General features: G+C 43.4%; 2 protein-coding genes across 2 annotated transcripts; both read right to left on the bottom strand.

The window, feature by feature from the left end:
• Positions 1–6,427: 6,427 nt before the first annotated feature.
• Positions 6,428–8,320, bottom strand: LOC147905166 (pentatricopeptide repeat-containing protein CRR2, chloroplastic-like). The gene is made up of 2 exons (XM_087393391.1): positions 7,808–8,320; positions 6,428–7,216 (listed from the first exon to the last, which is right to left on the bottom strand). Exons 1-2 carry the CDS (start codon positions 8,318–8,320, stop codon positions 6,428–6,430), a joined length of 1,302 nt encoding a protein of 433 aa, XP_087249517.1.
• Positions 8,321–29,984: 21,664 nt separating this feature from the next.
• Positions 29,985–66,177, bottom strand: LOC147905165 (putative protein phosphatase 2C 46). The gene is made up of 4 exons (XM_087390764.1): positions 65,559–66,177; positions 55,459–55,817; positions 35,051–35,287; positions 29,985–31,009 (listed from the first exon to the last, which is right to left on the bottom strand). Exons 1-4 carry the CDS (start codon positions 65,848–65,850, stop codon positions 30,731–30,733), a joined length of 1,167 nt encoding a protein of 388 aa, XP_087246890.1. The 5' UTR covers positions 65,851–66,177; the 3' UTR covers positions 29,985–30,730.
• Between the last annotated feature and the right edge of the window lie 5,912 nt (positions 66,178–72,089).

The following is a 72,089-nucleotide window of genomic DNA, read 5'->3' as shown; positions in this document are numbered from 1 at the left end:
AACATCATTGAACATCCAAAAATGTCCTTACCTTTAAATCAAAAATTTGAACATTCCACTGAGGTAAGGGGAGAGGTATATGCACCCACCTCCAAAAATGGTCAGGCCACCTTGGAATCCGTGTACATGTGTGTGCCATAAATAGAAGGACTCCCTATTTAGCACCCAGGTACGACCATCGTACATGCCATAAATATAAGGAGCCCCTTTTTAGGCCCTAGGTACAAATACCATATAGGCATCATCACCGAGAATCATGCCGTTCAACAGTAATAGTACGGACATTTGAAGTCATACCCCCAAGTATACAAGGCTAGAAAGGCTTATTAAACGCCACCCACTCTCTAATTCTTGCTTGCCCCTATTGTGTTCTCCCTTTTGACCTCCTACAACATATTTGTACTCTCCTCTTCTCCACGATGTACTCTGATTGTTCGATGCGTACAACACCACCATACTTGATTCTCACATTACAGCAGTAAACATCCTTGGCCATGCTAGAAATGGAGCAGCACCCAGGAGGTATGCAACCAGCACTGTTTTCAAGAGTGCAAATTTATTTATTTATGCTTAGCAATAGGCCAAATATTTTTTTAGCACAATCTTGAGATTGTGCCTAAGAAAGCGATTTGAGGGAGTGGAGGCCTAGCCAATAGGACAATGTATCACCGGCATTTAAGCAACGATGGTGAGACAGCTATTTGGTTCTTCAAGTCTTTGTTAGAGTTCTTGGGAGGTGATCAAATCAACCAACAGAAGGACAAGATCTTTCTTTTGGAAAAAATATATCCTTACAATATTTTTTGTTACTATCCTAGCAAGATCTGCTCTAGAGTAGGATATTATCTTGATTTCAGTGCCTATGCCCTTGCACGTGGCATTACAAGCCCTCCTAACTTAGATGTTCATGGAAAACACCATCCTCAGGTTTAGAGAGCCATCTTTAGTGCATAAATCCATTTAATCTGAAGAAGACAATCTAATTGAATAGCAAGAGAGGTAGTAAGCGGAAGATGAAAAGGCAGAGGTGCAAGACAATCCTGTTGATGACATTTCAAAAGATGCTAGCAATTAAAGTTGCAAAGAGGGCCTTCAGTATTAGCTAGAAAAAGTTAGTTCAATATAGTGCAGAAAAAAAGAATCATATAGTCACTATTTTGACTATAGTAATTGTACAAAATACCACCTCCTTTTGCACGGCATCCACCACACCCGGCATGTTTCTCTGCACTACACTTAAATAGGGAGAGAGTTCATTGAGCCTGGCCTTCTCATTATTCTTTCACAAAATGCCAAACATGTGCATTCAGATCATCTTTGGATTTACCTAGAAATTTGGTGTACTTGAGACTTGCTACCATCATTGGAGCCGCAATGACCAATACAACCGCAACCGGCGGTTCGCCTGCCTCCTACTATCAAAGATTGCAAAGTTGTGAACATTCCTCTCGTCATCGATCTCGCTTGCCTCGCTGGCAGTGAGGAAGGTTCACTTAGCACTCTCCATCCACCCGGAGTAGGACGTATAGCAAGAACTAAATGAGAACATCACCTTGCGCTTGGCAGGCTGACCTCGCCACTTCTTACGGGGTACTCTAGCTCCCATTAGGCATCATCATGCTCTGGAGCGCCTCTGGTTGGGTTCTCTGGGCTCTGCTAAACATTTCCCTACTCTAGGGGATCTCTGCCATTGGAAATGGATCACCTAGGCCTTTGGGGCAACCTCATTGTCAAAACCAAGGGTTTCAAAGGTCCTTGCGCCCGTCTTTGCATGCATGCTTTGAGTCTATTCCAATAGTCGGTTGGTCAAAAGTTGAACTTCTGCATCCAAGTGCCAAATCTACTAAACCAACATGCTAGCTAGGTGCAAATCACCAAATGATGCGTCACTTGTGTTTCTCTTAACAAAAAAATATATGTTTGCAACTCATGTATCGACTGTCACTTACGAAAGATGCTCGCTTGCAATTCGGCTATAGAAACCACAGGTTGTGGTAGATTCAAAGGCCGTACCACATGACAGTGCGGACACAAATGGGTTTGCATGGGGATATGCACCCAGCCCGCATATGCAGAATTGGTAAAATTGTGGTCGCAATGTGTAACGCCCTAAGTGTTAGGCACGCTACGAGATACACGTAACTTATATTCACACAAGTAGAAAATACTTAGAGACTCAAGAACACAGAAAGAGGCACATCTCTAAAAATACTCAAATGCGTGAATAGATAAATCCAAAAGAGATGCTAGTCACATGAAATACAACGTGCGGTTGCAACCGCCACATCCATAAGTGAATTACACTTTTTTGTTTGACAAAAATCACAAAGTTTTGGGCATTTATTGATGGCAGATTGACACCACCAATGGAGAATGCCACACAAGCACAAAAGGATGCCTATGATGAGTTAAATGCCAAAGCAATGGATATTTTCACAATATTTCTTGAGACTATAGTGTTTTCTCAAGTGATGCAATTGATAAAATCATTTGAGGCATGGACTATTCTAATGTTTCTTTATGAGGGAAAAACACTAGTTACATTCCTCAATGTGAAGACACAGTAGTAGATCTTCATATGGAAGAAGGTGATCCCTTGTTGGAACAGCTAAACAAGATGAAAACCCTCAAGGATGGATTTGATATGGATCATGCAGATTTTTTTCAAAGGATGCTCCCAAGTTTAGCCCCATCCTATGAGAGCTCAGGGTGGCAATGATTGTTGCTAAAGGCATGACTATCGAGCCAGATGCACTAATAAGCCTATTGATCCAAGAGGACGATCAAAGAAAAGGAATGAGGGATGGCCATGTTGAAGGCACACTGGTGGCAAAGATGTGCAATATGAGCTCAAAGGCAGAGACCTCAAAAGAATATGCAGTGTGGTGAGAGGTCAAAGTCTAAGTATGGACCACATAAGAGTAATCAAAGGTAATAGAGACAACATTCTTTTGGTAAGCAAAAGAAATCTTTAAAGAGCAAAATAAAATATTTATATTGCCAAAAATTGTCATAGCAAGCTCAATGCTAGGTAGAGCAACAATGGCACAAGAAACCATGGAGGGCACATGCAACAAAATTTGGGTATGCTTCTAATGGGTTAGGAAGGAGTGATGCCTCAAGAAAAATGTGTTGGCCAATGACAAGGATGCTGATTGTCATAGACACGTCATGCAAAGATCTTAGACATCTCAAGGACATAAAAATATGCATTTCATTGAGCGCATTCAAGAAAACTAACTAAGATGACATGTGGATAGTCGATTTCTTGTGCATCATAACATGTGTTATAGATATGATTGGTTCAAGACACTTGATCTAATCAAGGGAGTTGTGCAAGGAGTATGGTGCAAACAAAGGACATGCCTGAAAGTTTTGGGCAGAAGCACTTGCACAGCGGTTTATTGGTTAAACCAATCCCCTTAAGCCAAATGTCTAGCATCTCAAAGTATTTGGATCGACTGCCTATGCTCATCTGACAAAGGACAAGAGAGGTGCGTCAAAGAGTGAGAAAGGCATTTGGTTGGGTATGCAAAGAACACAAAGCGTATAAGCTGTACAACCCACAACACACAAAATGTTTACTTCCTATGATGTGGTGTTTGATGAGAAGGGAAAGCAAGCTACTTGGTGGCATTGACCTTTTTCAAGCTTATGCATACTCGGATTTTTCCATTCTTCTTTATCACGATGGGTGACACCCAGTCTGTATGCTCCATGTCATAGATGAATCCCACATCTATAAATTTTTGGATCTCCTCCTGCACTATGATCCACACATGCGGTTGTGGGTACTTGCACCCCTAGAATTTATGCCAACTCTGTGGTAACCCCGTCAACATTGTTAATGCCTTAACAAGGCAATCTCCTAATTTGAGGCTATCACCTGAAAAGAGCCGCAAATTGGCTCAGCCCAAATCCAAAAGTCAACCCTCCAAAGACTTCCCAAGGTCTCCAAAGGCTCCCAAGGTTCCAAAATCCACATTTCCTCTCCAAAGCAACATTTTTTTGGGGGTACTCCAAGGCCCAAATTTAGCTCATTTTTGGCATTCAAAAGGCATCAATTTTGGGAAAGCATAACTTTTTGCTTAGAATTCCAATTCAAATCTTTTTGAAGAGCACATTAGGACCTTTATCGTGCATTGCCCATTTGGATTTTTAAGGAAACTTGGTAGGAAGAGGAGTTAGAACTCCAAGTGTCAATGCTTGAGTCATCACAAGGATTGCAAACATCCACAGAATGTGTAATATTTGATGATGTGCTACCTAGCATGAGTAGGAGTAGGCCACGGAATGGGGGAGTATCTCCTAGACCTTCTTCATATGCTCAGACAGATAATGCATCTCATGGTCAAAATGACCAAGAAGCCTCATCATCCAAGAAGATACCAAGGTAGTCAAAGAGTCTAGTGGATGAGAGAGAGGACATTGTCAAAGCTATCAAGCCTAGAAGGGTGCAAACATGGTAAAGGTGTTGTGTGGCATAGGTCAAAGACTTGTCAACTTTCGAGAGGTAGTAAAATTCAAGGAATCGTTTGATGCAACGGAAGAGGAGTATAATGGCATTCTAAAAAAAAAAGTTTGGAGTCGATAGAACCACCCAAAGGAAAGAATTAATTAGCTGCTGCAAATGGGTCTACAAAGTCAAACAAAAGGCTCACGGCAAGGTCGACAAGTGTAAGGCAAGATTAATGGCAAAAGAATATGCTCAGCAGGAGGGAATTGACTATGAGGGGACATTTACACCAGTCACAAGGATGAAGACAATCTGCGTTATTCTTTCTCTTGCTTATAGTATGGGGTTACACTTGCATCAAATGCATGTCAAGTCTGAGTTCCTTAATGGAGAGCTATAAGATGACATTTATATGAGGTAGCCACAAGGATTTGTGAGAAATGGTCTAAGCACTTAGTATGCAAGGTGAACAGGGCACAAGCCCCACGGACTTGGTACAGCAAGATTGACACTTATTTCAAACACAAAGGCTTCAAAAGAATTGAACTTGATCGTGGGGTGTATGTGAAGAGAAATGCAAGTGCTCTCACAATCATTGCACTCAATGTGGATGACCTCATCATAGCATGCAGCAGCAACAACAAGATGATCAAGGAGGTCAAGGTCAATCTTTGCAAACACTTTAAAATGCACGATTTGGGATTCTTACATTATATTTTGGGTGTTGAGATAGCACAAATAGAGGAAGGCATATTTCTTAGCCAAACAAGAATATTTCTCTATGTTGTTGTAGTCTAGAATGTTAGATGTCATACCTCTGGGTACACCTATTGAGACTAAGCACAACATGCTGAAGTTGCAAAGTGCATGAATATGAGATCCTACACTATACTGAAAGAAGTCGGTAAGCTTGATATTTGGGAAGTTGGCCATTTCATGGCAAAGTTGTGTGTCCACAATTGGAACGGGGTGAAGTAAAAATTTAGACCCCTTAGTGAGAGAGCCAATCATAGCTGGCAATTTGAAAGAGAGCCCATAATGCAAAACCATAGCTTGAGGGATTTTGTCATGTAGATTGGAGAGTCGGCCCTAAATGCAAGTCTATTTCTAGATACATATTCATGCTGAATAATCATTGTGTGTCAAGTTCTAGCAAGAAGAAAGCCATTGTGGCGTTGTCTACAATAGAGGCTAAGTACATATCTCTTGCTCAATGTGCATGTGCAGCAATATGGCTGCAAAGGCTCTTGGAGGATCTTGGTGCAGTCCAAGATGGTGGTACCATGATCTTTTATGCCAACCAAAGTGCCATTGCATTGGCAAAGAATCCAAAAGATCATGAGAGGTAGAACACATTGACATACACTACATTTCATATGACATCAGGTGGAGGAAGGAACTGCTCAACTAGTTTACTATTTCTATGAGGACCAGGCGGTAGATTTATTTACAAAAGTCTTGCCTTGTGAGAAGTTTGAGAGGTTCAAATCCTACTTCTCTCTTTGTGACATTGAGACCATTCAATGATAGTAGCAAATGTTGAAGTATATGGGTCTTTAGGCTGGTCTCACCCATGCAGATACAATTGGATATATGTTCATATACCGTATGTATGGGTAGATGGTTAGGTGAATAGATCTCTCTAGAGGGAACCTAAGTCATTGTGTGAATAGTCCTTCTGGACTTAGGGCAACCCACCTAGGGCTCTGTATATATTGTATCATTTTCATCTTTTTGGTTATGTGTGTACATTGTGTAGTTGTGTGATCTCTCTATCCACTTTGCTATGTGCTTAGTGTTGGACTAAGTGTCCATAAAGCTATGTGGCAAGACCTTCTAGCGTTGCTGATACACCTTTGCTTTATTGATTCAGGCATGTCTTGTGTATCCACGACAAAAGTATGCACAACTCAGTCAGCCTCAGTTCAAATCTGCCCCGGCTTCTTCCAGGCTGGTTCTTTCACTCCAGCCTCATTCTCCATCTGCATAAATGTTAGACATCAAAACATAAGATGCAGCATCCCTTTCATAAAATCCCACTGCAAGTTCAAAGGCCTGTCTTCCAAGCTCAGCATTACCCCATTTTCGACAAGCACCCAACACAGTATGCCACATTGCAGAATGAGGTTGGAAAGGCATTTTCTCCACCATTGCTACTGCCTCATCTATTTGACCTGCACGGCCAATAAGATCAATCATGCAATTGTGGTGCTCAAGAGTTGGAGTAATGCCATAATCTTTGCTCATGACCTCAAAATACCTCTGTCCCTCGTCCACTAGACCCACATGACTGCAGACACTAAGAACACTAAGGAATGTGATCACATCCGGTTTTATGCCTTCTGCTGTCATTTTGTCAAGCAAATGGAAAACCAATTCACTTTCTCCTAGCTGGGCATATCCTCCAAGTAATGCATTCCAACAGACTACATTTGGGGAGACACCCTCCAGCTGCATCTGTTTGAAACAGTTCAGTGCTTCCTCACAAAGCCCATGTTCTGCATATCCTGCAATTAGTACAGCCCATGAGACTACATCTCGACTTGGAAGATCGCTGAACACTTCCTGTGCTGCTGCAAGTGAGCCACATTTGGAATACATATCCACCAAGGTATTGCCAATGAAACCATCCCTTTCCAACGCCTTCCGAGCAACCTCCGCATGTATTTCTCGACCCTTGTCTATGTCTTGTATACCGCCACAAGCTTTCAAGCTGCAAACAAACGTGACCACACCTGGAGACACACCTTCCAATTGCATCTGTTCAAAACAGTTCAATGCTTCCTCACCAAGCCCTTGTTCCGCATACCCCGCCAAAAGAGCATTCCATAACACCACATCTCGAACTGGAAGCTTGTTAAACACTTCCTGTGCTTTTGCAAGCAAGCCACATTTGGCATACATATCAATCAAGGCACTGGAAACAAAAGGATTTCTCCCAAACCCCCTTCTGGCAATCTCAGCATGTTTTTCTTGGCCCTTGAATATGGCTCCTATGCTGCAACAAGCTTTCAAGATGCAAACAAATGTGACAGCATTCGGAGACACACCCTCCAGTTGCATCTGCTCAAAACAGTTGAGAGCTTCCTCACCAAGCCCGTGCTCCACATATCCTGCGATTAATGCAGTCCACGAGACTACATCTCGAACTGGAAGCTTGTCAAATACTTCCCTTGCTTTCGTGAGTAAGCCACATTTGGCATACATATCGATCAAGGTGCTGCCAACAAAAGGGTTTCTTTCCAATCCTAGTTTGGCAATCTCCGAGTGTAATTCTTGACCTCTCTCCACATTTTTCAGCCTCGAACAAGCCTTCAGTAGGGCCACAAAAGTATGCTTGCTAGGATGTACACATTTCTCTAGCATTGCCTGGTACAGGGCAATGGCGTGCTGTGATTCCCCACAATCAATACAACCCGTGATGAGAGAAGTCCAAGAATACTCGTTTGGGTCAACCAACTTGTTAAAAACCTGCAGAGCATTATGGATGCTTCCACATTCCACAAACAGTGGGACAAGGAAGTTCCCGAGTGATCTATGAGCCTCCAGCCCCCGTTTGCACAAGTAGGCATGCAAGCGCTTGGCATACACTGGATTTTTCTCTTTTCTGCACCTCTGTGAAATGCATATAAAATTCTCAACCGAAGGCAGCTCGGGCATCCGCTCCAAAGACGTGAGTGCCTGCTCTGTGCTCTTCCAGTCACTGTTGTCTCGCACTGCGTCCATCTGCTCTATGCTCAGCATCCTCCAGCCACTGTTGTCTCGCAATTCTTGTGCACTAGATGCGTCCACCCGCTCTATGCTCAGCATCCTCCAGCCACCGTTGTCTCGCACTTCTGGTGCTTTAGATGCTTGCATCTCCATTCCAGAGCTAACGCTAGCCTTGCCATTGCTGACACTCTCCACCGAACCAACGGTGTTCGGGCCTGAGCAGTGGATCCTTTGGCCCCATGCATTCCCTTGTTTCCGGACTTCTTTTCCTCGAACATGTCTTTGGCCCAACCTGGATTATACCTGCCATCTAGCCATAGCCATTCCTTGTGATGTTATACTTGGAATCTGGAGCTGTCGAGTTTGCCAATATGACCGGGTGTTTCTACAGCTTTACCCGTGCAAAGCATTCTATGGCACACTTAGGTCCAGTGCACACGAGGAGCCAGATGCGCGTTTGGTAGGATGCAAATTGGAGCATCTGTGGGCATTTTCTTCCCAAGCTATCTGTCCTTGCCATCTTGCTCTGCGCAGAGTATTCAATGTTCTTGTAGGAACCCAGAGTTGACAGCCTGCTCTCTCCAACCAATGAAAGAAGCCCAACTATACTCTCCAGCTCATATAGTGAGCTCCCTCCAGGTCTTGTAACCTCTCATGAGCTCAGTCTCATGGATTAAATGCCAAGCTCATTAATGTCGCTTTGGTGACCTCGTGTGCACAGACTCTAATTCGTCTTCACTTTCAGAGTCGCACCAATGTCGCTTTGGTGACCTCGTGTGCACTAACTCTTAGAGTAATAGAGTTGGGAGAGCATTACTGCCAGCTAGATTGCACATCCCCACGACAGTTGGACTCCCAGAGATTCTTTTTCTTCAGCATTGCAATGCTAGCCCGGTAGCCCCGTGTCAAGATGTGCTAGCCTAGCATTGCAATGCCCAGCCACTCTCATTGGTCCATAGACCTTGACTGTCTCATGGTTGGCTGAAAAGAACATGCAGAATCATTGCCAGGCCATCATTAATCACACTCTCCAATCCCACAAGCTTTCATGGGGACATGACGTTTGAAATGCTAGTAGAGCATCCAAATGCTAGAGTTCCACCGTTGGGGAGAGCACAGAGAGGGAGAGGTTTGAATTATTACGCATATAAATGTTCTGCATATAACTTTTTTAAATTGGTATCACTCATTCACGATTAGAGGCAGACTATAGGTATAATTTAAAAGTATGAAGGTTCTTATGATATCCATTAACCCGTGTACCTTGAATTTAGCATGAATTATAGCATACAAAACAATCAATGTACGATTTGAATTTGGTGTTCTACATGACATTAGGTCCCCTAAAAACTCACACTAGTCCATAATATCCTTTTGAATTCATATACAACGTATGGTTGAGTTTGGAACTTGTTAGACATGTCAAAGAATTTGTAAAAGATCAATATTTGCCTCGCCACCATCAACATTCACTGAAATTACATTTAAGGCCATAGATCATAATGAATATGATTATCTAGCTCCAAGGAAATATAAACATATGTGTCATAGTTATCCTTAGACTCTAAGACTTATAAACTCTAAGAAAACGCATTCTAAGTAAGAAAAGAGCAAACTTTGGAAGATGCACCTCTCGTATCCTTAACTTGATACCTACGGATGTATGGGGGTATGCACACACCCCAACATCAATGGTTCACTAACTACTTGACTTTCATTGATGACTACAATAGATATTGTTGGGCCTATTTGCTGAAGGAGAAATCTGAAGTCTTTTCCAAATTTCAAGAATTCAAAGCCATGGTAGACAACTAGACAAGTAGAAGGATCAAAGTCATGAGATCAGCCAGAGGAGGTGAATACATGTCTGTAACATTCATGAACTTTTGCAAAAGTAATGGCATTCGGAGGCAATTCACATGTCTAGAAAGTGTCCACAGGAGGATCTCTTCCTTAACTGTAGACTCTCCAAAACTCTATGGTCTTCATAGCACAGTTACAACACGTAGGCTCCCGCTCAACTTTGCCTACCTACTGCTGGGCAACACACCTAGTAGAGCTCTCCCCAACTGGAATACTTTCCATGTTTCTGTGCTATGCTCAATTTGGTTTACTCAATGCGCACAAGTTTTTAATCATAACATTGTTAATGCTACTGATTATTTTCTAAATCTATGTATGCAACCAAGAGCAAAGTGATAATCTGCAGAGAATTCACCAAGCTCAGACTCAACTACAAATGTACGTCCAAAAAGAGGACAACTTGGCAAAAGAGGAGAGCACACTTCAGGCACAACTACATAGTCTCACAGAGAGAGAGGTGAAAGAAATATAAGCTGGCCATTACATCTTGTGATAGGCCAAGCTCTATGTCCTTGTCTAACACCCTATGCGAATTTCAATGATTTTTCCCCCACTAGACCTATTGGTCTCATAGTGGGCCACTTAACCATCCTCATCTATATGGCCATGCCCATCAATCGCCTCATACCCATTAACTTCACTATCTTCTTCTTGTTCAACTTCTTGGCCTTGTCCTTCCTCGTCTTTATCCCCCTCTATCCATATTCCATCAATGTGGGTTTGGTCTCCAACATGTCTATCCTCAGTACTTTCCCTCTCATTTGGCTCGACGGTAACTGTACTACATTTCTTCCACATTTTCCCATCTCTATTTATGTCCAAGTGCTACTTTCATATTGTTGACCACATGTGTGTTAGTAAAACCTACGTAAATAGGGAATGACCTAAGGCTTAATACAATCAAGGGCCCTCAGTATCCACTTTTTTATGTGCACTAGTGCACATCAAAAATGGGTTGTGGAGAGTCCCCTACTCGTATGACACCTTTGTCTCACTTAGGATTTTGAATTGTACCCCGTTGGGCATCACACAAGGGCAACAAGGATTGAAGGGAGTGGAAAACGGGGGCTCTTTAGAGTCTATTTTTTATGTGCACTAGCACACATCAAAATGGGGCTCCAAAAAGCCCCTATTTGGAGTCCACTTTGTCCCAAAGGGACTCTAAATTCTTCCCCTCTTAGCCTTGAATAGAATGGGATAAAAGGTTCTAAAAAATAAGGCCTCTCCGATACTCATTTTGGTGAGGGCTTGGCCACACACTAGAGTGAGCTCCACATCCCTCTTTGTCTATTTTGGGGTGATCAATAGATGAGTGCATTGGAGAGGGGTATTTTCCATGAGGAAGAGGGGGTGTTGACTGCTGTTAAGTCTGGGGTGGTGGCAAGGGAAGTGGATGGAAAACAAGGGGTTAGTGACTTTTACTCAATTTAGACAAAGGGAGCTTGGGTGCAAAGAAGATTTTCCAATACACACCTCTTCATTTGTGTTCTACTAATCGAGGAACAAGCTCAAGCCTTTGTTTCGCTTACCGATTTCTATTAGTAGGAGCTAAGGAGTTGGTCCTTTTAACTACAATTCACCCACTTCATCTCTCTTGAAATAAGTCGATGGTAGATCATGCAGAAATGTGGCCCAAGCTGGCAATGAGCCTATCCATTCTTGCAAAGAGCTAGAAGTTTTGCATCAAATTTTTTCTAAAAATCCCCAAGCCAATTGATGGTGACTTGTTTTGCATATGTAGAGAGGGACTTTGCAACATAGCTTCGAGGGATATAAACTATTTTCTTGTTCAACTCTATGTAGTTTGAACTTTTTTCTGAAGGGCTCTATATAATTTTAGATGGCCTTACTAATAAAGTACCCCTCGCTGATCATCTCTTGGATAACCTAATTGGCTTGCTAGGCCTACCTCTTTAGAGCCTACGTGCCCTTTTAAAAGTTACTCCTTCTAGGCCTTTGTGCGAGTCACCTCCAATAGTTACTCATGCGGTAACCCAAGTAGTTGTGAGGATAGTAATAGTATAGCTTAGGCAAGATGTTAACCTTGGGTTATCTTGTCTACCCTAGGTCAACACCATGCATCCAGGTACAATCCAGACCACAGTTGGAATTGCACTAGCATTGATAGTTAAATCAGTGCAACTCCAAGCAATAAGGAGGGCCAATTTAGGTCAACATAGGGAATCTATTCAATAGTACTAGAGCAAGCCATCAAGTTGAGGTCTAGAATAGAAAGGTGGTACATCTCAAACTCCTGAGTGGTACTTAGAGGGTGATGTGCTTGGATCCTCTAATTTTGTCTTCTTAGGATTTGTATAGGCTAGTAGGAGTTGAGTCTAGCTACTCACAGTGAGTAGGATGCCTCAGTCAAGGTCAAAGAGTATCTGAGCATTGAGTCTATAGCTATGGTTGTTGTAACCAAGTTATTCTATATTCAATACAAGTAATGGTTTTCTCATTCTATTGCCTTTCCATTCTCTTGTACTTGTATACATAGTATATGCTTAATCACTCCTCCATATGGTTTCACCCACATAGCACAAACCCCTACATTGAGTCTACTTTTCTAACCCAAGCTCTAGGGAAATACTACTCATAGGGTAGCCATACTGCAAGATATGGCATCTTCCCACAAGTATTATGCAAGCAAGGCCATCCATAAACTATTTAGGATGTGCTTTAGCACACATCAAAATGAGGGAGTAAAAAGGGGCCTTATTTTGAGGTCTGTTCGACCCAAGGGAACCTAAATTGTTCCCCCTTGGGCCTCCAAGATAGGCCAAAAGAGGATCAAAGGGGGTGGAAAATAGGGGCTCTATGAATCTTGTTTTGTCATTGGAAGAGTGTACATTAGTTTAGTTTTTGGGAATGCAATAAGCGGAGTTAGGCAGTGGTCACAGGTTCTTAAGAATGTAACAAGTGTTGTAGTTGTGGGTTTCTATGAATCCAACCTCCATTTCCCCAATGAATTGCAACCAGGCTAGGTTGGACCATTAAGATCATGTAAACAAAGTGCAACATCAAGAGAGAGAGAGAGAGAGAGAGAGAGAGAGAGAGAGAGAGAGAGAGAGAGAGAGAGAGGTTTGTTAGACTACATTACAACAATGCTCAAGCTACAATCTGCACACGAGCAAGCTAGCTATGGGGTTTGCTATGGGGATTTTGTGAAGGTTGGTTGTTGGTATGGCATTTGCTATGGGGACTGTTTGAAGGTTGGTTGGTTTTCTATCATTATCCATGATCTGTTTCCTTCTTTCTCGTGACCCATCATCCATGAACAGAATTTTCCTTCAAACGTCATAGCCCATTTGTCAAAGGCTTGTGTGTGCATGTGTGCGTGTATCTTCTCCCAACAAACTCCTCGTATGCATGGGATGATGGAGGTGGATTGATTTTTCCACCAACATCATAGCCAGTTTGCCAGAGGCCCATCCATGCATGTGCATGTGTGTGTCATCCCCTAGCAAACTCCGCATATGCTTGGGATGACACAAGTTTATATGGGACATGTTTGGCTTAGCTCCCCATCTTTCAACTCCTCTAGTTATAGCTATAGCCAGTTAAGTGGTACAAGACTATGAGCTAAGGCAATGCGTGTATCCCAAGACTTTATTAGTATGATGGACCCAGCCCATGGACCCAGCCCGCTCCTCCATCAATGTTTGTAGAAGGGGCCATCGAGTTGTGATAGAAGCTTCATCATAAGGGAAGGGGGCTTTTCAAGTGGTAATTTGTTCTCCCTCTCTGAGGCCTTTATATAGGTAGGGTTGGCTTTCCTTCCTTTGTTTGATACATCAATTCATGCAAATTCACGTGCCTCTTGCTAGTATGATCACAGAATTTTGCCATTTCAAGACCGTCATCGCTCCCGATACCACCTTGGGATTTTGCCAATTTGAGGACCATTTTCACTCCTAATACCAACAACCCCCTAAATGAAAACCTTGACTTGATGTGAATTGGCAAGGGGGGGATTGTTTAGGGGCACATCCAAAACAAGCTTGGGATAGAGATGACATAACCAACTTTGGTATTTCTCCCTTCTATCGCCCGCTTGAATGATGACCTTACTTTTTGGGATGACTTAATGTGATGTTGGCCAAGAAAAGCAAGAAGGGAATAATTTAGTGGTATCTTTGAGTCAAAGGCTAAAGGGCTCTCTGGGTAGATGAAATTATGGCCTATAGATGCCACGTGTAACATAAATATAAATGTATATTAGTGTGACTAGCTAAATTATCTTGAATGCACCACAAACAGCTTCCTTTGTTGGGCTCCTTCATTGTGGAAGACTAGAATCCTAAGTGCTACAACTGCTTGCTAGAATGGTTTCCATCAATAATGTTGAAACAAAGATCAAGACAAGGTGACGTGGCAATGCTGATGTGGCACTGATGATGTGTCCCTGATGACATGGCACAGGTGATGTGGTTGATGACATGGCAGTCGATGATGATGTGGCCAAATAGGATGACAAGGTGATGATGTGGTAGTCGGCTGCCACGTGTCAGGATAATGTGGTGACGTGGCACTTGGGTAGGATAAGGTTGCCACGTGGCACAAATTTGGCCAACGAAACCTAACCCAAGTAAACTTTACTATACCAACCTAGCAAGGTTACTTTAATCTAACCGTAGTTATATTTGATCCGCCAGGTGTCGATTTTTGTGCGACTTTCAACCTTTGAAGGAAAATGGCGATAACTGTGAGGCAGAGGCTTGAATGGCGGTGCTCTTGAGTTTTTGTCATGCTGCAAGACAATAGCTTCGAGTACTGAAGGGCTGGAGTCCCTTGTCGATGGCGCAGCCTGTGGAGACTGCAAGTGATCGAACGGCTGCAAGAAGAGGCTGGTCATTGGAGTTAGAAAGTCGTAGGCGAGGCTTTTGGAGCAGACATTCGTGGGCTGGCTATAAGGTCATTGGAGCCATGGGAGATGCAAGGTAGTCGCTGGTCGTCTGTAGCTCTGAGAGGAGCTGTAGGTCGTGGAGCCATTCATTGGAGGTTGAGAGCATCTAACGGAGGCCCATCTCAGAATGACTTGAAGGGCTCGTTGGCGAAGGTGTTGTGTGCTTGGAGAGGCGAAGGGCTCATTGGCACTGCTTTCGATGGAGGACACTATGGGAGGCGGCCGTTTGGAGCCTTTGCTTTAGCCCGTGTGCTTCGATGGAGATCTGGAGGCCGAGGAGTGAGTCGTAGCTGTGAGTTGAGCTGCAACGTTGCAGTTGAAGGCATGTAGGAGTTGTTCCTGGAGAGGCTCTCTTGGTGCTGCTTTGGAGGCTCGCTTGGAGATCGTCGTTATTATGCAAAGTCACAGGAGTCTTTTAGAGGCTACAACCCATGGCTGTAGATGCTAAGGAGCTGCACTATCACTACTGGGACACATTAAGCGATGAGGTTCTTTCCTAAGGTAGCAGATTCAGTCTTGATGCAATTGCAGGCCAGAACTCGAGCAGGCCGTTTGGCTATCCCCTGCATAGCAGAGTACAAGCTCTGCACACCAGAGCAGCATGCAGAGGTAGGCGACATCAACTGCTAATACAAAAAAGACCTTACATGGAAGCAAGTCGAGGGAAGAGAAACCACAAACAGAAGCTCCCAACTAGATCACGGAATCTTGGAGCAGTCGATCGACACTGTAGGAGCTAACCCCAACTGAACGTTGCAGAGTTTGGCAAGGAGAGGGATCGATGCTGGTAGTGGCAGGATCACAGGTTGATAGAGGTCGTAGAAGCCTCTTTGCTCTGGTATTACACTCAAAGCTCTCCTCTCACCAAGAACAGAGAATAGTCTCTCTCTCTCTAATCAATACAAAGAACTAAACAGAAAATGGATTCTCACAATGGATTTCTTTCACTCTCAAAGGAATGAACACTAAAGGATTCTCCCTATCTCTTTCAATCTAAATCTCTCTCTCTTTCAATAGATCTCTCACAAACTATCAAAAGAGATGAACGGAAATTCCTCTCAAATGGACGGAAATTTCTCTCAACGAAAGTGAAGGGAAGAATCTCACAATCACTCAAGAGAACTCTCAATCTCACAATCTCTCTCACACTCTCAAGAATCTCAATGTCTCAGCCGAAGACAAGGAAGCTCTGATACCATGACAAAATATGAAGAGGGGAGAGGAGAAGAGTGGAGATGAGGAGAGAGGGCACAGCTAGAGAGCACACCACAAATGACTAACTGTACACTAGATTTAGTTGAAAAAATAGAATATATACAAACCCTTTTAGGGTTAGGGTTAGGGGATCTAACCCTTTCCTTTATAGCACTCTATAAGGTTAGTGCTATGCACATATGATCATGTGATGGTGCTATGCACACATGATCACATGATGTTGAGCGTGAACTCTCAACATGTTCTCATCCCACCATGACATTATTTAGGCCCCCATTGAACATAGTCCTTTCTGTGTTCCAATTTGCTCAATCCTTGTCTGCCATGAATCCATGGAAATCGGTAGTTTGAAGGCTCATTGCATTGAGCATCTCCCAAAACAAAACATGGCTTACAATGTCTTTTTGTTTCATCTTGTGGGATGCTGTTGTCATCAATTCTTGGAAATTGGAACATGCATGAAATCAAATGAATGCCGATCCAATGGTCACTACATTGTAATTTCAAAAAGAAGCATGGAATAAAATGGAAGTCGAACTTATCTTGGATCATACATGTGACATGGCTTTGTAGTCCACCCAATGATGCGATGAGTGTGATCAAGATAAACCCATGAGAGATGAAGATTGTCATTCCCATCTCACCTCATGTGGGTCACAAGGTAAACCCCTGACGCTGATCCCTAGTGATAATCTTGAAAACAAAGGCCTTGCCCAAGAAATCTACTGCCATGAAAGGAGTACATGGGTCTTTCTTTAGCAGTAGTAGACTATCATACCCTACTCCTAATGGCCTACTAGTGTTCTTCTCTCAAGCAACAATGCATATAAACCTACAACAAAATGAGTAACTCCACTAGTAGGAGGTATGTCAGTTAACATTTGATTGCAAGAGCACAAACTATCTGTAATTCTCCATGAGGGGAATGAGCTCTTCCAAGAACAAATGTAGCTCTGCATTCCCAATGCTTCCTCTTTTTCAAGGCATTCAATTGGACACATGATGGACTTCGTGAGCATTTTCTTAGCCACACTCATTTGAACTTTGTAGGGCCTGCGGTGCTTTCCACCCACTGATATAATGCTTGACATCAAATTTTTTGTTTTCTTTATCATTTCCTTCGGAGTAATTTTTTGGAATTAATGAAGGTGCCCGCCTATATGACCCATTAGGCATGTCACTGTTTGATCATGTGGCATCACAAAGAAAGCATGCATTGACAAACGATAACACAAGATGCAATTTTTTTACAATAGTGCCACACAATCTCTTTGCCTCCCACCATAGCTTGCGTACCCAATGCCACCCTTCTTGGTAAGGATCCTCATGAAAAAGAATTGTTGTATTTCTCATTATTGATCTAGTAAGGACAATTCGAGTACTGTTCTCAATATCATCTTTGTTGGCTTGTGCATCCTTGCAAGCACAATCATTATCTCCATCGGTATTGTTTGCAATGTCAACAAGGTTAATAAACTTCTTCGATGTGGCTGAAGCAGTTGCCTTCTAGAAAACCTCGGCCCGCGTCCTTGAGTACATGGCTGAAATTTTGACTATATACAACATAAAAAGCCTTTAAAAGGTAGATTTGCATGAAAAGAAACCCCTGTTATACCATCATCAATTTCAATAATTGATGCATTCTTATCCGCTTGCAAACTTGTTACACACATTATAGGTGATAACCCTAAACTAGCATCCATGTTATCAACTTTCGTATTTTATGAGCAATGACACACCTCTTCAACAACCATCAGTTGAGAAGGTAGTGCTCATTGCCATCCATGTCATTGCGAGGAGAAGCCACATTGCAATGCTCCCTTCAAAACTTTCAATGATAGCATTTAGCCTCAAGAATTGCTTGGTTAGTGGAAGAAGGCCTCAAAGGAAAAATGAGCTCACAAGAATGACTCCATCTCTCAGTAGTATTGAGGGAGAGTCTACCATCCTACCGATGTTTTGTCCATTCCCATGCTTAAAAATAGGGAAGAGGTTGATCCAAATGCAAGAAGCTAGTCACCTAGAGGTATTAGGTGTAGGTGATTCACAGCAAAGCATAATCATTGAATGGGTGGTCTAAAAATTATGGAGGTAATTTTGTTAGGATTGTATAACCAGAGAAAATCCAGGGGTACATCTTGTGCCACATTTGCATTTAAAGAAAATCCAAGGGGTGTAATTTGTGGCTGAACCCACAATCCACAAATTGATGGTGGAAGGAATCTACCAACCCCTTAGTTATTCTCATGATATGTGCATCCTCATTTCAATGAAATCCAGAGGGTATATCATTGATGCACTTGCATTCAATGAAAATCCAAGGGATATATGTTGTGGCTAGAATCAAAATGAGGAACTAGTCCCTCTACACTGGAGGAGACTCATTTAATTTGCTCTTTCCATTCCCTATCTAATCTCCAAAACCCTCTAGTAATTTAACTTGCCAAAGGGTGGAAGTCAACTTATCATTCCCTTTACAATCACCCTTATCATCGACTAATTTCCAAATTCTTCATTTCCTTGGATAATCTCTTGACCCTTAGCCCTCTTTGTCGTACTGGTCCTCAAACTCACTCACTGGCCATTCCCTCTTTCTCCCTCACTCTTTCTCCCTTGCATACATATACCACTCCCTCACTTCCACTCCCCCTTTCCTTCTAGCCTCATCTCTCGTTCGTTGTCTCCTTGCTCAGGGCGTTCTCCCAACTTCTTTTGAGTCTTGACATCTCTTGGCAACACTCTATTTCTCCCATTTTGTTTGTTGTCAATAGATTTCAATTTCTCAATGGTTTCAAGTGTTTCTATCCATGCTTTTCATAAAGTACTCTTAGATGCTTTAGAGGCATTCACACTTTTTGATGTCTATGTTTATAGTCAAAAGAAAAGGAATCAAGGAAAGGACTCTCTTGATCAAGGGAAGGGCATTGTAAGTGTTGATTAATTCTATGGTCCCCTAACAACCAATTTACCGTTGATCAAAATATGCTAATGACCCCATGGGCTCTAGGAATTAACTAGAGAGAAAAGAATATAGTAGAATACTAAGTCTACCTAAAGGTTGTTTATTGATGTTGGCTATCCAATTTTGGCCCCGAGAATATGAATATTTCTTGACATAATCGCCCTTTAATCTGCCCAAGAGGCAATAGTGTTGGAATGGGCTCTAAATAGGGCTCTGAAGACCCCCTAACTTGTGACCCCCTTGCAAATTTCAATAAGACCATCTAATTTGGGGTCTCATTGAACAAGTCGTTGCACTCCATTAGGAAATTAGACAATTTGAATTTTCTTCAAAATCTAGTTTCAATGATCTAAGACCTACTGACCAAGCAATTCTCTCATGGGAACCATCCAACTTGTGTGCTATGGCCTTTAATGTCCAAAAAAATTTATGACCAACAATGATATATATGGCCAATATATGAGGTACGATGTGCGCGATGGCTGCCTATTTAAGTGGGATTATGCATGTGCCACCCCTCATTATGATCCTCTTTCTAAGACTGCATGCACTACTCCTCTTCCCTATCATCTCCAGCATCATTAAGCTTCCACCCTCATCTCTACCATTGCTAAGCTATGCCTTGTGTCACCACCCAAGTGATTCTAATTTTGATAAGGTTACACTATAAGGTAGTGGCCTTGTTTTGCCACTACTACATCATGGTTGATTTGCTTACACACTTGGTGTGGAGTGATGATATCAAAATTTTGAGTTAGAATTGCTTTATTTGTGATTTTGTCACATGGAGGGCATACTCATATGCACTCTCTTTGGGAGGTCAAACCTCATTGATAAGGCCATGTGATAAGTTTTCCAAAAAGGAATTTGCTCGATGTGCGGCATGCCCCTTCAGCCAAGAACGATCATGTGTAGGCTTGCATATTTTTTGAAACTTTCTAATGAGACAAGAGAACCCTCTTTCTTATTTCCATGTTTTTCAAACATATCGTAAAGAATGGAATGCATGCATATGTAAATACTTCATTAATCAAATCATTGTCAATAATAAACTCTGGCATGCATCTTTGACCAATGACAACAATGATCTACTCTTTTAGATTCTCAATGATAGATGAGTGGACAAGTTTTTCATACTTTGCTTTAAAGTAGGTACATGCAATTACACCAAATTATATGTGTGATTCATTCACATTCATAGTCTCAGATGTTCAAAATTTAGCAGACTATAAAAGTTGGACAAATTAGCTACTATGATGTGAGCACTCATAACTAGCACCAATTAAGTATTCATGAAATATAGCTATGATTCTACATATGCAAAGTTTGATAATAGTAAGAACTAACTATATTTTGATACAAAACTATATACAAAGTTTGATAAAAAGGCTAAACCAACAATATGCCACTAATCAATTTCTTCATTGTTTCCATGTGAGAGGAGATTATCACTCTAATCTAACTTCATCAGCCTTTATTGAAGGATAAATTTTTTTCCATCCTTCTCCTTCACTTGTGTTGTCACCCTTCTTTGCTCAATGCTAATTTTGCTCTAAGTGTTGCCCATTACTCGCTATGATGTATGCAATTTGATGTGTAATTCCTGTGAGTCTTGATTCCATCTTTTAAAATTTGCCAAGGCTAGCTTGCAAGAATTTTTCTCTATTGTCATAATCAAGAGTTCCATTTCCATTCTCTTTCAGATTTATCCCTAGGTTGTCTTCTCAACGAGTGATCCTTTGGTCATTGTACCACAATTCCCCCTCAAGCCGATGTGTGCAATCCTCTAGTCATTGTACCACAATTGCCCCTCAAGTCGATGTGAGAAATCCTCTTCAACTTTTTGAAAGCTTCATTATATCGATGATCTTTCAGTATTTCAAAATGGAGCTACTCCATTACTATGCGAGATGTAGAACACAACATCTTGCATGTTGATCTAAGTTTATGGATAAACTCATGGGTTGCCTTTGCTTGCTTCTGACGTACACTACTATTGGTAATATTTGCAACTTAGTGCAATTGGATCTTTTCCTCTATTATAATTTCCACCACATGTTCATAAACATCATGCCAACATGTTCATTACCCTGGATGTACTCCTCTATAGTCCCTTTGAACATGGATTATGGCCCCGTTGTCTACTCTTGTTCTTCCATCCACTCAAAGTGATACACAAATGATAGAAAAAGCCCATCCTCCTCAACCTCCCCGTGTAGTGGAGAGATTGGTGGTGTCATATGGATCAATAATGTGTGGGATGGAGCCCTTGCCCATAGCTTGAGGTTGTGACACACATTAGGACTTGATTGATGGCTTGGACGACCGTCCTCATTTTAGGCATCTGTAATTCCTTACATCATACACCTTGTCGCCTAGTTGCTCGTTAGTCTTACTCTTTTTACCTCAATCAGGTGAGGACTTGGTCCAGTAGTCACCTCATCCTTTGAACCTTTGGATGTACCAACTATCTCCCAAGGTCTAACCACGGCTCATCCTCCAAACTGAAGAGGACATTGCCACCAACTTGATGCCAAGCATGTCTTTGTCAATTCTTTGAGTTCTCAAAGCATCAATTCTAAAACCTGGCGATATCAAATAGGGACCATCGTACCCAGGTATTTATGAATTAGTATGGGGTACAAACCCATCAAAATAGCTTTAAGTGTTCTTCTTACTCAAGCTGAACAATTCTAGTCATGTAGAAGCAATTGTCAAATGGACATCAAGCGCCCAACCCATTACTTCCATAGCTTAGGACCCCACAAAAGATACTCTGTATACCTTATTTGATGTTCCCATTTAGGGTTTTGCAAGTTATACACTGTCTTGTGGCATATTGTATGCTCTATCTCATTTCGGGTGCTCGTCGGAGAGTATCACTTAGTTAGTCCAATATTTCCATACCAGGAGCAAGGGGAGGAAGGGGTGTGTGTGTGTGTGTGTGTGTGTGCGCGCGCGCACGCGTGTGTACACAGAGTGTGTACAAAAGAAAGTGATATGGAGGGTTGGGAATTTCCCAACCCTCCATATCTCTTTCTTTTGTACACTCTCTCCCTCTCCCTCTCCCTCTCCCCCTCCCTCTCCCTCTCCCTCCCCCTCCCCATGTCCCTCCACATCTAATTCTCTCTTTCCTTCATGATTGTCTTATATTGAAAAAACCTATACACAAGAATGTGTGAGAGAGAGAGAGTAGCATGACACACACCATGAGAGAGACAGAGAGAGACCTTTCTCTTCCATTGTGGGGTGGGAACTCGTGAAAGTCACTAGCGTGGAAACTTGACAATGGCGGTGGCGTGATAGATGTGACTCTCTTGAGGAAAGCAAACAAGAAAGATGAGGATTGTTGGGGAGGACATGATGACCTTTCGCACTACTTTTGAGATGTATTTATACCACACATGTGATTATTAATCACAATTTAATAGATGCAAAAACCTTTGAGCAGTTACTATTTATATCGAATGACTATGGAACCAAACAGCCCATACTTAGATATTTTTGTGAAGTGTTCACAACCTAGTATTGGGGGTTATCATTTTATCTTATCAAGAGGTCTAAACAGGTTCGCAATGCCACCTCCTCCACCATAAAACTTTGCAAAATTACAAACTCCATTACAGGCTCTCATGGATGAATGGACTACATTTCCGAATGCAGAGGCAAGTAGCTTGCTATAAAAGATTATGGTTGAGTACTTTAAGACATCATCACTCAAGATAGACCATGAATTCAATCAAGAGCAGGGAGGGCACAAGCAAAATCAGGTGGTGCTAGTTTGGTTTAGAAACAAAGAGGAGACAAGCAGGCAAATGTCAAAAATTCTTCCCTTCAATTTTTATATGGCTACAATATGCATTTTAAAGCATCAAACAAAATATTTGATTGAGTCTGAAAGACTAAATCATGATATTTTTGCAAAACGTAAGATAACCTCGACATCAGAATCCTAATGAAAGCGAGGAATCTATGGATGACACTTGGTTCTCCAGCAACACATTTGAAATAAACTGCCACAAAAGTGGATGTAGACACATTAGTCAATTTTTATACATGTTTAAGTGCAGTTGTACCAAGGGGAAGCCAAGAATGGGAAGAAGCGAGCGAGAGAGAGAGAGAGAGAGAGAGAGAGAAGAGAGGAGAGTGTAGGAGAGGCACCCTGCCACGGCAACGCACGAGAGAGAGAGAGAGAGAGAGAGAGAGAGAGAGAGAGGAGAGAGTGGGGGGAGAGAGAGATAGAGAGCAGAGAGAGGAGAGAAAGAGAGGGACGAGAGAGAGAGAGAGAGAGAGAGGAGAGAGTGAGAGAGAGAAAGAGAAGAAAAAGAGAGGCGAGAGAGAGAGAGAGAGAGAGAGAAAGGAGAGTGTGGGAGAGGTGCACTGTCGCGACAGTGCGCAAGAGAGAGAGAGTGGGAGGGAGAGAGGAGAGATTAGGAGGGAGTATATGCGAAGCTCTAACACTCAAGCACCTTGTGGCTTACAAATCCTATCAACTCTTGTCATAATTCTTGGGGACAAGTGGATTCATTCAATTTTTGTCCGCTTGCTTTCTGTAGCACCTCCTTTGGGTTGGAAATTTCAATTAGCTTTATATCTCACATCATCTTAGACTTCGACATTTTTGAAATCAATCGATTAAAAAGGATTAGAGGCCATATAACATCCAGTATTCCCAACATACTAGCAACAAACATGTTGTTCAGAGTGTAGGAATGACCCCACCATTGGAGCTGATTCTCAGTAAGACAGATATTGCATTGCTAAATTTCTTAGCATAATTTCATTATATGCAGGAACAAAACATATAGGGTCGAGCCCTTAAGTTTCCACTTGACCTCTTATGCAAGATGTGGAAAGGTTTTGAGGTTCTCTTGTTTGAGGGCAAACATCAACTTTGGCTTCACCATGGTAAGCAGTCTAAAGAGAAAAGGTGAGAGGAGAATTTGGTGATAGGGTTTGATTCTACCTACTCCTATCGACTTGCAAATCTAGTGTCAAGACCATCATCATATTGTGAAGGGGAGCTTATTGCATTAGGAGAGTCCGATCCCACTTTATATACACGGTTCATGTGAAGCATGTTCATTGCACTTGTGGTGTTGGATGTGAATAAGTGTGTGGATATAGTTGTAACCACATGGGTAGCTCACACCATCTAGGTGGAACTTGTGACCTCTATTTAAAAGGTCCCAAGAGAGGCTTTGGATAAGACTAAAATACAAAGAAACCAATCTTTGTATATGATTTGTGCCCCTATTTTCTCCATAGATTGCCCTGTGAACTCACCAAGCTTCTAATTGCACACTTTTTAGTTCTCATTGTTGCACTATCCTCTAGCTAAAACCTCTACATAGTATTAGAGCCTATTGATTCATTCCCCTTCCTCCTACTTGCTTAGCCAATAGCTTTTGTTGTAAATTATATGAGTTGATTAGTTACACCTCTCTATCTAGCTTGGTTAGTCATCGTCTACTATTAATAGTTTCTTAATTAAAGATTTATCAATCCATATGCAAGAGACATCAAAGGGCAATTAACGGAGCCAAGTAGGTCCAATCAGTAGTAATCGTATTATTAGCCTCAATTTTCCCAAACAATTCCTAAACCCTATTTTGAACTCATTCGACCCGAGTGGCCACCCCTAGATATTCCCCTTTTGACCTCTCCAACATAGGCAATGGGGATGGAGTAGGGTGGAAAAGGCCATCCCTAGATATTCCCCTTTTGACCTCCCCAACATAGGCAATGGGGATGGAGTAGGGTGGAAAAAAGGGGTTCTTTGGAGCCGATCATAGATGCTAGTGCACATGAAAATGGGGCTCCAAAGAGCCTATATTTTGAAGCCACTTGGACTCAAAGAGACCTTGAATTGATCTTGATTGGGGTTTAAACAAGGGGACAAAGAAGACCAAATGGGTTGGAAAATAGGGGCTCTCTGAAGCCCATTTTTTATGTGTGTTAGGGGATCAAAGAGCCCCTATTTTGATGCCACTTTGACTAAATAGACTTGAATCATTCCTGATTGGATCTCAAAAATAGAGGGACAAAGGGGATTGAGGGAGGTGGAAAATAGGGGCTCTCCAAAGCCTATTTTTGATATGTGATAGTGCACATCAAAATGGAGCTCCAAAGAGCCCCTGTTTTAAGGCCACTTCAATCCAAATGGATTCTGAATTTCTCCCCTTTGGGCCTTGAACAAAATGGTAATGGGGATCGAAGTGGGTGTTTTGAGGCAACTTTGATCTGAGGGTATTTTGATTTGGGCCTTGAACACAAGGGCAACGAGGATTGAAGAGGGTGGAAAATAGGGGCTCTCCGAACTTGATTTTGGATGTGCACGAGCACACAATAAAATGGGGCTCCAAAGATTCTTGTTTTGAGGACACTTTGACCCAAGGGTTGACCCAAGGGGATTTTGATTTGTTCTCCCAAGGCAATGGGAACCAAAGGGGCTGGAAAATATGGCTCTCTGAAGCTTGTTTTGGGTGTATGCTAGCGCACATCAAAGTGGGGCTCCAAAGAGTCCTATTTTAAAGCCACTTTGATCAGAAGAGATGTTGAAGTGTTCCCCTTGGGCCTCAAACACAAGGGCAACGGGGATCAAAGGGGGTAGAAAATAGAGGCTCATTTTGAATGTGCATTAGGGCACATCAAAACGGGGCTCTGAAGAGTTCTATTTTGAGACAACTTTGACTAGAGGGGTTTCTGATTTGGGCAACAGGGATTGAAAAGAGTGGAAATTAGGACTTTTCTCAACTTGGATTTGGATGTGCGCTAGCAAACATCAAAATGGTGCTTCAAAGAGTCCTATTTTAAGGCTAGTTCAACATGAAGGGATTCTGAGTTTTATCCCCTTAGGCTATAAACAAAGGGGCAATGGGATGAAAGGGGGTGAAAAACAAGGGCTCTCCAAATCCATTTTGGATGTGCATTAGCACACATCAAAATGGGGCTTTGAAGAGTCATGTATTGAGGCCACTTCAACCTAAAGGGACCCTAAATTTTGCCCCTTGCACCTCAAACATAGAGACAATGGGGATCAAACGGGATGGAAAATAGGGCTCTCTAAACTCGGTTTTGGATGTGCTCTAGTGAACATCAAGATTTGGGCTTCGAAGAGTCCTGTTTTGAGGTAACATTGACTTGAGGGGATATTATGATGTGTTTCCCCTTAGACGTTCAACACGAGAATGGGAATTAAAGAGTGTGGAAAATAGGGACTCCACAAACTTGATTTTGGATGTGCATTAGAGCACATCAAAACAAGAGTCTGAAGAGTCTTATTTTAAGGCCAGTTATACTCAAAGGGATTTCAATTTGTTTCAACCTTGGGACTTGAAAAAAGGGCCAATGGGGATCGAAGGGGGTGGAAAATAGGGGCTCTTTGAAGCCCAAAATGGGGCTCTGAAGAGTCTTGTTTTGAGGCCACTTTGAACCAAAGGGACCCTAAATTGTTCCCCCTTGGGCATCTAACATAGGGGCAATTGGGGATTGAAGGGGGTGGAAAGTATGAACTCTCTAAAGTTGATTTTAGATGTTCATGTTCATTGAGAAAGAACTTTCCTTTGTCTTCTCCTCATCGTCATTGCTTCTTGCTTCTACTCCAATCTCACCTTATACTTTTGCGCTTCATTGTCATTCACATTCTCCACTGTCTGTAGATGTTCCATTTCATATTAACATAGATCTATACACATTAATAGCTGAAGTGGAGCAAGCAAATGGTGACCTCTCTAGAGTTGTCTGCTGCTGACCAATAAAGAGTTCACGAGGAGCACAAGCATAGATGTGAACCATTGACACGATATGATAGAGACGAGTTCTCTGCTTAGAAGCACAAGAGGAGAGAAGTGCTAGCAAAAATAAACCATTGCCAAGAGGAAATAAGCACCTTGATTGAAAGTTGACAAGGGCCGTATTCATTGCTTGCTCAGCACAATTAGAGTTAAGAGTCCCCCATTCTCCCATGTTGAAGTCAATGCCATTCTACAAAGAGAGCGCAATTTGCAGAGCCGAATCTCTAACTCAATGCTAGTCTTTCTTTATTATGGTTATATCGAGGATGATGCTGTGGAGCACACACAAGAAAACTTGGCTTCTGACATAGAGTTTCAAAATCGCCTTGCTTTTAAAAACTCTTAAGAGAATGCATGAGTGTTTTGTCAAAATGCTTGGTGTTGTTTCTTGTAACTATTGCCACCATTGTAGCGATTTGCAACGTAGAATCTCTAAGCTAACCACCCCCTCTCTCTCTCTTCCTATGACCCTCTCGTTCCCCCTTCATCCCTACAGCTTTGACATTTTCACAGGGACATTTTCATAGATGCAAGGTGGCCATGGGACCTTACGTTAATCTTTAAGTGGGACCTTATGTTCATGAATAATTTTTTGTTTGGGCTTAAGTCTTCCCAAACCAATCGTGCATAGTTCCATGATCTCCTTTAATAATTTTGTGAGTCTGCTTATAAAGTCTTGGCAAAGAGGCCATAATTTTATCCCCCTTCTCCCTTCCTACTTACTCTCCTTCACCCTTCCCAAGTGAAATAAATAAAGAGGAACAATTTCATAGGACGGGCAAATTCAAATAAAGCATTTCTTTACATGACTACTATGGTACACCTACGATACAATACGTGCTTCAAGGTATGTTGACTCATGGCCTACTAAGTATTGAGGCAACTTGTACCCAAGAGGGTTGGTTGGTGAGTGAGCATATTTGGTCTTACGCAACCCTAAAACACCTAGGACCACATAACATAGATGCTTGCAAGCTAGGTATGGTTTTTTTGCCAACTCCCTTTTCTAGAAATCGAGGCAGCTATACAATAGTGTTCACTCCGATTGCCTCAAAGGTCCTTGGAGAACAGGATATAGCATTGCCCAAACTAGTGCCACTAGATCCACCAAATGGAAACATGGAATTTTGAAGGAGGCAGCTGAGGGAATTATGAATGTGGAAGAAATGCATGCAACTACATTGCTTGAGAGGACTATCGACCCTGCTCAATCCATGAGTATTTGATGTTCTATAGCTTGAACCTAGCTCTTTGCAAACAATACCTTTCCATGACCAAGACTACCCACTTGCCGTTGTCCCTTGCCTCCATCACCGTCTTGATACCCTGCTTCCTCTACTGAATTGTTCTTTGTAAGGTCCGCTTATCGTACTTTGGCATGCTTTTGAATTTGGTGATCAATGGCTTCTCGCTTGTGGCATCTTTCCCCGCCCTCCAAGAATTCTCAACCTGATCTTTTTCTATACCAAAAGTTGTATGGAAGAATTCTCTTGCTATTTCCATTGGGCTGGTTGCAACACTTTCTTACCTACGATTTTGAAGTTCGAAGCTTTATTTTTCCTCCAAGTGTCCTCTTCGAAAGTCTCTTGGAAGATTATTCTAGGAGCTCGTGTTACTTTACCTCATGTGACCATGATTTAGCCTCCTTGGAGTGCTTCTTCATCTTGGCTATCATTCTATTCTTCTCGGATTCCTCAAAGACTTGCCCCTAGCTGGCCTTTGGCTTTTCTGCACATAGTTTGAATACTATGTTCTCATCCCACAATAATTTTAGTGCCTCGAGAATCTGATGTTGGGGGTTGCCTTATTTTAGGCCTTGCACTTTAAGTTGAATTGCCTTAATGATTGAGTCGTGATCCTCAAGGATCTTTCGTGAAGCCTTGTACACTTCCCTTTTTACGTTGAGGGTGGATGTTCTCTTTCATCATTTCTTTTGTGTCCTCCAATTTGGCATCCTTGGCCTTTACTCACTCCTCAACTCTACCAAGGCATCCTATTGCTTCTTAGTTTTAGATTATATTATCTCAAGTTGGTCCGAAATGTCTTCTTCAAATTCATCATTTGTTACATCATTTGCATCCCCATTTCAAAACATCTCCTTAACTCAGGTGGATATTTGTTCTTGTGCACCCTTGATCTCTTGAACCTTAACCTCAGGCGTGTTTATTTTGGAGGCTTGCTCATCCACAATATTTTTCAGATTTTCAACTCTTCCCCAAAGACTCATAAGTTGCCCATTTGATTCATGCATAGAACTAGGGATTCCTTGCCAAAATCACAAACTAGTGTGGATGAGGTAAGCAATCTTGAAAACTTCCTCAAGTGCCTTCACATGCCCAATCCATTTGGCACTCCGCATCATCTTGCAGACCAAGGAGGTAGGCATTGCGAAGCAAAGCAAAATCTAATTATACGCAACAAGTTTTGAATTTTCAAAGTTTTGGACCTAATACATTCATTACTTCTATCTTGAGAAAGCAAAGGTGCACTAAAGCATCATATATAAATGGTAGGCAAGTTAGGCCATATTAATTTCTCTAAAGCAATAAGGTTCCTTGTCTATTAGCTTCGTTTTGTTGATACATCCTTGGTTCACAAAGTCTTATTCACCCTCCGATAGAATAGGACAAAGCGTGGATGCCATGAGCAAAGTAGAAGCATTTGATTTAAAAATGCAGGAATTTCATTGAAGATCTTGCGCTTTAAACTTCCATAATCAAACTTCTCCAACAATGTATTGGGTATCTACCTTCTGAACTTTATAAGATCACACTCACTTGAAACATTCGGACACAAAGTAGAGCTCTACCAAGAAAATGTCAACCATAAGATATAAATATTTAGAGTTGAAATCATAGTAAAACTCTCAGTAGCTTGTATAGGTTGAGAAAGATTGCAATGTTATGTGTGTCTGCTACAAAAAGTAAAAGTTTGAGACAAAGTCTGATGCAAAACAGATTAATCGACCTTATATCCTTTTGAAACTAGTTAAACTTATAACATCAGCGTACCTGTCTATTGAGAACTTAAAACATCAGCGTGCCTATGAACTGAAATTAAGTTGCATGAAATTCAAGATGACAGCTTTAGATGAATTTCTCCAAAAATATGAGTGAGAATCTCAGAGTCTGAACGTAATCCATTTGTAGGGAATACCAAAACTTTTGATGTTTCATGTGACTATTTCAAAGGAAATTACACGTTGAACATTTCCTCCTCCAAGCCAATGAACACAGCTTTTTCCTAAAATTGCAACATTAGAAGGCTGCACAGCACAGTGCTCATCTTGCTACAGCTTTTGCCTTCTCCTTCAATGCTTACAAACAATGTGGCCGCAATGATTATAGAAAGGGCCATGAAAGAGGGTTACGTTCCATTTAAAATGGCATAGTTTGAAACACTTCTGCTTCTCTGAAAACAGGGTATGGACATATAACTTAAATATCCACTAGTCTAAACTCTCGTATGAATCACATGGGCCCTATGCAAAGAGTTCAGTGAGTTCCTTTACGCCAACGTTTCTTGATGATTGGCCCTGTAATGTAGCATTCATACTGATAACTGGAAACTAGATAGTGGTCCCCTCACTATAAATCTCGTATGGACACATTACCGAAATGCCCTGTAGTGATCATATGGACCATATGCAAAGAGTTCATTGAGTTCCTTTTCTCCAACCTTTCCTGATGATTGGCCCTGCAATGCACTATTGATACCAATAGCTGGAAACTAGATAGTGGTCCCATCAATATAGATCTGTTGAAAACGAAAAGGTAGCAAAAACTATAACATGTATTATTAGAACAACTATTAAGAACTTATCAAGCTTTGGAAACACTAGCAACCCCATTTCCATCTGGCCGTTCAAAACCTGCTTGCCCACTAGAAATGGAGTGACTATTCACCCTAACAGGAGCTAATACACTATTCTTTGAATGCTTTCCCACGAGCTCTTGATCTAGAAACACGACGACTACTGTGATGTCATCATGGAAGTGGCGCCTGACCCCTCTTTCAATCTTTTTCAAATCTGTATACCGCATTTCTCGCTTCTTGGCTGCCTCTTGGAGAGCAGCTTTTACCAACCGTCTTGCTATTCCCTGCATTTATTCAAAGTCAAAATTACTTGAAACCTTCAAAAGGTAAGGCTGAACATGGAAAACTTAGTCCTACAATATGAAATGGGAATCATATCTATGGACTTCGTTATATAGCTTCCTAAGGACAAGACATAATGCTATGCTTGTTGTAATTGCAAACTAACAAAAGAGCTCACTTTATTCCTATCAACACTACAGATACCTCCTCAGACATTGCTCAGACCTTTATAAAGCATACCTTCAGAAACCTTCAAAAGGTAAGGCTGAACATGGAAAACTTAGTCCTTCAATATGAAATGGGAATCATATCTATGGACTTCGTTATATAGCTTCCTAAGGACAAGACATAATGCTATGCGTGTTGTAATTGCAAACTAACAAAAGTAGCTCACTTTATTCCTATCAACACTACAGATACCTCCTCAGACATTGCTCAGACCTTTATAAAGCATACCTTCAGACTTCATGGGCTACCAAAGAAAACAAGTTTAGACCATGATTGTAAATTACATCAAAATTCTGGCAGGCCTTATTTGATGCTACATGGACCAAGCTATACTTAAGTACGGCCTAAAATCCTCCAACCGATGGTCGAACAGAAAAAGTGAACAAATCCTAGAGGATCTGTTCGGGATGTAAGCACAATTATATTAGTCGCCCTACCAGAAGCACTAAACTTCTCTAAATGCAATTGAAATGTTCCCAAACTAGCATCAGAAACAAAAGCAAGACGCATGTGGTCTTCAAAAAGACTCAACTATAGACTATGCTGTGCATCGCCTAGGACTACACGTTACTACTGAAAGTCATAAGCTCTTATACTTAGTAGACAATTGTAGGAATCTAGTCTAAATCATCACATAAAAGCAAAGCATGTGCTGGAGATAGCTATACGCTCACACATGCACACATTTAAGTAGTGTGGCACACATGCACATTCATACAAAGATAGTCGTACAGAGTTTCCATCAGCAGATTTGAGATAAAGGGAGACTTAGGTATGATGAAGGTATCATAGGTGTGGACTATAGGAAAAGCTTGCTCCTTCTCCCATCGATTCCACCCGCCATACTCTCCCCGTCCTTCCCCTACTCGTCGCCTTCCCCTTCACTTCCCCCCGCCTCTTTCCCTGCCCCTATCCTCGGCTTTTGACCTCTCCAAGCTGCCCTGTTTGCTGGTTCCCAGCCCTTCTGGCTGTTCGAAGTGCCCTCAGCACTGTTCGTGCCCCGCAGCTCCACCTTTGGTTCCCCACCAGGTCACACTGGTCATTGGATCCCCCCATCACAGATTCGCACCAGTTTGTGAAGGCGTCCTGGAGCTGGGTCTGTTCGCACCTCTTCCAAGGAGTCGGCCTGCAGGTCGCGGCTGTTTTTGGTGCCCAGGGACTGCTTTCTTGGGGGGCTCTCAAGTTTGCTGTCCCGAGCTTTCTCTACAGCCCAGTCAGCACTTTGACCTGTGGTGGGCTCTCTTGAGCCTGGCTGCCCCTTCTTGGCACCTTCCCCTTTGCAGCTGATGGGTTCTAGCTTGAGAGGCGCTCTTAAGATCTTGTTTGCCAGCCGCCTCTCTAGTCTTTGGAGTAGTCTTTTTGCCCAATCTGGTGGCTGGCCTTTCCACTTTTCTCCTTACTTTTTCCCCTCTTTTCGAGCCCCCATTCCCTCTTTGCAGTGTTGTGTTTATTGCCTTGCCTCCACGAATAAGTTTCTTATCACCACTTGGTCTGGCCAGAGGGGCTCTCATGGCAGCACCTTCGACTCCCCTTACCATTAAGGTCATCCTCTCTCCAGCAAACAAGCAATAGGTGAAGCAAGCCGTTCAATCACTCCAAGACAAAGCAGTGATAGGCAAGATTTTGGGTCTCACTCCTACGATGAGCCATGTGTGCGATTGGATCTAGGCAAGCTTAGCATAGAAGGTGACCACATCCAAAATGTCACCATCTATGGGAGAGTGTCTTCCTCCTCCACTTGAGCTCCCCCAACACCACGCAGGCCCTTGTGGAGCAGAGTCCCCTTTTCCTAGGCCAACACCTTGTGTACTTCATCCCTTGGTACCATGGTTTCACTATAGATGACATGGATTCGACTCATCACGTCCCCTGCTTCCCGAGGCTCCCGTATTGACCTATCCTCCTTCTCGACGGAAAAGAGCTCAAGTAGCGCATCCAAATCTCGGGGCTTCCAAGGCAATGCCTACGGTGCAGGCAAATGGGACACTTGGCACATGACTACCGGAGGGGCTCAAACACGGCTCTTTCTCAGTCCCACCAGGAGCAGAGAGCACACAGCGAGTAGCCAGACAGCGAGTGGAGCCCAAGTGTAGCACATCTCCACCAGCACCAGCACTTGTTTCTACAGTCACAGAGATGATCTCCACCCAAGTCAGTTCAGCCAAGAAGGAGATGGCTATCATGGCCAGCAACAGAATCAATGAAGTAGACCTTGACACAGAAGCAGGAAGCTATAGCACATAACAGGAAAATACTATGCTTTGGAGGGCTATCAGAGGATTGCATCAGCTGCCTCAATGATGAAGACGGGTACACGCAAGTGGAAAAATTCACGTCTCAAGGAATACCACAAGTTGATTGGGATGAAAATGATATTAACTGTATCACTCAGATAAATACACACACACAAGTGTATTTCAAGAGGGTAGGAAGGGTCTAGATTCCCCAACAAAAAAAAAAGCTGAAGGGTACAAGGGTATGGAAATCTGAAGAGTTAACTGCAACTCAGCTCAAACAAAGGAATATTGAACTCACTAAAGTGAAGGATGCATGCAAAGCTGGAAAATGGGCGAGAGATATGTATACATAGCTTTAGACAACTAGTAGAGTGTGAGGTATACCAAGAAAGAGAGTTTGGTAAATCGTATTTGTCCATTTGAGTTAAACTTGGTCTATAAAAGAGGAAATCCCTTACCCTTAACGAGTCAAAGAATCGATGCCTTGGTTATCACTATAGGGTTGGGCAACCTACAAGCCACACGAGCCATCTGACTACCCCCTAGCCTCACATGTCTACCCCTCTTAGAATTCTAGTTTTCAATACATTTTCAAGGGTACTAGGTTATAGAGCACTCAGGAGCATAATAAGTACATTTTAACAACCTCTCAAAGTATCATGAAAAGACAAGGACACTGGCATTAATTGGAGAGTTCAAATCTAAATCCAAAGACCCTCAGTCTTACACTAATGTAATGAAGGCCATTTTATGATAGAACCTGATTTTAGATGTGTGCTATAATAACCTCAAGATGAGATGCCATGTGCACTCCTGTAAGTAATTTTGACATTTTGTTTTTTGTCCCATAGGCCCGTGAGGCCTCCCGTAGTCTCTATCTATATATATATATATATATATATATATATATATATATATATATATATATATGAAAGAAAAGATTGATCATATCAAGGATACAATCCCCCAGATTGAGTGAGACTCAGAAGACATGTCTTATGTCCTCCAAAAGGGGCATAGTTTTGACCAACAAGATGGCAAGGAGCAAGGTTCTTAAACAAACTAACAAGCTGAGAGGCACCAGGACATGGATCTCAGAGGAACTCACCCCGACTCAGCTCAAAGCAAGAACTGCAGAGTTGTCTAAAGTGAAGGAATCTCAGAAGGAAGGAAATTGGGCTGTTTACAGAGACGGGCAAGTGTTCATCAACAAAGACTTCGAATCTAGACCGAAAAAGTATTAAACTGATGTAAATGCAGGCTGATTTTCTTTATAGTATATCATAGCTAGACTATAATAGTTTCGGACTCCGGAAATCCTATATCCACTCCCAGAGTTTGCACTCCCCGACTCTCAAACACTCAGAGATGAAGTACTTTTTTCTGGTGTGTACTTTTAGGCTCATGAGGCTACCTGCAGACGCTAATCTCTCTCTCTCTCTCTCTCTCTCATATCACACACATAACAACACAAAAGCACATATACAAGACTACTCACACAAACGGAGACACCCTACACAAATCAGTGTTGAAATCATGTTTTAGGGGCTATCTTATAGAAAAACAAAAAGCACCTACTTGACGAGGATGGTTGTGCACAATCTCAACAGCCTCATCATTGCTCAAATGTTCCCATAGGCCATCAGAAGCAAAAATCAAAAATCGATCATGAGGTTGAAGTTTCTGCACAATTATAGTAGGCTCAGCTGTAAGTACAGGCCGTGGGAGAGGCTCCGATAGACGAAACCGTGCAAAAAGAGGCTCCCTATTAAACTCTTGCTTCTTCAAGTAGAAATCGCCAATGGATCTAGAAACCTGCATATCATACACCCACAAGCTTATATTACTATATTTTTCCTGAGGTCATTGATCTCAAAAGATTGATTTTGCTACCAATTGGAACGTGTGTAGCATGTATTAGTTCTAATCCACAAAACCTAAAGAAAAAATATATACCTTTGTAAGACTAGAATAAGTCCAATCATACAAATTTAGATTTTTTGTTGTTTTAAAGATAAAAAATACACAGAAAATAAAAGGGAAAAAACCTAAAGAAAAAACCCTTGATTCGTATTGTCTTTATTTGTAACCTCCCCTTATTATACCTAAAAGGAAATTTTCTTGATAATCTACTCTTCTTTCAGACAGCCGGACCACCAAGATCCAACCACACATATCTTGCTTTCACCGTACCTATTAAGCACCAACTCAACAACCCTATCAGACCTATGCCTAGATCATTTCCACCATGACCTCAATGGCCTTTATAGCTACACACTCTCCTTGCAACATGACCTTCCTTAATTTTAAGGAAAACGCTGCCTCGCGGACAATTAGACAGAGACAATGCCATTCCGTCACTCGTATCCAAACACCCTTAGTAGCCGCGTCACGCACAAATGTTGGGCTGTAAAGAGAAGGATTGCTCCAGCGATGCAAGCTTGTTCAATAGAGCGCCCAAAAATTTTCTCTTTTATGAACTAGGATAGACTAACAATGTTTGATTCGCCTCAAATACAAGGCTCAAATTCCCAAGCTTGAAAAGAGTTAGATTTAGCTTCTTTCAAACAATACTAAAAAATTGCTGCAATTCTTAGAGAAACGTCATCTTAACCCATCAACAACCTAGACATATAGACCGAGCATGATTGCACAGTCTGTGATGTCCCCAAACAGCCAGCCCAAATCTCTCCATGGTTCCCAACTCATCAGCCTCTACTTTTGATGCAACATGTGATACTAAAGATTCATAATGGCAAGAGACTAGATATTTGTAATGAGAAGGCCCAAGATCACGAAGGGTTCCCAATGAAGTATATCATGACTGGCTAGGAGACTTTAACTTCCATTCACACATATATATCATGATGTGCACGTCACAACAGTTATTTCTGGGAAAACCAGCAGCCTGCAGACATTTAAAAGCAGGAAAATAGCACGTAGTTAGGAAAATAGCAAGTAATCCATATGTCAGGAAAAAGAGATTATTTCATAGGGTCCATCTTTGTTTCAACCACCCTTCTGATGCAGAAGGTTTGCAAACTACAACGTTTGCACCATGGAAACGTTTGCTTGAAACTATGGCTGGGACTCGATATATTGCCACGTTTGAATATAGCCTTGAGGCTCCATCCACTCTGCTCGCCTATCATGAGGTAAAACAGGTCCTCATGCAGCTCCATACATACAGGATCTGGCTAGCACCCTATGAGCTTTCGATAACACTCAAACTTCTACAGAGATTACTGCCTGCAAATCTCAAAGGAGGGGTTTACTGATCCCCCAGGCCATACTCAGATCCATCTTCCACATGCATTATGGATCTCGATTGGGCAGTTCCAAATATCTTCTCATCAGCTATGTACTGAGACAAGATGGCAGAGGGCATAGAGGGCATTCCACATGAAGACGGATCTCCACATTATGTGATATGATGCTGCATGCACAAGGTTGAAACAGAGGAGCACTTTGCATTTAGATGCCCAGTATATTATGAGATCCGTAGATGGCACAACTGTCCATATAGTGGTTGAACTTTGGGCCAATAGGATGTATTTTTGCCCACCTTGAGCAGCAGCGTGTGGCAAGTTTCCTCCTCATGATTCAACAACATAGAAACTGGCTCCTGCAAGTGCAGAGGAGAGCCCAAGAGGGCCCGTTAGAGCCCAGTTAGAGGACAATCACGGATTTCTTTTTCGGTGACTTAAGCCAAGGGCAGCAAGGGACACAACGGAGTAGAGACCCAGAGAGTAAAACTCGATAGACTCACCCCTAGCTGGACCCTTACATGAGGACCACAAACATCTCTTCTTTACGCTTTGACTTGGGGGGACAGACCACTAGATTGAAAGTAGTGTCAGATGATGAGCAACCTGCCGAAGACTAACACACAGAGGAGAGAGGGGTCTAGACTGACTGATCATGTTGAGCTCAACAGTGTTCCGTTACTGATTTCCTTGCTATATGGCAGCAGCCCTCACAAGATCCAGAGCCATTGCTGGCTAAGATCATCTTGTCTATCCTCAGTTGACCGGTGAAGCTGGTACCATAGGCAGCATACACAAGCCCCATCACTCAGAGGGCTGACTAATCGGACGACCGGTGGCAAGGAAGCCTCTCTACTTTTGTCCTTTGCATTTGGTTACTCTCCAACAGCAATAACGCGGTGTATTGACCACAAAATCCTCAACCCCAAAGAGTGGGGGATATGAAGATAGACTTGGATGGAGCTCGCAGCCTGTGGCTACCTCTAACTTAGCTGACCCTAAGCTTGGAGATGGAGCTGGCAGTGAAGTACTGCCAGAGAATAGATTCATTGATGGGGATGAGAGTCTCATCAGACCTCGTCCATACGTGCTGCATGATGACAATGGGGGGGGAGCTCTCCATTTCCCCAAGCTTGAGTGGACCAAGGATACCTTTTCGTCTGCAAACTTTCCTCCCCTGCCAACTCAGAAGACCAGTGGGGACCATGGCCACAGATTCAGCAGAGAAAGTGACAGAAACGCCAGAGAAAGTGACGGTAGAAGACCCAAACGTCTGGAAAGAACACTCCCACCCAATCGAGGTTAAAGATCACAGGTCCTCTTACAAGAGGAAATTACAAGAGTTTAAGGGAGATCTTTTCACTCCCCCCCTTTTCTCGGAACATCGCACTCCCAGCTCAAACGGGAGGGATCACTGGAGAACCCCCCAGGAACGGGTGGAGGACGACCTGTTGCCTTTGTGCCTCAAATCAATATTGCATGCAATTTAATTAAAAGACTGCCCGTAGTTCTACCATGGAGGAAGTTATCTAAATATCTGAACTAGAACTAGAGCAAATGCTTTTCAAATGACAGAGAACCGAGATGAAAATTTGACACAAAGATTCACACACAAAAAATCACTTCAATTCACCAACAACTAGAGTGCATCCCTACTGGGCTTGTTGCTCATTAGAAAGCATCATAGATAGCCACAAAGGCACACACCACACACTGCTACCACCTCGAATGACGACCTGCTCCAAACTTAAATCAGCTCGTAAGCCGACTGATGAAAACCGCTTCTCTTCGTGGTCGCCAGCACGGAAACCTCCTATCCTTGACTATTTAGAGAAGCCAAGAGTCATGTGCCCTCCCTAGAACCATGCAGGTCGGCTCTCATCATCGCCCTGGAGAGTGCTGAAACGAGGGCGGGTCATTGCCGCCTCCTTCTACGTAGTTCAATGCATGAGGCCATGTGGATAGACATGCCTAATCACACCACTACACTAACCTCATGAGGATAACCCAACAATCCCCCCTCAGCCAAAATGAGGAAGAAGACGATACTGTATAAAAACATTCTCCTACAAGTGCTCACAAAGAAAGACTATGCTCACAAAGAGCCAACACCCAATGCTCACAAAGAGCTCTACATCAAACACCAACTGCTCACAAAGAGCCAAACGAGACTGCTCACAAAGAGCATGATTAAAAAGCATAATCCTGATCACTGAGATGATTAACCTCAGCCAACATGGTGACATCACTCATGCCTTGATCTTCTACTACCACTACTTTATCATTGGTCAGTTTCAGCTGTTCATCACGTTGCTTCGTACAGCAATACTTTTCCACATGCCCTTCCTTGCCACAATAGTTACACTTTCATGTATCTCATGTTGATTTCTTCTTCTAATCACTGGTTGCATACACCTTATTATCAAACCATGTGAGGCTATTTCGTTTCTCCTCACTCAGGAGCATCCCCATGCACAAAAGAACAAAATGCACGAAACCATTTGCGAACAGAAGGTGACGGAGAACAAAGGAAGACAAGCTCTCAGAACCGGCCCCGTCAAAAGAGAAAACGACTATGGAGCCTCGCAAGGAAGCAGAGACGACGCCGAGCGAGCCACAAGAACCGCAAGCAGTCCTTCTACGAAAGGTGATCAAGTCAAGGAAAAAGAGGGTGGTGTGTCGTCCATCCCCTTCCAACCTTACCGGAGGGCGAAGTCCTGCAGCAAAATTAAAAAGTAACAAACAAGAGAGGCAAGATGTCTCCCCCAGTCACGTAGGAGCGCCGAACAGCAGACCATGTCATCTCAGCCAGAAGTGGGCGGATCAAGCATCCCAACCAGCATGGAGCCCAGTCATCTCAGTTTGCATGAGAAACTCATAAGGAGAGCGCGGACTATCAAGAGGAAGAAGCACCACTTGAAAACTTACACCTAGAGTCAATAGACTGATTGTCCACTCACACACTCATCAGCTTCCTGCCTGGTCCTAGACCCCTTGTTGCTTTTCTTGAAAACTGGATTAGAACAAACTGGGAGAGGAGAGGAATGGTAGTCACCAATGTTAGGTTCTTGAGGAAAGGTTTTTATTTTTCCCTCTTTGAACAAAGATGGCATATGATGCACTGCATGAGGCTCTTTGAACAATCAGAAACCAACCACTTTATTTGGAGTACTGGTCTGAGGATTTCAACCCAGATAGGCTCACATCAAAACCTCTATCCCTGTTTGGGTTAAACTACCAGATTTACCTTTCTCCCGTGTCCCTCAAGCTACAAATCTGTCTAGAAGTCTAGGGAGGTTGTAGGGATAGAAAAAGAGCATTTCATTAATCCTAGAGGCAACCCACAAGTCTGTGTCAAACTGAATGTGACTGAAGATTTGCATGATACTCTGGTGATAGTCACCAAGAATGGTGAGGTTTATAAGGAACAACCCCTGGTTTGTAAGAATCTCCCTAATTCCTGATTTCTCTATGGGATTTCCTCACGCTGTGAAAAATTGCCCCCTCAAAAAGACTAAAGCTCGACCTGCCAAAGAAGAAGCTGCTCCTCCTCATGCCCCTCCCAAGTCCAGATGGACTATCAAAAACAACAAGGAGCAAGTTGGCTCTCGTCAAAGCAATCTTGCCAAACCTCCCTTGCCTCAGCAACCAGTCATTCCTCCTCCCAAGGCTATTGATACTAAAAATGCCTTTAATGCCCTTATAGATCAGGAAACTGAACAGCGGATTCAGGAACAAGAGATTGAAGAGGAAGATGTTAAGCTAGGATGGTCTCAAGAGTTTGAGAAAGAAATAAACCAGAGGGATAGTATTATGAGTGACAGTGATGCAGATGATTCTGAAGAGGAACTCCCCCCACACGGTGTGACAGTTGAGAGGGACTTCACCCTGAAAGGTAAAGCTCAAGCTACCCTTCAGAACAAGAGAAGAATTTATCAGGTTAAGAGCCAAAGTGCCCCCCAAAGAGCCCCACCCCCAAGGCAAAAAAGGGGAAAACAAAATGGTAAGTTTTCTCACCTTAAATGTGTGTGGTCTTACTGACCCTATGAGAGGTCAGGAACTTACCAGTTGGTTGAGAGCAATTGCTTGCTCCTCTACTTTTCTTGCCCTTCAAGAAGTTAAGGTTACTGACAAGATCCTTGAACAAAGGTTAAGGTTGGTTGACAGGAGAAGAGTCTGGTACTACACTAGGCATGAGAATGGCAGAGGTGGTGCAGCTCTAAGAGTACTTTGCCATTTCAATGAAGGTCTTGCAGACAGTCAAATTGATAGAGAAGGAAGATGGGTTGCTTTATCATGCATGATTAAAAACATTTCTTTTACAGTTGCCTCTGTTTATGCCCCCACTGGTTCACAGTCAAGAAGATGCACTTGAGATGGTTTAAATTATTTGGGGCTGAACACTGTCTTACTAGAAGACTTTAACATGGTAGAACTTCCTGAGGACAGACGGTTAAAGAAGGGAGGGTCTGAACTTAATGCCTGGGAAGAGCTCAAAGAAAATTTATAACTGATTGACTCAGGCACGAGTGGAACTTTTACTTGGAGCAACAGGGAATTTAGGAGGGAAGCAAGATTAGACAGAATTTATGTCTCCCAGAGTCTATTTAGACAGACTATTGCCTTCAAATCTACAGTTTTGTCCTCTTTAGCTGTTTCTAATCACAAACTTGTGTTGACAACACTTGACTTTGGCAAAGGGACTAAAATCCCATCCTGGTTTAAGGCTGATCCCAAACTCTTTAATTTACAGACTGTTCAACAAGACATATGCCTAGATGAATCCATGAACATTCCCAAACTCATCCTCCAAAAACACAACATAGTGCAGTTTCGATCTCACGATAGTCATTCATAAGATTGAAAACCATGAACTCCATCACGCATAGCAAGGACTAGCTACTATGACATCACCAAAGTTTGGATACGTGCCTTTTCCTTGGAAACCCCTGCTGCAAAGGCTTGGCAACTATCTACCCAAAGAATTTTAAAAAGAAGCCAGAAGAACAGAGAAATTATTCGTGCTAGAAGGATGGACAGGCTCAAAAAAGATTAGAAGAGCTAGAACAACAGGCCAAAGCTCAAGATACACAAGCCAAGTGAGATTGTTAGAAAAAAAGAGGGAAATAAGAAGACAAAAGCATATAAAAATCAATGAATCCAAGGTATATTTTAGAGACTGGTGGGCAGGAAAGAAAAATAGACCCACCAGAGAATTTAAACTCATTAGAAAAAAAAAGGCTCAAGAGGAAATCCCCTTACTCAACATAGGAAATGGTCTACTAGTCTCCTCAAATGAAGAAAACTTAGACTTCATTAGGCAACACTTTCAGGGCTTACTAGGCACAACAACTGGGGTCAATGAGGATATTACAGATGCACCGAGACACTGCAGCCATGCTAGAAAGACTACTATTCCAGATTTTGATAGAGTGCAGCTTGACAAGGATGTTACACTCCAGGAACTGAAGGAAGCAGTCTACTCCATGGTAGATGGTAAGACACCTGGTGAGGATGGATTATCCTGTGAATTTTACAAATGCTCCCGGGAAACTGTAGGCCCTTGCCTTCTGAAAGTTTGGAATGCAAGCATGGCCTTGGAGCAGCTTCCCTTTCATTTAAATGGTGGAGTTATTAAGCTCATCCCTAAGGAGGGAGATAAAGAATTATAGACCTCTCACAGTGCTAAATTGTAGCTACAAGATTCTAGCCAAGGCTTTAGCATTGGGACTCAGAATGGACAAATGGATACGGCCGGAACAGAAAGGTTTTATCAAAGGCATACATCTTCTTGAAGCTATCATCACCACCTGGAAAGGATGTGAATATGCTAGGAAAACACACCAAGATATATGCTTTCTCAAGGTTGATTTTGACAAGGCTTATGACAAACTGAGCTAGGACTTTTTACTCCAATCTTTGTAGGACATGGGACTTGGTAATCAGTTCATATCTTTGTCAAGATCATATCTTTGTCAAGATTCTCCTTTCTAATGCCTTTGTCAGAATTTGTGTCAATGGGGAAATGACCCAACCCTTCTTGCTAAAGAGATCTATTAGACAGGGCTTGCCTCTTGCTCCCTTACTTTTTGTAATTTCAGCTGATGCCTTGGGATGGTTACTGCAAGAGCAGATAGATGAGTGATCACTCAGAGGCATTTAACTTCCTAATGGTCTCTAATTGGTTAACCAACACTTTGCAGATGACGCCAACCTCGCACTAAGAAATAAACCTCAAGATGTAACTACTTCAATGCCTGGACACTTTCTATATGGCCTGGGTCTATGATAAATCACTCCAAGACAAGCTATGCAATCCTGACAGATAAGGAGCAGATCACTTTGGAACAGCTAGGTTGCAAAAAGATTCCCCAAGGTAAGGTCTACAAACTTCTACGGATCCCATGGGATTTGAGATCTCCATGAAGGACAGATGGGACTGGTTCCTAAACAAATTTAGGGGCAAACTTGACAAGTGGAGAGGCTTCCAAGCCAATCTAGCAAGGAGAAGGGTTGTTCTTAATCATTGCATATACCCTATCTCCATTTTTTACCTATCCTGCTGGTGCCCATCCAAGACTGGACTTAAGAAATTCATCAGGCTTTGTAGATCTTTCCTCTGGGGAGGCACTGACACAAAAGAAGAATTGCTAAAGTGAAGTGGTCCTTTTGCACAAGACCAAAGAAAGAGGGGGGACTAGGAGTCGTTGACATTCAACAGGCAGCTTTCAAACTAATCTCCTCATGGGTAATTAAAGCAGTTTTGCATCCTGAGGCAGAGTGCGCTAGCGCCTCCTCTTGAGAAATTTCAAATTTGTCAGACCTATAAGGGTTCCTAAATGGAAGAACTATCCCAGACTCTCTGCCTTATGCAAGCAGCAAACCTGAGCCTTGTCAGACAAAGGGCAATCAACTTTGGAGATCACTTTGGCATGCCTTTGAACAAATCAAATGTCAGATAGTATTTTCTAGTAAAGAGGCATTCATGGGCATTGATTCTATTTGGGTCTCAGTTTTTTTCAAGCAGCCCCCCCTTAATGATACAGATTTTGTCAAACCTTGGGTTCTCTCTAAGAAAGGGTTACAGACTTGGGGACAGCTCGGGCAAATACTGAAATCTAGGTGGAAAACCTGGCCTGAAATTAGAAGGGAATTCAGATTATCAAATCTGGATTAGGTTTTGGTTATTCTTTTGTGGCAGCAAAAAGTTACTTGGAAAGGAGGAGATCTCACTTGCAAATTAGGCGGACCAAAGACTTGCAGAGAATAGAATTCGTCCTGGGATCTTGGAAATGAGAGTGGAAGCACTGGCACTCTTCTGCCCAAAAAAAGGAAGCACTGGCACTCTAAGACTAGCGCTCGAGACTGGCAAGTGCGGCATAGCCCCTACTAAAACGGGCTTGCATAGCTGTCTCATCATGAAGGTTGGGCCACAAAAGACGTGTATAGGACGCAACAATCTCTATTGGCAACCCATCAAAAGTAAATTGCTCTCTATGCATGACTGCCCAAAACGTGTTAAAGATCATAACCTTGGTTTAACCAAGGTTGACCTTCAAACCATGTGTTTCACCAAACTTCTAAAACTGCATCTAGATGTCTCTAAAACCCTTCGTTGAAGAGGAGAGTAAAACCACATCGTCCTTGTAGAGAAAAATCTTCACCAAGGATCTAGCTAAAGATGAGCCCATGCCGCCTATGTATCGATGAATGTCTCAAGCTTATGGAGGCCGAACAAGATTGGTGACCAAGGGCAATCCTATTTGATCCCAATCGTGCTCATGACCTCCTCAGTCCATTCAGCCCGTCGACCAAACTCTGTTGATACGCTCTCATAAAGTGTCAAAACTCCTCAATCTCCTAACCGTATCCTAGATCCTATAGGCGTCTGATGAGGTGGACCTGTGGCACTATGTCAAAAGCCCCGAAATCCACACAATAGGAAAGCTCTGCCAATCCAAAGAGATCTAAGTCCCTCACAATTTGCAAATTTGCTAACATGCGTGTCAAATACCAAGGCATAAATCTTGGACATGACAACCCAATCCTGATGGTCTTGTATATTTCCAGGCTCATAGGATCCCTTGCCTTATGGATCGAGACGATGGTATTAAGAGTCCAAGTGTGGGGAAAACTGATGCAGGCCATTCTTTGCCAAGATTGGGACTAGGATACGTAGCCCATATGCAATGTATTCAATACATAGTCCCTTATGATCTTTGGCTCAGCCATTATGTAACTTCAAGGCTAAGTCTCTGATTTCACCGGCGGGTGAACATTGCACAAGGGGCAAGGCGAGGTAGCATGAGAGATTCAGCGACGGCTGGAGAGAGAAGAAGCCATCGCTCAAGAAACTTCCGCTAAAAGTATTTAGAGTTGCTACTAAATAGGATGTTTAATAATTCCTCTTTGTTTTAGTAGATGAAGGCCTACTTCTTTCAACAAACCACAAATCGATGCTCGCATATCGTTCCCATCGCGCTCAAAAGATTGTGCTTTGTTTTGAATCTAACTTGGCAGAGTAATTACTTATACTCAACATCGTACTAGCTATTGTAGGGGACTCAACAGATGGATGGAGCGTGTGGTGTAGAGAAAGTATGGAGAGCGGTAGCATAAAGGAAGCGAGTCATCAAAGAAACTTGATCCTCTAGACAGGGGATGTCCTCAAGGTCTACGAGTAGGATAAAGAGGCAGACAGCATACTCAAGGAATTTGTCAAAGTCTATGTAGTTGTATGTGGCGTATGTGGAAGGTGTCGTGTGTTGTGAGTGATCAGGGATGGATAGGTTTAAGAAAAGACGAGTATGATTGGCTCCGGAAGGTGGCTAGGAAATGGAGAAGTCAATGATGTGTGAGGCGAAGGCAGGGGATCCCATGAGAGAGTCAACTACACTGGAGCATCCCCCGCGTGGGAAACACGTGAATCCACCTAAGCAAGGCCATCAGTCCAAACCCTTATAAATGATGACGTCATGTGTACGATACAGCCCATTCGTAGATACTCGGGATATCTTTGCCGTCATCTAGATTAATATAACATACCAAAATAGAAATCATCCTAAATGTCACTCAGCCGTCCTTGACGAGCAGCAGTCCTCGTGCTGAAGTTCTTCTCCACGGCTCAAAAATCCATGAGGTCAAGGTATAGGACTGCGTGTGGCAAGGTCTCACCCTCCTCGCGGAGATCCATTGGCAAAATGTGACGTCCCATGTGAAAATTAGCACATCAAAATGAAAAGATCCTATCAAGAGATCCATCAAATCCGCACCCAAAGAAACTTGGCATGTGTGTCACGCTTCTCGATTGAGATAATCCCGATGAGAGATTATCTATATAAAACCACCACTCCTCCAATCCATAAACTACACCTATCTCTCTCTTCTCCTCATGGTATAACAATTCCCGTGTGTACCCACAAACATAAGAGCAAAGGATGTCTCTGTATAGAAAACGATCTCTCGCCCTGTGTAGGATGTAAGAAAATAATACGTCTGTGCTCAACAGATAACAAGATCTCGTACGCAAGAGAGAAAACAAGATGGTATGGAGAATCAAAAATTTGATTACTGTAGAACTGATACAATAGATGGCGCTGCCTCCCAACCGTGCGCTCTGGTGAAAGAAGCTTCGATGGCGTGCTGGAAACAGTAGAAGATGGAGGCTGGACGCTAAGGAATCAGGGTTGTTGTAGCCAGTGATGAAATGGGCTTCACGGGCTTGCTCTCATAAAGTCACCAGTCGTAGTCGGTTAGGCTCAATTGGGTGGCCAACCCAGTCTGCCCAAAGCGGTCGACTGGGGATCGGTCCCGAAATAAGCCACCGACCATACGATAGAACCGGTGCGCAGAACAGAGCAACAAACCTACGGTTGCCGTTCGGCCCAAAGCCATCCGAGATCATCTGAGGCTCCAAACGGGCCCCGCAACCCGAGAGTGGGCTGCCCCGAAAAATGCTCCGTCTACCCTCAGTGCGGTCAGTCAAGGGATGCCTTCCCGCACTTGCATGTAGCCTAGTTGGCGGTGTGCCAACTCTATCTAAAGCCGTCCAGTCATCAGGCCACACATGGCCCCCATCTGATGTCCAAACCAGGACCTACCGGATAACCGAGCTTCTCCTCATATGGAAGGCTTACAAGTAGAGTTAGCTGGTTCCCGCGTAGTTACACGAGAGTGGAGCATTGATATCTAACACCCCCCCTCAATGTCCACCCGCAAGTAAACTTACTTTTTTCGCCCAATGCCAAGTCGATGAAGATGCCTCTCCAGCAAGCCTCTTCCAAGAGCCTTCGTGAAGATGTCCGCAGCGTTCTCTGTAGTCGGACAATACTCCAAGTCGACCTCTCCATCCATGATGAGCTCGCGTACAAAGTGATATTGAATCTCAATGTGTTTTGTGCGAGCGTGGAACACCGGGTTCATTGCAATCGCCATGCAACTCTGATTGTCACATGATAACTACGTAGGCTTGTTCTGCACTGCACCCATGTCTCCCAAAATCCTCCTCAACCACACTGCCTAGCAAGAAGCAAAGCATGCAGATTTGTACTCGGCCTCGATAGAAGAAAGAGCAACTGTGGGTTGCTTCTTGCTGACCCATGACACAACTCCAAATCCAAGTGAGAAACAGTACCCTGTCCCTAATCTCCTCCTATCCACGTCTCCTGCCCAATCCGAGTCACAGAATCCGGTCAAGATGTTGCCCTTAGTATAGGTGATGCCATAATCAAGTGTGTCTTTGATGTATTTCAGCACCCGCATCCCTGCCCTCCAATGGTTCTCCTGGGGCTTATTGGAAAACCTGCTTAGTACACCAGTCGCAAAACTGATGTCCGGTCGTGTGTTGCACAGGTAGATCAAGCTGCCCACAAGCCTTCTGTACTTCGCTTCGTCCACCAGTGGTGATGAATCCTCATTTGAGAGCTTCGCGTCAACCTCCATAGAGGTACCAACTGTCTTGCACTCAGCCATGCCATATGCCTTCAGTATCTCTCCAGCATACTTCAGCTGTAAAATGAAGATCTGTTTCGGCTCCTGCCATTTCAATCCCCAAACAGAAATGCATCAGTTCGAGGTCTGTCATTTCAAACTCTCTTCCTAGCAAATGCTTCGTCTACGAGATCTTCTCTTCATGGTTCCCTGTTATGACAAGGTCGTCCACATAAAGGACCACGATTATACACCTGTCTCCTTCTCTGAAGATATACAAGTTTGCATTTGATGGGCTCCTCCTGAACCCGTTTTGCAAAAAGTAGGCATCAATTCGCTGGTACCACGCTCGTGGGATCTGTTTCAGCCCGTAAAGTGCCTTCTTCAGTTTGCACACTTTACCTTCCACGTATACCTTCTCCTTGAGATCTCCATTCAGAAAGGCGGATTTCACATCCATCTGAAACACGGACCAACTTCCCTGGGCAGCTAAAGCCAAAACACTGCGAATTATGGTTAGTCGAGCTGTGGGAGCAAAAGTATCTTGATAATCAAAACCATGTACCTGTGCAAATCCTGCCGTCGGACTTGTACTTGATCTTGTACACCCACTTGGTTCCGATTACCTTGCGTTTTGGTGGTCGATCCACAAGGTCCCAAGTGTTGTTCTTCATTATGGAGCCATACTCCAACTGCATAGCCTCCATCCACCTATCATCGCCCTGTGCCTCTTCAAGACACTTGGGTTCATCAACACGGATCACTTCTGTCATCAAAGCATAGTTGACCAAGTATTCCTGCGTCCTTCTTTGCTCCTCTAATCTCTTGGGCCGGCGGTGTTCTGATAGTTCCTCCTCAATGGTTAGAGGTTCTCTGCCGTCCAAAAGCTGCTTTACCCACTTCGGGAATGGCCGTTGCCGTTGTGGTTCTGCAGACTCTTCTTCATCTTCTTTGTCTTGAATCCTCCCAAGCACCGTTGGGGGAGTTCGGTCTACTGTTGGTGGCGGTACTGTATGGATATCTTGGTCCTGGTTGTCTGGGAAGGAAGCATCCTCCTCCAATTGATGCGGCTGTTCTGAGAAGACCACATCGCAACTTACGATTACCTTCTTGGTAACAGGGTTATAGAGACGGTAACCCTTCGCCTCTTCATTGTAGCCCAAGAAAATACACTTCCGGCTCTTCGGTTCCCATTTGGTCCTGGTAGCATCAGGGACATGCACAAAACAGTCACATCCAAAAACTCTGAAATGTGCAGCTGAAGATTTCTTACCAGAAAAGGCTTGCAGTAGAGTCATCCCGTTCACAGCCTTCGTGTAGCTACGATTCAGGATGTAAACTGCAGTGTTACATGCTTCAGTCCAAAAAGTCTTTGGCAAATCTTTCCCTTTCATCATACTCCAGCCCATTTCACAGATGACGCGCATCTTGCGTTCTGCTACTCCATTTTGCTGTAATGTATGTGACAAGGGTTTCTGCCTCTTGATCCCATGACTTTTGCAGTAACTTTCGAATTCAATCGATGTGAACTCTCCACCTCTGTCTGATCTCAGCTTCTTCACCTTCCTCCCCGATTCTTTCTCGACCATTACATGCCATTCCTTGAACCTACTGAAAGCCTCGTCTTTCGTCTTCAAGAAGTATATCCATATCCTCCTATTGTAGTCGTCGATCAGCGTCATGAAATAGTAGGAACCACCCAAAGCTTCCGTCTCCATCTTTCCGCAGAGGTCCGTGTGAACGAGCTCTAGAGGAGCCTTTGCTCTGCTGGCCTCTTTAGGAAAGGGCTGCCGATGCTGCTTGCCCATCATGCAAGCTTTACATACATCGGGCAGATCTGAAATTTCTGGTAGGTCTGCAATCATTCCACTTTTATGCATCTCCTTCAAAGAACTAAGGTTTAGATGACCAAACCTCTCATGCCATAGCTTAGTGTTCTTCACATCCACTCGACCACTGAAAGCTGAGAGTTCGTAAATGTTGTTGCGCCGTGTACCTTTACCAACGACCTTTCCTTGAAGATCCAAGATATGTGCACCATTCTTATCGAATTGAACTTTGAGGTCCCGATCCATGATCGCAGAAACAGACAACAAGTTCCTCTTGATATCTGGCACATAAAGAACATCGGACAACTGTTTTACAACTCAATCTGACTTGACAGCAATCGTACCTTTTCCTTTTGCTGGACATTTTGCATCATTGCCGACTGCTACCATTATGTCATTCCCTACCGACTGTAGAGAGGTATACCAATCCTCCTGACTGGTCATGTGGCGCGATGCACCACTGTCAATAATCCAAGGTTCATCCGCAGGTACATGAACTGCCTCCGTGCAAATCTCCTCAATTGCTACGAGCAGCTCTATTGGTGCTGTCTGTGCGCTGTTGCTGGACTCTTTCTTTACTCCGTTCTTTTCATCTGCAATCTTCTTCGGATCCAACCATAAGGTACCATTACAATTCCAAACAGTGTCTCGACCATCTAGGTCTCATAGGCCCTATCCCCCTAGGCGGGGGTGCGACCGGATGTTTGCTTCAGCCCTGTCAAAAGATGCTCATCTCACAAACCATTGCCCTAACTTCCCCTCCTTGCAAGCAATATCTCGCTGCTGTAGGAGGGTGCATGTCTCCTCTATCTACAAGGTGTGAGATCCTCATCCATGTGAATCTGTGGATGGTCACAACGTCCTCTGCGGGGCAGAGGTCACGAAACTAGTGGCATCCGCAAACAGCTGAGGAAGTACTGCACGTGCGTGGGATCCCCGACTCTAATGTTGAGAGCCTTGCTAGCTCTACTAAAGAATGGTGGCTGAGACATAGCCTTTGTTGGAATGGTCACCTCCCCATCTGTAAGGCCGCATATGAGGAGAGCATTGGGGGGGGGGGGAACCTAGGCTAAAAAGATAAGGGAGGGGGCTGCCACATGGGCAGCACCTCACAGGGAAAGGACAGCACATCAGCCTCTCGAAGGCGCCTCAAGGGCTGCCTGTACGGGCTGGAATAGGCCCCGAATGATGGCGGACAGGTGGCACAACTGTACGTCTGCAGTACCGCTGCATGGCGGGGGTCTATGGGCAGGCATAAGGACTGCAAACAGGCCTGCAATAGGTGCAGGAATGGGCAAAGGCAGCAGCCCAAAAGGGGCTGCCAAAGGCCCTTATAAAGGGCTCGTTGGACCAGCCAACCAGGTCGGGCACTAAGCAGACTGGTCGGCCAGGATGAGGCTGGCTGGTCGGCCCATTCAGGGGGGGGCTTGTGCCCTATAAAAGGAGGGCCTCCAGCCCTCATTCAGTCTACACTTGGAGCAGCCCTCAGGACAGCAGACAGGAGCAGCAAAGTGGGAGCCTTAGTCATTTAGTGGCTCAGAAGCTATGGAAACTGACAACGGGAGTGGAGGCAAAGCCGGAGGACATAGTGGATAGGCAAGGGAAGATATTCATGGCAGTAGAGAGAGAGGAGCTCGAAGCTTGGGAAGACAGAGATGCCCATGCCCTGGCATTAATCATAGGGACTACGGCGGACTCTGTTCTTCCACATATCCAGATGGCCGAGACGTCAGTAGAGGCATGGGTCACTCTGAAGGATCTATATGAGACGGACAACACCTCTGGGATTTTGCTTCTTCCGCATCAACTCTACGATCTTGATATGGGAGAAGGAGATACGGTACATAGCCACTTCGTCAAGGTGGTGAGGGATCAGCTGGCAGTAGTTGGTCAGAAGACAGAGTCGTGCCATTTGGCCTTGATGGTACTGAGGAGACTACCTCGGAGTTTCAAGAGCTTTGTTACAACCCTGACGGCGGGACATAGGACCAAACCTCTAACGTTTGAGGAGTTGGGTCCATTACTGCTACAGGAGGAAGCTCGGGAGAAGCTCTACAACAACGACAACGACGATAACGCGATGCTGGCAAAGGATTACGCTGGCAAAGGGCAAGGCGTCCAAGAAAGAAGACTCTGACGACGAGGAGACTTCAAAGAGGAAGCAGAAGAAGAAGTGCTTCTACTGTGATACGCCAGGACATTTTGCAAAGGACTGCAGAAAGAAAAGGGTGGATCGGAAAAACAAAAAGGAGTCCGACTCAGATTCAGAGGGAGAGGCCAAAGCAAATGTGGTAATCAAAGAGTTGGTCCTGGTGACATCACCAAGTGTTACCGAGGTCAAATATGTTGACCAAGAAATCACAGTGAGGATGTCTGACATAGAGATGTGAGTCGACGAGGAGTCAGATGCCTTTGTGAAGGTGAAGGACAACATGGAGCGCTTGCTGCCTTCCAGGTGCGTGGCTGTTGACACTAACATAAGGGTGGATTCTATGGAGGGCCCTGAGGTCTCATGGTCAAATAGATGCTGTACTTCAAAAGAGGACAGTACAGGATTACACAGGCTCTTGGGGGGTGCCTCGATGAGGTATAGGGTTTGCTTTCAGAGCAAACACACAGGCAGTACAACAGTCTGGTATGTACTTGATATTTTGCATTTGAGCCTTTATAGCATGTTGTGAAGAGACTCTGCTCTTCATTTTTCTCAAGAGATACGAGATTGGAAGCAATTGGCCTTCTTCGAAATCAGAAGGGGAAGTATTGGTGCTTCTTCAAATCTCGGACGCAGATTGCTAGAAGGTGATGGACAAAGAATACTGAAGTCAGAAGAGTACCTGCTTGAGAACTCAGCGAGAGTTCATGGTCCAGGTCATCTGGAAATATTCATTGGTTGCCGACCTTGCCAAAGGAAGGACGGATTGAAACAAACCCTCAGAGCATGGTGCCTGAAAGACTCCAGGTTGTTCACTCGTTATGAGGGGGACAACTGGAAGATCGTGACGGCTGGATTGCTCGAGTTCGAAGGCTGGATTGCTCGAGTTCATAGGCGGGAACGTGACTGAAGGAGGTGGTGCCAGGAGGTGCTACTAGGGATGGACCTGTGTACGAGGATGGTGTGCGGAAGCGAATCTAGACCTAGTGCAGCAGGAGCCACTGGATGAAAAGTCAGGAAAGATTTCGACATCGAAAAGTTCCAGAGGACTACGACCAAGGAGTTACTAGAGCATCATTATCGACGTGTTGGCATTGGGCCTGATGTGTCGGTGAGAGGGGGTGTTGGAATGGTCACCTCCCCATCTGTAAGCCCCCATATGAGGAGAGCATGGGGGGGGTGAACCTAGGCAGAAAAGATAAGGGAGGGGGCTGCCACATGGGCAGCACCTCACAGGGAAAGGACAGCACATCAGCCTGTCAAAGGCGCCTCAAGGGCTGCCTGTACGGGCTGGAACAGGCCCCGAATGATGGTGGACAGGTGGCACAACTGTACGGCTGCAGTACAGCTGCATGGTGGGGGTCTATGGGCAGGTATAAGGCCTGCAATAGGTGCAGGAATGGGCAAAGGCAGCAGCCCAAAAGGGGCTGCCAAAGGCCGTTATAAAGGGCTGGTTGGACCAGCCAACCAGATCGGCCAGCAAGCAGACTGGTCGGCCAGTCTGGTCGGCCAGGATGAGGCTAGCTGATTGGTCCATTCGGGGGGGGGGCCTTGTGCCCTATAAAAGGAGGGCCTCCAGCCCTCATTATCACTTGGAGCAGCCCTCAAGACAGCAGACAGGAGCAGCAAAGGGGGAGCCTTAGGTCTACATTCAGGAGGACAAGATGACCTAGGAGAAGCTGCAGACTGAGCTAGAGTGGCTGCCCACCTAGGCTGGCTTCAGGTGGAAGGGATCTAGACAGAGAGTCTACATATGCTCGAGGTGGAGCACGCAGGCTCAGAGATCTAGAAGTGCCAGGCTTGTAGTAGAAGAACCTTTTGGTATTGTATCCTGTCCTAGATTCTGGACGGACGGAAATATGAAGTGTTGCTTCTATATTTGTCTCTGAGCATTGTCTATTTACTGGCTTGCACATCTATGCACATTAGTTAAGAAGTTTGTGATTCCACACCCCACATCACACTGTGTGAGTTCCTGGGCAATACTATCAGTCTTCCGCTGTGCGTACCCTCTATTGGGTCATTTCTAACAGCCTTCACAGGTTCCCGTATTGGGACGTCCACCTACCTAGTGATCTCCTCAATAGCCAACATGGTGGCTATCCATTCCTCTATTCCTGGTCCACCACTCGGGGCTAGCACCACTTAGCCAACATGGTGGCTATCCATTCCTCTATTCCTGGTCCACCACTCGGGGCTAGCACCACTTAGTGGTGTTAATCGGTGAGCTCCTTACTTATGGAGCTGTGTAATCTCTTAGCTAAGGCTATGAATGTATCCCTGCTGCTCGGTCTCTCACATTCAGAGATGGTGAACCTCCATGAGAATCTGCTCCAGAAGATCTGTGGGAGCTGAGAGCTGCTATGGCTAGTAGGAAGAGAGCTGAGGGCAGGGTGTGAGAGGAGGGGAGTCTGGCAGTGGGTAGGGAGGTCATGAAAGAAGGCTGGGTAAGGTATGTAATGGACAGAAGCAGAGAGGTGGAAGGGGCAAAAGCTGGGAGGATGAGGAGAAACCTAAGAGGGGGGCTGAGGTAAGCCCGGTGATAGGCAGGAAAGGAGGCTGACTGAGGAGAAGAGGAGAGAGGAGGGTACAATGCTGTAGGAAAAAAGGGGCTAATGTAGTAATAGGCCTGGGCCTGCTGCAGCATAGTGAGGCTGAGGTTGAGGCTCAAGCTGTAGGCTTCTGCACAGCAGTACTGTCGGCATGGAGCCCGTTGCATGTCGGCCGGTTGTTTAAATTGTTGATGGTGTCCTGCTGTCCTTTTGGCTTAGTCTGCAAATTTTGTGGCCTCCCCATCTCCTTCGCCATGCTTGTCTTTACTTCTTTCATTTGTTTTGCACTCTCTTTCTTGTCTGCCACTGCCTCTTGCCAGCTTCACCGTGGGGGGGGATGAAAAGCCGTGTGCCCTTCATTTTGGCAGCCAGGAGGGATGTGGGGAGCAAGGAGGCAAAGGATGAAGGCAGGGAGATGGGGAGCAGAGAGGCAGAGGAAGCGGGTACGGAGGCGGACAAAGGAGGGAGGGAGCAGGGAGGCGGGGCACAGGAAGGCAGAATGGGTGCAGGGAGGCGAAGGAAGGGGAGGGCCCAGGTGTGTGCGCACAGACACACACACACAGGGTGTACATATATACACACGTGCCCATGCATGCGTGACAGCAAGCATTTAATGTGAACACTTAAAGCATAAGGCGTCATAACCAGTTTAACAATTTGCAACAGGGTCCCATTTCGCCCATATTCAAAGCAGATCATACTATCCATCCACAATTCTTGCACCATCTCGTCAGTCTGAAATTCCACATGAATGAATATGCCATTGCCAGTGCCCATGCTGCCGGTGATCTGGGATCCCAGTCAACCTTGATATATAGCTATGCATCAGGAGTACCACCCTCAATTGCCAGATGCAAAACAAACCGTGACAGTAATTATACTCATATACCAATGATTCTCGGTGTGCTTTATCAGACCAGGTTTAAACGCGCCATTAAATCAAATTGGGTAGTTGGCAAAAAGAATAGTCAATACCACATCAATTTCAAGAAACAAGATATAGCAAAAACAACACTCACCTTTTTACATACAATTAGCATCACAAACTCAACATAAGGCATGCGAGAGAGTACTTCAGGACCATAACTACCCAAGCAACATACATCCAACTTGGGATCGGTAGTAAACGAATACTTTAGATTCTGACAAGAATGCATCAGTTTATTCATGGCATAGCTACACATTAAATCAATGATACCTTTTGAATAGCTTCTTCTGAAATGTACAATGTTTACAAACAAAGACAGAAAAAGACTACCTGTATGATGCCCTTTACACGCCAAACACCATGTTTCATCATAACAATACGGGCATCATGGGGATGAAGGGCCTGGAGTTCTTGCCGAACGGCCTCAATTCCTACATTGTGCTCGCTGGTGAGCTGCACAGATGTGACTGAACCTGTTGTCCTTCCTAAAACAGCCCTAGAATCTCCAAGATTGGCAATATAAAGTGTCCCATCACATATGACTCCAACCAAACAACAAGATCCCACTGCAGCAAGCAGTGGTTTTGTTGGCCAAGCCTGCACAACGACAGACTCAAAGCCCTCCTCTGTGGCATTGAAGGCCATCTGAAGAACATCTGTAGACATACCTCCCTTCTCTGATGCAAACCCTGCCAACATGCAATGTCTTCTTATTTATTTTGATCGAAGCTTTTGAAAAGAGAGCTTTAGACAGTAGAAATAATAAAACACAGATTTCTCTTTAGCAATTGGCCAAAAACATGGCATCCTGAGACATTTGATCTTGGAATGTAGACAGAAACAAAGAGAGAAACAATCCAACAACATTTGTTCATGGTCCAAGTTATCTGGATATATTCATTGGTTGCAGACCTTGCCAAAGGAAGGACGGGTTGAAACAGACCCTCAGAGCATGGTGCGTGGAAGACTCCAGGTTGTTCACTCATTATGAGGGGGACAACTGGAAGATCATGACGGCTGGATTGCTCAAGTTCGAAGGCGGGAACGTGACTGAAGTAGGTGGTGCCAGGAGGTGCTACCAGAGATGGACCTGTGTACCAGGATGGTGTGTGGAAGCGGAACCAGACCTGGTGGAGCAGGAGCCACTGGATGAAAAGCCAGGAAGAGAAAGTCGTCATCGACGTGTTAGCATTGGGCCTGGATGTGTCGGTGAGAGGGGGTGTTGGAATGGTCACCTCCCCATCTGTAAGCCCCCATATGAGGAGAGCATGGGGGAGGGAGACCTAGGGCAGTACCCCACAGAAAAAGAGAGAAAGGGGCTGCCACATGGACAGCATCATGGCTGTCATCTGGGCAGCACATCTAGAGAAGACCCGGGACAGGTGGCGCAACTGTACAGAGCAGTACGGAGGGTGTGCAGACCCGGGACAGGTGGCGCGCAACTGTATAGAGCAGTACGGAGGGTGTGCAGACCCAGGACAGGTGGCACGCAACTGTATGGAGCTGGATGAGGCCTATTGGAGCAGCAAAAGAGGCTGCCATGAGGCAGGGACCTGCCTTTATATAGGCTGGGCCCTTGCCTTGATTGGAGGGCCAAGGCCCTAGAAGAGTGGGCCCAAAAGACCCCGGGTTGTGAGCCCTACTAGGGCTGGACCAGCCACAGACTGGTCGGCCAGTTTGCTGCAGGCTGATCGGTTTTAGCCAGCCCCCTTGGGGCCTATAAAAGGAGGGCCCCGAGCCCTCATTCCACATCACTTGCAGCAGCAGTTGGGGAGCAGAGGAGCAGACAGCAGCAGCACCTAGCCCACCCTTGGACTGTGAAGATAGTGGGAGAGAGGGAAGGAGTCTCACTTGAGGCTTTCTCACAAGCACAATGGGGGAATACACACAAAGGTGGAGGCTGAAAACAGTTTTCCTCTTCTTAGTTGTGAAAGCCAAAAGAACTCTAATACAAAGAAATAGAAGAACCCTATATGTGGGTCTCAAACCAAACTCAACTAACTAAGGTGGCATACTAACTGAGCCACAAACTAGTATAGATAAGGATAGCTGTCATCCAGCTATTATTCGTGGGCGGTGTACCAACCGCATCTCCAGCTAACAAGTCGGTGACATAAATGCACAACAGTCACCCTGGCATATCGCGAGTGGAGCTCGATATCTCAACACTCCCCCTCGAGCTCAATCCCAAATCCTGCACACCAAGCAGGTCTCTGAACTTGCACAGCTTCTCTGCGCCCAATGCTTTCGTGAATATGTCAGCTACCTGATCCTCTATGCTGACATAAACTAGATCAATAAGACCTAGTAAAACCTTCTCCCGCACATAGTGATAATGCACCTCAATGTGCTTTGTTCTAGCATGAAAGACTGGGTTCTTTACCAAGTGTATACTGCTCATGTTGTCACAATAAATGACAACCGGCCCATCTGTAGACTGATGCATATCATAGAGTAGCTTATGCAACCAAGCTACCTCACATGCAGCCATTGCTGCACCCCTGTACTCAGCCTCTGTGCTCGACAAGGCAACTGTAGACTGTTTCCCTTGCTGCTCCAAGTGACTGCAGCACTCCGAAAAGAGAACACATATCCACTGGTAGATTGTCTATCAGAAATACTACCAGCCCAATCAGCATCAGTGTATCCATGCAACTGTATCTGAACCCCAGCCTCATAAAATAGTCCATACTGCAATGTGGACTTCACATACCTGAGTATGCGTCTAGCCGCATCCAGATGCGGTTTCCTTGGAGCCTGCATAAACTGACTTACCAACCCAACAGCATAGCTCAAATCTGGCCTGGTAATAGTCATGTAAATCAAACTTCCTACTATGCGTCTGTACATAGTAGGGTCTTCCAGAAGCTCACCTGCATCTGTGCTCAGCTTCACATTCTGCTCCAAAGGAACTGAAATAGGCTTACAGCCTGTCATCCCATATTTGGACAGCATGTCCAATCCATACTGCCTCTGCAAGAGCTGTATCCCACTTGGTGATCTAATCACCTCAATGCCCAAGAAATAACGCAGCTCTCCCAAATCCTTCATCTCAAACTTCTGCCTCAATAGCATTTTCACATGAAGGATATCTTCATCACTATCACCTGTGATGATCAAATCATCAACATGAATGACCAGCAGCATAATCCCTTTCTCTGTTTTTCTCACATAGAGAGAAATCTGCCTTGGAAATCTGAAAGCCAATAGTGACAAGATACTGTCCTATCTTGTCAGACCATGCTCTAGGTGCTTGCTTCAAGCCATACAAGGCTTTCTTCAACCTGCAAACAAACTCAGGATGAGTAGCATGAACATAACCTGCTGGCTGCTCCATAAAGACCTCTTCTTGCAAATCACCATGCAAGAAGTCATTCTTTACATCCATCTGATGTAAAGACCATCCCTTTGATGCAGCCATAGCAATGGCTGCTCTTACGGTTGCCATCCTTGCAACTGGACTGAAAGTTTCTTCATAATCAATGCCATATGTCTGTGCATACCCCTTGACAACTAATCTTGCCTTGTATCTATTCACAGAACCATCTGCATTGTGCTTGATCTTATAAACCCACTTACAGCCAATTGCATTCTTGCCTTTAGGCAAAGGCACCAATTCCCATGTAGCATTAGCATCCAAGGCATCCATTTCTTCATCCATGACTTTCTTCCATTTTTCATTTCCCATGGCTTGCTCAAAAGAAGTGGGTTCTGGTTCCTGTATCACTTTGACCATATAGGCATAGTGAATGGCTGTAAATCCATCATATTTCAGCCTATCCACAGGATACCTAACCCTGTTAGACCTACGCAAAATAGGCTCACTTCCAGGTGCTCTCAAAACATCCCTGGTCTTCCTTACTCCAGGTGTAACAACGGAAGGAATACCCAACTCATCATCAATGCTCTGTTCTGAGCCACTGGATTCACCATCCACACAACAGTGACCTGCATTCACATCAAACATGGACTGATCTACCTTCTCTTTTCCTTTTTGTGATACCTGCGTACCACTCTCTGCATTGCTTTGAGGAGATTCTCCTGATCTCAATCTGCCTGTCCATGGCGAAGTATGTGAACCACTGCTAGATGACACTGCAGGTCCACTGATATTTTGTGATTGCTGCTGTGAATTTTGTGCAGCATTACCATTTTGTGCATCTACATCAATCATCATATTTACTGGTTTATACCAGCTGCTCATTTCATCAAAAACAACATCTCTGCTCACTGTGAACTTACGTGTAGAAGGGTTATAGCATCTATACCCTTTCTGCTGCAGAGAATAACCAATAAAGACACACTTCTCAGCTTTTGGATCCAACTTGGACCTCAACTCATCTGACACATGGACATAGGCAATGCAACCAAAAATCTTCAAATGAGAAATATCTGGTTTTCTACCAGTATACATCTCCTCTGGCGTCATGCCATGTATTGCTGCAGTGGGAGTCCTGTTCATTATATAGACTGCTGTAGCAACTGCTTCAGCCCAATAATAATCTGGTAGATCTTTTTCATTTAGCATAGCCCGAGATACCTCTCCAATATGCATGTTTTTTCTTTCTGCAATTCCATTTGCTGTGGGGTATGACTGCATGAATATTGCTGCTTTATACCATGCTCCTGCAACAACCTTGCAAACTCATTTGAGAGGTACTCTCCCCCTCCATCTGACCTTAGGCATTTTATTTGCACGCCTGTTTCTTTTTCAACCATAGCTTTGAAAGCTTTGAAGTGCCCAAACACTTCACTTTTCTTTTTCATAAAATACACCCACAGTTTCCTGCTGAAGTCATCAATAAATGTGACAAAATAGTGACAGCCTCCAATAGATGCAGCTTTTGTAGTCCACACATCAGAGTGGATTAATTCCAATGGCTTTTTACTCTCTTGAACATGCCTAGGAAAAGGTTTCCTTACCTGTTTCCCAAACTGACAGGCTTCACAAACCTTGTGCATTTCTACAACCTTGAATTTAGGCAATCCTGCAACAATATTTTGGGCTTGCATTGATTTAAGTCGCTGTATATTAACATGACCAATGCGTTTGTGCCAGATTTCAATATCTGCAACTACACCGGTCCCATGTGCAAACATTGCTGCACTCAATTCAGGCATGTCCGCATCCAACGTATACATCATGCCTTTCTTCTTTCCTTTTGCTATCAAGCGACCATTATTTTTCATATCCTCAACAAAGCATCCATGAGGATTAAATCTGACCTGCAAGCCCTGCTCAACCATCTGACCAACAGAAACCAGGCTCTTGGTGATGTTCGGGACATGAAATACATCAGACAAGTATTTCTTTTTTCCATCCTGCATAGACAAAGGAATTTTGCCAATCTGCACAATAGGATGTGCAGTATCATCACCAGTCTCCACAAATCCTGGCTTTTTCATTTTCCTTGCATCTTGAATCCATTCTGCATGACCTGTCATGTGGTTTGACGCACCTGAGTCAACATACCACACATCATTTTGTTCTTCTGCACTTGTCACAGAATTGATCATATGCTGCACCATAAATGGATGCTCATTTCTGTCATCACCCTGCCTGCTAGAAGATGCATAATTGCGTTGCTGCAATTTTTCATTCATAATGTCATTCTGCTTTTTGTAGCAGTCCTTAGCCATATGACCCATTTTGCCACAATAGTAGCATTCAACATTGCTGTTTGCATTTTGGCTTCTCTGCCATCCACCACGGCCTCTTTGGCTCCCCCTGCCTCTAGAGTTACCACGTCCTCCTGCATAGGACTGGTTTTCTTGCGTTTGCTGCATATTCTGATTTCTACCACGGCCTGCAGATCGGCTTGCTCTACCTCTGCCTCTACCTCTGCCAGCATTTGAGTAGAAGACAGTTTCTTTTGAAGTTCCTGCTGAAGAAGATACACCCCCATTTCTCTGCTCTTCAGAAATTAGAAGAGCAATCAACTCCTCAAAATCTGAAAATTTTTCACGGACGGCAATGGATGTCCGAAATTGTGCATAATCCTTTCCTAGACCATTCAAGGTCACAAAAACCAAATCGTCATCATCCACTGGCGACCCAATGGAAGCAAGTGCATCTGCAATTTTCTTCACTTTCATGTGGTAATCATTTATGCTCAAATTTTCTCTCTGCACATTGTGCAACTCCTGTTTGAGTTGCATTTTCCTGGCTTACGTATTTGTGCTGTACATTTTTGCCAAAGTATCCCATGCCTTCTTTGGCGTATTTGCATCCTGAATATGCACAATCATGGAGTCCGAAATACTGATAGACAGCCAGTACATAACTTTCCTGGCTCTCTCATGCCATCCTTTGGATGCCTGCATTTCCTGTTGACTGGGAACATTAGGAAGAACAGGTTCTTCTTCATTTCCTGTAATGAACTCCCAATAGCCTTTTCCCATCAAGAAATTCGTCATTCTAAACTTCCATGCCTGGAAGTTGTTCTTGTCAAGCTTTTCAGTGACAATCTGTGAAAGAGAATCAGATGCCATTACAGAACACTGCAAAATATTCTATCACTGCAAAAAAACACAGCTTTTGCCTCACACGGGCACAACTGCAAAACTGACGAAAGTGGTATTTCACCACACAGTCACTTCCTAGTGACGATTTTGCATCAACAGGCAACAAGCATGAATCTGCAACTCCCAATATCTCTGCACAAAGGCATACGATGCAATTTCTGCGGCACCTTTCCACCGACTAGCCGCGCAGTGGTCGCACAGCAAAAAACAAGGTCTTTTTCTGAGTGCCTGCAGAGAACTTCCGTCTCCAAAACGGGCCCCGAAATGACCCCGCAGCATATACTGCGCTCTCGCCACACCGCGAAGGGCGTCTCAATCTGAGACAGTGCACTCTTGCACTTCTGGCTGTGCTACCTGCAGAGATTTGCTCCCAAACTCGAAATAGGAAAGCAACACTGGTCCTCTTACCAGGACACCACGAACTTGGCTTGCTTTCTTGAGCTCCTTACCACGAACAAGGCTCTGATACCATGTGAAGATAGTGGGAGAGAGGGAAGGAGTCTCACTTGAGGCTTTCTCACAAGCACAATGGGGGAATACACACAAAGGTGGAGGCTGAAAACAGTTTTCCTCTTCTTAGTTGTGAAAGCCAAAAGAACTCTAATACAAAGAAATAGAAGAACCCTATATGTGGGTCTCAAACCAAACTCAACTAACTAAGGTGGCATACTAACTGAGCCACGAACTAGTATAGATAAGGATAGCTGTCATCCAGCTATTATTCGTGGGCGGTGTACCAACCGCATCTCCAGCTAACAAGTCGGTGACATAAATGCACAACAGTCACCCTGGCATATCGCGAGTGGAGCTCGATATCTCAACATGGACCTACGCACAGGAGGAGAAGGAGGCTGAAATAGGGCTGCAGACTGAGCTCAAAGTGCTGCCCACCTAGGCCGGCTTCCGGACAGCAAGGTGGAAGGAATCTAGACAGAGAGTCTACATATGCTCAAGGTGGAGCACACGGGCTCAGAGATCTAGAAGTGCCAAGCTTGTAGTTGAAGAACCTTTTGGTATTGTATCCTGTCCTAGTTTCTGGACGGACGGAAATATAAAGTGTTGCTTCTATATTTGTCCCTGAGCATTGTCTATTTACTGGCTTGCACATCTATGCACATAAGTTAAGAAGTTTGTGATTCCACACCCTACACGCACACTGTGTGAGCTCCTGGGCTATTCTATCAGTCTTCCGCTGTGCGTACCCTCTGTTGGGTAATTTCTAACAGAATAAGGGATGCTCTCTATGGGCCACATATGACACAAAAGTTGTTGTAGTTAGAGAAATATTAGAAGAGCACATGAATGTCCATTTAAGAAAAGATGCATTACCAGGAATTCTGAGAATCCTAAGAAATTGTGGCAAAAGGCATCAAATTAGGCATACTATTCAACCTCAAGTCATCCACACTATTCGACAAGCACTGATGCCAATCACCAAATCCAGATTCTTATTGAGCACTTGGGGGTATAGAAAGATTGGACTCTTGAATCTTGAAAGTCATAGTTCACTTGTAAAATCAAACACAATAGAAGGCTTATCACATATATATTCCAAAATCGTGTGTGTGAATCCAATTGCGTTGGAGAAAAATCTTCGATGTTTTGGTCGAGCAGTGACATTCTTCAAAATGTTCACACAAACATATTCAAATCTACAAGAGACATGAGGCCTGAGAGAGAAACTTTACAGGAGAAAAACTGTACCCTTGCCCAAAATCATGTGGAAAGAAGTAAGCACAAGGCAATGCCAACATTTTGTGCAAGCCTTAAAGATGCATCTCTAGAAGACAGATTGTCGTACCCTTAGTTTCATTGACCAACATTTTGTGCAAGCCTTAAAGATGCATCTCTAGAAGAAGATTTGATGACAGATTGTCGTACCCTTAGTTTAATTGACAACAAAATAGAAAGACATATCTACTTTTGGAGCAAAAGGTCATATGTCATAACTGTTTAACGCACACACTGACAAGAAGCTAGAAACATATGTCACAGCCTTGAGATGTAACAAGGGTGGTGAGTATAAATCGTATGAATTCAACTATATTTGATAATTCTATATTCAGATAAATACCTCCAATAGGCAAAGAGGCTATGCAAAATCCACGAGTTACCACTGGTGGCCACAATAGGCAAAAACAGGTTACAGCAGCTTATAACCTCCAGGAGCATCCTACTAAACTCAACCCTAGGGCATCATATCAATTCTGGAATGGTTACTGATCATGTCACCTATGTTGAAGGCCAAATACACGTTACCATAATTCTTTAACCCCCTGACATATTAAATTGCCTCATTAATGAAGGGTCTGATGTGTGCAAACCTCACTATATACATACTTTACAAGGGACCAAATACAAAGTACCTCTGTATACTATACTCCCTCTGTTTACACTGTATAATATTACATGTGTCTAAAATATACCTCACATTGACTCATTATAGCGCTATGCAAAAAGGTCTAGCTTGGCAAACAAACCAACAACTTTCTCTACATGTGGTGCAAAATGGAATAGCCCTAGGGTCACACTCAACATGCAAAACAGTCCAACTTGGCAAACAAACCAACAACTTTGTCTGTACATGTGGCGCAAAATGAAATGCTTGAATTATCCTGATATATTGCAGCCAGTATGTTGCTGGGCATACTACCTCTCACAAGACCCCATTTAGACAATACATGCAACCTTTCAAATTGCTATTCCCAACCCTCCACCCTTCAATTTACATCCACGTTCAATAAATGCATGGCTTTGCCAAAGCAATTCGAAAAACCACCAGCCCATTACGATTTATCCAAATACATTGCCAAGCATGATATCTTAAAATGGTATTGACATTCTCAACGCATGCTTTCAGTTGGCAGCCCAAGGTTTAGGATCCAGAGAGAGTCCTCTTGGGGGGCCATGAAGTACACTGGTTGCACACAGTGGGAGACACTTTTTTTTTTTGTGGTAGTGGGACACACACACACGCACACATACACACGCACGCACATCACATCACATATAGATATGTCCCTCAAAAGTCATAGCCATTGCTCCTGAAACAGTTTTAAAATATCGGGCAAAAGCAAACGACAGAAAGAGCGCCCCTCCCTCCCCAGGTCAAAAGCAAACGATAGAAAGATCCCATGTATGTGCACGTGCAGACTCACACAGACTCAAGTCCTATGTGATCTCTCTCTCTCTCTCTCTCTCTCTCTCTCTATCTATCTATCAGAAATCGGAACAATTCAGGACAAAAAGCATCTATGAACACAGGAGAGACCTTCATATGTCATAGACGTCTTACATCCAACAAAAAGAGAGCAAGGAAAGCACAAACAGCATGAAAGCGAGCCAGGCAGGCACAAACAGCATGAAAGCTGCAGACTACCACTGGATGTTTAAAAACATCTGAAAAAGATGTAATACATTTGGTAGCCATTGAATGACTATCAAACAAAGACCTTGAAGAAGAAGTTAATTAAGGAGTCAATGACTCTTCATTTCAGGCGAGTAAATTCCTAATGCTGTGCAAGGCTGGCCTGAAAACTGTGCAGAAAATAAACTATCGTGTGTCGAATGAGCAATCACAAGGTGCAATACAACCCCAAAATGGACACAAGGTAACGAGGTGCCCCAGAGAATAGATTGAGATACGTCAATGTCACTCTCTAGTGAGTTTCAACTAAATTAAAAGACTCACTATATACCCCGTATTCTCATGAGCTCTTTAAGAAATCTCTTATATTTTCCAGAAAGTTTGTGTATAAAGCATACTGCATTAGGCTTCGCAAGGCTACTAACACACAATTGCCCTCGGCGTTGTCGTCCAGGGAAGTAGGGGCGAAAACAAAATCCTAAGTAGCGCTCCGCAACAAGAATTTCAAAAACCGATCCAAATGACGCAAAGTTCTTACTCATTAAGTGCAAGTACAGATTGTCGTTAATGAACTTAGAGGCCTCTGGCCCACCGTGGCCATCGTATATACCAACAAAAGTGCCAAAGGACCCTGATTCGACCTGACTCCGGTCTTCCAACAACTGATTCGCCTGTACTACAGCCATCGAAAATTCACCATAGGCGTGACTCCCCATATCTGTGTATGAAAGTAAAGCATCTTCACAATCAGCCACATCCCTGCGCCCACATACATAATTCTCCACGGGCCGCCAGCACGAAACCAATAAATACGTCAGCCACGATGGCATCCCTCATCTCAACCAAATCCTCCGGCAAATGATTTACAACCTCCTTGACAGGCCACCATCACTTCTTTTGAGATGCAACATGGGTTTTCAGGGCGATGATTTGTGGGGAAATACGACTGACCATCACGACGCGTGTGGGAGTGCGAGGGCTAATCCGAAGGATCTAAGAAGCCAGGATCAGAGAGTAATCTTTCTCACAAAAGGGGAGAAGACAGATCTGGAGATTCTGGGAACTCGAGGAAGGGAAAGGTTTAAGGCAAGGATAAAGAATTGCAGGGACAGCAGATGAGAATTCCGTCCCGCCGGCGTTTGAGATTTTGCCGGTGGCCTGCCTCCGTTTCCCGGCCGGCACGTTTCACATTCACTTGACAAATCCATTAACTCACCCTAAGATACATAGTTACTCTCAACCCCCACCAAACTGCCCCACAACTTTCGCAGCAACAGAGTCTACCAGAGATTTGAACCCATTCGCGAGGCTGGGTTTCTTGTAGTAGCCCACCCGAAAAAAGCAATGGCAGCCAGAAATCCGTGATGGCCTCGTTTCAAATTTTGCAAATCCAGAGGGATGCGCTCCCCTTCGTCTGGCAACCATCATGAGGAACAAAAAATCCTTCCCATGGGGACCTCCTCTTAACCCAATGAACTCAATTATCTACCTTGTTCTAGGAGCATAAAGTACGGTAGGGATGTGATGATCGTTAATGTTACCCCTTCCCACACAAACATGCCTTCCAATTCCATGAGCACATTTCTTCCCATGGGGACCTCCTCTTAACCCAATGGACTCAATTATCTACCTAGTTCTATGAGCATAATAGTGATGATCATTAGTGTTACCCCTTCCCATACAAACATGCCTTCCAGTTCCATGAGCACATTCCCTCCTTTGCTCCTGGGCCAACAATCACCACCTTACATTGTTCAACCACAGCAGCATTAACTTTTAAATATTGTGTCCCTAGGGACTAAATAGTTTCTAGAAAAGGAAGCAATTCCATTGGTAGATACTTCCTAGCCAATGGAATACTTACCACCCAACTCTTGTGATCGCTCTCACCCCATCCATGTGAGCATGTGCTCCTAACCAGTCACTATTTTCCCTTGCATCTTGCATTCAAACCATTCTTAAGTTAGGTTAAGTCAACATCAACATTCGCCAACTTGCAATTCAAAGTGAAACTAATGAGTTCACCTTTGTCAAAAGAGCAAATTGTCCACTAGTAGATAATCACTATCCCATCGAATCCTATCATCCCCATTATCTAAACCTTCTTAATTGTTCTCACTAATTTGAACTTAGCATGTGCTCCTCTTGCTTCAAAGTACTATCTATATTCCCTCCTCCATTCTGAGTAGTCTCCAATAGTAAGTCCTACTACTCTCTAAGGCATTATAAGTTCCAAGGTCTGTTCGAATTTTCTTTATCCTTACCCATTCACACTCGCGGCATGTGAGGTAGCTCTTCATGGAGTTGTAAAAGATCATGAGAAACGTCATTAGGAATTCCCCTTTCCATGACAATTTAAAACATCCCACTCTCCTTCTCCTTTTACAAAGCCCATGTTTGCAGTCTACATCAATATTTCCTCTTTTTGGTATCAATAGTCAATCACATGTACATCGCCCTTCCTTTCCTACCTTTACTCTTCCTCAAGGAGAGCCCCTCCTTTGATAGGCCTCCCATAAATAAAGTCCTTCCTCACCTTGCTAACAATTATGCTCATCATTCATGAAGCTCATTCTTCTCTATAAAGGTTACCCTTGCTATCCCTTATTGTAAAATTGTCCCCCTCTTTCTCTTTCTCCTCAAGCAAATGTGGACATAGCACACATTCCCGTACAAGATCAAGGCCATGTACCACCTTCCACCAATACACGGTCAAGTAAGGCCATGTACCACATCTGATATGTTTGTAAACTAATATGTGAATCTTAGTCCCTACTCTTCCATTCATGTTGTCTATTCCCTTACTAATCAATCCAAGTTTCCACGCTTTGTGTTTGACTAACTAAGGCACCATGGTCAAAACATATATATCCATGAAATATTTGTGTGCTCATTAGTATGTTGCATTCTAGCCTCCCATCTTGTACTCATAAAACCTTAGGCTTTTCAAATGAGTATGTTTATGAGTTAACATACTAGTGTATGAAAAGGAAGAATAAGGTGTAGATGTTACTTTTAGTAGATTTTGGCACACATCTTGTGCCAGCTCCTAATATACTTGGGAAAAATTTGGGGAGATACATATCTTGTGCCAACTCCTAATATACTTAAGCAAAAAGTGAGAAATAATACATCAGATAACACATAACAATATATCTATACTATATATAAACGAGAGCTTTTGGAGGACGATTGGAACATTTTTAATCGTTGGATTGAAATGGGATGGGAGGTTGATCATTAGATTGAGATGGGATGGGAGGTTGAATCCTGATCGTTGCATGTTCTTCAAAAGGCTTCGATGTGCATGTAGAAACCTAAGTACTGTCTATCCTCTTTGAGGCCCTCTATGGGTCCTTTGCCCCAAAGGATGCGTTTGGATTCTACAACTCATATGCCCTGGTGGTTCCACTCAAATTTTGCGATTGCTGTAAAATATGGATACAATATCAACTCCAGAATGTGAGTGAATGCACCCCCTCAAATTCTATAGCCATGAGAATCTTATCATTTCAGCACCACGTAGGTTTGCTACCAAAATGAAAATATGATTAATATGATAGTATTTTCATTGCATGCAATTCTGGAACAAAAGACATGATCTTTAAAGGACCTTGTGCATGCATGAATTAACATGTTCATATTTCCCACCTCTTAAATATTTTATAATACAAGCAAACATGCATCACACATACATTCAATCTACTTGAAAATGGACGTTTTATTATTGGCATACCCCATATATAGATTTTGGATATCCTTGTACGTGAATAAATTATCCATTTTCTTCTACCTATAATCTTGAAATATAAATATAATCCTAGTTTCTCTTCGATAAATGTGATATTTTGAAGCAAAAATGAGAACAGAAAGCATTTTATTTCGTGGTAAGCTCTTAGGCTAGCTTTTTGAAAAAAATCTCTTCAAGTAGCTAAAAAATATTAGACTTAGTCATCTAGCCTAATAGGTGACTTTTCATTAGATTTAATCATCTAAAAAATATTAGACTTAATCATCTCACTAAATAGGTGAGTTCTCATTATATTTTCAAGTATCAATTCATATTGCTTGTCTAATAACCTCTCATTGTCTTTGTGAAGATAGATGGTTGCCCTAGTGCAAAACAAATAGCTAGTAAAGGTGATGATTTGTGTTATATGAGACCTTTACATGTGCACTTTCTTGTTATAAAAACAAAGAGAATAAAACATCAAGTTTTTATTTTGGAAAGGCCACACTATAAAGCATATGCTAAATAGCCATGTCCTTCCTACCTTTTGATTACCCCTTCATTAAGCTCTACCATAAAATCTTTGAGGGTTACTTTTTGAGTATGGAAATGAGATCCAAACAGACTAAGAGTTGACGAAAAAAGCATCAAGACAAGGGATATTGAAGGGGCTTCTCAACTTCATAGCTTAAAAATGCAAGGCCAAACTCATTTTCCAAATCCTCAAAATGTAATGGGAAGTTTTTTATCATCCTTTCTTCTTTATAATTTTCTTTTTTAAAAACAAAGTCTCTTATAATTGAGAAAGTAACATATGCTCTTGTTTTTTACATTATGGAGAGCATAGATGTGTAGGGGAGAGTGGAGAGTGATGAATGAAATAGAAAGGGACATAAAAACATGGGAGAGGAGGTAAATATGGACACATTGATGGATTTATCTCACTAATTGGCAGAGAAGATGATGAGATGTTGGACTTCAATAATTGTGGAATTCCATACTCAAATTGAATAGACCATATTAAGTACACTAGAATATTAGGTGAGGAGGGTCTCAAATTTTTCCTTTGCTATCTCCCTGATATTGCAAATTTCTCATAGACTAAGGGGAAGGACTCTAGTAAGGAGACTTCAATGCTTAAACTAAGATGAGTAAGGCTTATTTGTTGAGGGCTCAAGCATTCTTCTTCTTTGGAGCAAAGGACTTGTAGAGGGCCTCAAAGAGGATAGACAATGCTTTAGGTTTCTATGTGCACATCGAAGCCTTTTGAAGAACATGCAATGATTTCAATCAAACAACAGTTTTTGCTTAATTATATTAGGAGTTGGCACAAGATATGTATCTCCCCACTTTTGTTCTAAGTATACTAGGAGCTGGCATAAGATATGTGCCAAAGTCTACTAAAAGTAACATCTACAACTTATTCTTCCTTTTCATACACTAGTATGTTATCTCATAAACATACTCATTTGAAAATGCTAGGGTTTTATGAGTACAAGATGGGAGGCTAGAATACAACATACTAATGTGCACACAAATATTTCATGGATATATATGTTTTGACCATAGTGCCTTAGTTAGTCAAATACAAAGCATGGAAACTTGGATGGATATATAAGATTGAATAGCAAGGGAATACACAAAATGAATGGAAGAGTAGGGACTAAGATTCACATATTAGTTTACAAACATATAAGATGTGGTTCATCACCTTACTTGACCATGTAGGTGGTACATGGCCTTGCTTGATCTTGTACGGGAATGTGTTATGTCCACATTTGCTTGAAGAGAGAGAGAAAGAGGGGGACAATTTTATAATAAGAGATAGCAAGGGTAACCTTTATAAGGAACAATGAGCTTCATGCATGATGAGCTCAACTGTTAGTAAGGTGAGGAAGGACTTTATTTATGGGAGGCCTATAAAAGGGGGGGGCCTCCTTGAGGAAGAGTAAAGGTAGGAAAGATAGGTGGTGTACATGCGATTAACTATTGATACCAAAAAGAGGAAATGTTGATGTAGACTGCAAACATGGGCTCTATAAAAGGAGAAGGAGAGTGGGATGTTTTAAATGGTCATTGGAAGGGAAATTCCGAATGACGTTTCTCATTATCTTTTACAACTCCATGAAGAGCTACCTCACATGCCATGAGTGTGAATGGGTAAGGATAAAGAAAATTCAAACAGACCTTGGAACTTACAATGCCTTAGAGAGCAGTAGGACTTACTATTACAGACTACTTAGAATGGAGGAGGAAATATAGATAGTAGTTTGAAGCAAGAGGAGCACATGCTAAGTTCAAATTGGTGAGAAGAATTAAGAAGGTTTAGATAATGGGGATGATAGGATTCCATGGAATAGTGATTATCTACTAGTGGACAATTTGCTCTTCTTATAAAGGTGAACTCATTAGTTTCATTTTGGATTGCTAGTTGTTGGCGAATCTAATGCTGACTTAACCTAGCTTAAGAATGGTTTGACTCCAAGATGCAAGGGAAGATAGTGACTGGTTAGGAGCACATGCTCACATGGATGAGGTGAGAGTGATCATAAGAGTTGGGTGGTAAATATTCCATTGGCTAGGAAGTATCTACCAATGGAATTACTTCCTTTCCCATAAACTATTTAGTCCCTAGGGACACAATATATGAAAGTTAATGATGTGGTTGAATAGTGTAAGGTGGTGATTGTTGGCCCAGTAGTGAAGGAGGCAATGTTCTCATGGAAGGCATGTTTGTGTGAGAAGGGGTAACACTACCGATCATCACATCTTTGTTGTCCACTTAAAGCTACCATACTTTATGCTCATAGAACTAGGTAGATAATTGAGTCCATTGGGTTAAGAGGAGGTCCCCATGGGAAGGATTTTTGGTTCCTCATGATGGCTGCCATACAAAGGGGAGCACATCCCTCTGGATTTGAAAAATTTTAAATGAGATTTCTGGCTGGCATTGCTTTTTTTGGCTGGAAAACAACAAAGTGTAGCTCTCCGGCCACTACAAGAAACCCAACCTCGCAAATGGGTTCAAATCTGTGTTAGACTCTGCTGTGAAAGTCCTGGGGCATTTTGGTTAGCTACTGAATGGGGACGGTATGATGGTGCATGGTAGGGAGGGTAATGGTAGAAGGCAACACTAAAGGGGGGTTTAGATGAACTTCAAGTAGCTCGTGCATCGAGCTTGTACACAATACGATCTACAAAGAATTTTGCTATAATAGCAACATTGTTCATTTTAGTAGCCATATCCTTTGACTACTTTCCAAAGTATTTTAGTAGCAATGGAATTATACTTCTTCTTGAAGGAAGATACCGGAGAAGTGGGACTAACAAGGTTGATAC

This window comes from Dipteris shenzhenensis, chromosome 2, assembly GCF_047967505.1.
Source record: "Dipteris shenzhenensis isolate YYH24624 ecotype China chromosome 2, Dip_SZ_1.0, whole genome shotgun sequence".
Taxonomy (NCBI): Eukaryota; Viridiplantae; Streptophyta; class Polypodiopsida; order Gleicheniales; family Dipteridaceae; genus Dipteris; species Dipteris shenzhenensis.
Note: the sequence above shows the minus strand (reverse complement) of the source record. Positions and strands in the feature narration are given on the sequence as shown.

What these genes read in the sequence shown, in the direction of transcription:
- LOC147905166 (XM_087393391.1), bottom strand. Translation starts at nt 8,320, where the DNA reads ATGGAGATGCAAGCATCTAAAGCACCAGAAGTGCGAGACAACGGTGGC. An exon ending in AGGCAATGCTAGAGAAATGT is followed by an intron (nt 7,217 to 7,807) that starts GTACATCCTAGC and finishes TGTTTTGAACAG; the next exon opens with ATGCAATTGGAAGGTGTGTC.
- LOC147905165 (XM_087390764.1), bottom strand. Translation starts at nt 65,850, where the DNA reads ATGCCATCGTGGCTGACGTATTTATTGGTTTCGTGCTGGCGGCCCGTG. An exon ending in TCTGTACTTGCACTTAATGA is followed by an intron (nt 55,818 to 65,558) that starts GTAAGAACTTTG and finishes GCATGTTGGCAG; the next exon opens with GGTTTGCATCAGAGAAGGGA. An exon ending in GTGTAAAGGGCATCATACAG is followed by an intron (nt 35,288 to 55,458) that starts GTAGTCTTTTTC and finishes TATGATATGCAG; the next exon opens with GTTTCTAGATCCATTGGCGA.